Genomic DNA, 72,089 nt, shown 5'->3' on the forward strand with positions numbered 1-72,089 from the left:
ATGATCACACGCACGGCACAGCGGACACACCAGGAACCGCGGTGTTGGCCGTCGAATGGCGCTAGCTGCGCAGCATTTGTGCACCGCCGCCGTCAGTGTCAGCCAGTTTGCCGTGGCATACGGAGCTCCATCGCAGTCTTTAACACTGGTAGCATGCCGCGACAGCGTGGACGTGAACCGTATGTGCAGTTGACGGACTTTGAGCGAGGGCGTATAGTGGGCATGCGGGAGGCCGGGTGGACGTACCGCCGAATTGCTCAACACGTGGGGCGTGAGGTCTCCACAGTACATCGATGTTGTCGCCAGTGGTCGGCGGAAGGTGCACGTGCCCGTCGACCTGGGACCGGACCGCAGCGACGCACGGATGCACGCCAAGACCGTAGGATCCTACGCAGTGCCGTAGGGGACCGCACCGCCACTTCCCAGCAAATTAGGGACACTGTTGCTCCTGGGGTATCGGCGAGGACCATTCGCAACCGTCTCCATGAAGCTGGGCTACGGTCCCGCACACCGTTAGGCCGTCTTCCGCTCACGCCCCAACATCGTGCAGCCCGCCTCCAGTGGTGTCGCGACAGGCGTGAATGGAGGGACGAATGGAGACGTGTCGTCTTCAGCGATGAGAGTCGCTTCTGCCTTGGTGCCAATGATGGTCGTATGTGTGTTTGGCGCTGTGCAGGTGAGCGCCACAATCAGGACTGAATACGACCGAGGTACACAGCGCCAACACCCGGCATCATGGTGTGGGGAGCGATCTCCTACACTGGCCGTACACCACTGGTGATCGTCGAGGGGACACTGAATGGTGCACGGTACATCCAAACCGTCATCGAACCCATCGTTCTACCATTCCTAGACCGGCAAGGGAACTTGCTGTTCCAACAGGACAATGCACGTCCGCATGTATCCCGTGCCACCCAACGTGCTCTAGAAGGTGTAAGTCAACTACCCTGGCCAGCAAGATCTCCGGATCTGTCCCCCATTGAGCATGTTTGGGACTGGATGAAGCGTCGTCTCACGCGGTCTGCACGTCCAGCACGAACGCTGGTCCAACTGAGGCGCCAGGTGGAAATGGCATGGCAAGCCGTTCCACAGGACTACATCCAGCATCTCTACGATCGTCTCCATGGGAGAATAGCAGCCTGCATTGCTGCGAAAGGTGGATATACACTGTACTAGTGCCGACATTGTGCATGCTCTGTTGCCTGTGTCTATGTGCCTGTGGTTCTGTCAGTGTGATCATGTGATGTATCTGACCCCAGGAATGTGTCAATAAAGTTTCCCCTTCCTGGGACAACGATTTCACGGTGTTCTTATTTCAATTTCCAGGAGTGTAGATCAGGAACAGCAGAGGTCCCAGAACGCTTCCCTGGGGAACACCTGATATCACTTCAGTTTTACTCGATGATTTGCCGTCTATTACTACGAACTGCGACCTTCCTGACAGGAAATCACGAATCCAGTCGCACAACTGAGACGATACCCCATAGGACCGCAGCTTGATTAGAAGTCGCTTGTGAGGAACGGTGTCAAAACCACACCGACGCACAGTCCCAACACGAAGAAATGGACACAGCAACAGCGCAGTCTGACAGCGATTCTGAAACTGCATCTACATCTGAAAAACGTGATGTATATCAAGGTAGGGATGGGAAAACAAAATGGTTCGAACATACGGTTCCGCCATCAAAAACTGAACGTCAGAAAAAAATGGTTCAAATGGCTCTGAGCACTATGGGACTTAACATCTATGGTCATCAGTCCCCTAGAACTTAGAACTACTTAAACCTAACTAACCTAAGGACAGCACATAACACCCAGCCATCACGAGGCAGAGAAAAAAATCCCTGAACGTCAGAATATTGTGACATAGCTTACAGGTGTAAAGGAGGAAACAAAAAATTCGAGAACTGTTCTCGACCGCCGGAAAGTATTTTTTCCAGAGTAATTGACCCGCATTGTAAAATACGCAAACCAGGACCTAGACAGAATGGCAGCAGGTTATTCATGGAGCGCTCGAGTCTGCCCACAGACAGATTTTGTAGAATTATCTACTTTCCTTGGTATTTTATATCTCGCCGGAGTGAAAAAGCCACAGCAATACCGATGATCTGTGAGCCACTGATGGAACTAAACCAGATATTTTTATTGCATTGATAAGCAGACGAAGATTCCATACTCTCCTACAAAGCTGTTTGATATGATGACGAGTGTACGAGGGCGCAGAGGAGGGAAACAGATGATGTCTGCAAGAAAAGCTATAGTGAAGAAGCACTGACAACGACAGACAAGATGCTGGAAACGTTCCGTGGACGTTGCAAATTCAGGCATTATAGTCCCAATAAGCCAGCAAAATACGGAATAAAGGTATATGCACTCTTTGATACTAGAACTTTTTACACGCTGAACATGGAAATATACGAGGACAAACCGCACCAAATGACGAAAGGAATCTGGTGTTACGACTAATTCGACCCACTGAAAACACAGCCAGCAACGTGACGATGGACAATTATTTTACATCTGTACCAGTCGCTAACGAACTGTACATTAATCGTCGACTCACAGTAGTGGGCACTCTGCCGACTAATAAGAGAGAAATTCCACCACAGCTACTGCCTGTAAAGGGTAGGTCAATAAACAGCAGCATTTCCACGTTTGGACAGAAGCCAGGTTGCAATTGTCTCGTTTCCTCATATGTTCAGAACAAAAACAGAAAAAGCTTGTACTAATGATATCTACCGTGCACAGAGACGATTGTACATATGCGGACAGTGGTGAAATAAATAAACCTTAAATGATCACATTCTACAATCTTACAAAAGGCGGCGTAAAACTGTCCACAGTCTGAAATCGGGACATTCTGTTTCAAGAATGAGCGACCGCTTACTGCTTACGCTTTTTTTGACCTCGCTGAACATCGGGGCGATGAATGCTCAAATAATATACAAGATGAATACGAGTGACTAAATACCAACTAGACGATTCCTAACAGAACTGAGTATGGTGCTTACAAAAGCACATATGATCAAAAGTATGCAAATTCCTAGCATATCACACCACTTGTAGGAGAAAATAAAAGGTGTTGTAGGTACCAACAACCTGCCTACAGCAGAAGTAGCAAGTGTATCAACAGAAAAAACAAGATGTCACTACTGCTATAAAAGAAAAAACAGACATACAGAGCATCTGTGGCATCTTTGTTCCAGTTTCGTTTGTAAAGATCATACAGCAATGCGTGTTCTTACTTGCCATGTGTGTTCGTCACAAGAAGCTGGAATGGACTCATATTAGTAAAACGGACGTGATGGAAGCCTGGGATGATAACTTAAGTCATTGTTTCGAAGCGCGATTAGGAGAAGTATTGCGATGAAATGATAAACTGTGTGTAACCACTGCATATTGAATTTTTAAAAGTAAAGCAAGATATATGTTTCATTTAATATATGTAACTATAATGTTTTGGTAATAATAAAGAAGTAATTTACTTGCTAAACCTTTATGGAACCTACAGCCGAAAACGTAAAGAAACATCTTTGTTAGAAAAGATCACACACGGGTGTTATCGCTCGACATCAATAGGGAATTGGAAATTTGAGGTAATGTCTTATGGGACCAAACTACTGAAGTCATCGGTCCCTAAGCTTACATACTATTTAATCTAACTTACGCTAAAGACGACACACACACACATGCCCGAGGGAGGACTTGAACCTCCGACGGGGGGGAGCCTCGCGGACAGTGACAAGACTCCGCAGACCGCGCGGCTATCTCGCGCGGCCCTCAATAGGCGCGAGCCATCCCGTGTTAAGGGGACCACACCCTACCTATCTAACCCATGTTAATTTAGGCAAGTATTTGACCCATTTCTGAAAAAAACTGTTTGATGCAGGATCTTAATATTTTTACTGTATGTTACATGATGGTAATAGTTAACTTTGCTAAAATCTACTTTATCCATTTTATAGTTTTTAAGAAATATCTTTTTTTAAATTTATTAACAAAAAATATTAAGTTTTTTCTGCAGAAAATATTTTTTTGTGAACTTCCTAAAAGGGGGATATTAATGACTGTAGTACCAGAGGTGGTTTTTTATGTTATGCAGAGTCTCTAAAAATTTCATTCATTTATCTATGATAGTCTCTGATATAATGGGGAATATGTACTGGAAACTTTAGATTGCGCGAAATTGACTTTAAAGAAACAACTTTTTAAATTTGTTACTTACAGTTAATTAAAACTGTCCTGCTGTATATGATGGCACTTCTTTGGCCTCTAGAACGTCTTCCAGCTTATTTTTCACCTTCTTGGATGTTTGTCTTGCTTTGTTGGCCATATTAGCTGCAGACCTTCCTGCATCGGCTATCCTCATTTTATTGCATTGTTGCAGCCCAGTGATCATATTTTCACCAGGATTAATTCCCAGCTTTTTCAGCTGTTCCAAATTATGCTGTTGAAACATTCATTTGGGTTCTGTGTCTGCCCATACAGACATTTCCTTAGAAGGTCAGGATGAGCCAAGTCTCTGAAAATAGGTTTAATTGCTGTAATAACAGCATTAGGAACAGAATGCTGGTGAGAATAAGGTTCTCCAGTTGCCTAAGCCCTATTGTATTTGCACCACGAATTCTCCCCTGATGGACACAATCTATGACATGCCTTATCATCAGTAGAGGACTTATGGAAGAATATGGCCCAAACATCCCTCTTTATGGCCTCCAGATATTCTTTATTTCTCCTATTTGCATGCCCATATTATACCTGCAAGTATTCTATTTCAGTTTTAGTGAACCGACCCTTTCCGGTCATCAATTTTCCATCTTCTAAATTCCCTTTGGTTACAGAAGAAATATTGAATTTAATTGATGAAAGGAGGAAATATAAAAATGCAGTAAATGGAGCAGGCAAAAAGGAATACAAACTTCTCAAAAATGAGATCGACAGGAAGTGCAAAATGGCTAAGCAGGGATGGCTACAGGACAAATGTAAGGATGTAGAGGCTTATCTCACGAGGGGTAAGATAGATGCTGCCTACAGGAAAATTAAAGAGACCTTTGGAGAAAAGAGAACCGCGTGTATGAATATCAAGAGCTCAGATGGAAACCCAGTTCTAAGCAAAGAAGGGAAAGCAGAAAGGTGGAAGGAGTATATAGAGGATCTATACAAGGGCGATGTACTAGAGGACAATATTATGAAAATGGAAGAGGATGTAGATGAAGATGAAATGGGAGATATGATACTGCGTGAAGAGTTTGACAGAGCATTGAAAGACCTGAGTCGAAACAAGGCCCCGTGAGTACACAACATTCCATTAGAACTACTGATGGCCTTGGGAGAGCCAGTCCTGACAAAACTCTACCATCTCGTGAGCAAGATGTATGAGACAGGCGAAATACCCTCAGACTTCAAGAAGAATACTGTAATTCCAATCCCAAAGAAAGCAGGTGTTGACAGATGTGAAAATTACCGAACAATCAGTTTAATAAGCCACAGCTGCAAAATACTAACGCGAATTCTATACAGACGAATGGAAAAACTAGTAGAAGCCAACCTCGGGGAAGATCAGTTTGGATTCCGAAGAAATATTGGAACACGTGAGGCAAAACTGACCCTACGACTTATCTTAGAAGTTAGATTAAGGAAACGCAAACCTACGTTTCTAGCATTTGTAGACTTAGAGAAAGCTTATGACAATGTTGACTGCAATACTCTCTTTCAAATTCTAAAGGCTGTAGGGGTAAAATACAGGGAGCGAAAGGCTATTTACAATTTGTACAGAAACCAGATGGCAGTTATAAGAGTCGAGGGACATGAAAGGGAAGCAGTGGTTGGGAAGGGAGTGAGACAGGGTTGTAGCCTATCCCCGATGTTATTCAATCTGTATATTGAGCAAGTAGTGAAGGAAACAAAAGAAAAATTCGGAGTAGGTATTAAAATCCATGGAGAAGAAATAAAAACTTTGAGGTTTGCCGATGACATTGTAATTCTGTCAGAGACAGCAAAGGACTTGGAAGAGCAGCTGAACGGAATGGATAGTGTCTTGAAAGGAGAATATAAGATGAACATCAACAAAAGCAAAACGAGAATAATGGAATGTAGTCGAATTAAGTCGGGTGATGCTGAGGGAATTAGATTAGGAAATGAGAAACTTAAAGGAATAAAGAAGTGTTGCTATTTGGGGAGCAAAATAACTGATGTTAATTAGAGAGGATATAAAATGTAGACTGGCATTGGCAAGGAAAGCGTTTCTGAAGAAGAGAAATTTGTCAACATCAAGTATAGGTTTAAGTGTCAGGAAGTCGTTTCTGAAAGTATTTGTATGGAGTGCAGCCATGTATGGAAGTGAAACATGGACGATAAATAGTCTGGATAAGAAGAGAATAGAAGCTTTCGAAATGTGGTGCTACAGAAGAATGCTGAAGATTAGATGGGTAGATCACATAACTAATGAGGAGGTATCAATAGCATTGGGGAGAAGAGAAGCTTGTGGCACAACTTGACTAGAAGAAGGGATCGGTTGGTAGGACATGTTTTGAGGCATCCAGGGATCACCATTTTAGTGCTGGAGGGCAGCGTGGAGGGTAAAAATCCTAGAGGCAGACCAAGAGATGAATACACTAAGCAGATTCAAAAGCATGTAGGTTGCACTAGGTACTGCGAGATGAAGAAGCTTGCACAGGATAGAGTAGCATGGAGAGCTGCATCAAACCAGTCTCAGGTCTGAAGACCACAACAAACAACAAATTTTTTCCTCTCATATCAATAGTTAGTTTTCTCAGCCTTGTTCCCAAACGTTTTTGAACATTGCCTACACACTATATTTTGCTAATAATGGCATCTCCATATGACTTAGAGTTCACCACATTGTTGTATGCCTTACTGTCACCATCGCCCAAATATTTGGTGTTTCCGTACGCCTCTTGTTTCTATGGACCACTGAAATATTTGTTGCACTCCATTAACTTCCATACCGCCACTTGTTCCTCTAAAATTAGCCACAGTTGTGTTCTTTATGTTCATTGACTTTACAACAATTGCAATATTTAGACATTATCTCCACATGTAACACTTTACTACACTCGTGGCAGTCACTACTCCACTCAGAAAAGTATGTCCTCTTTTCTGTCACCTTCCATCAAGCGCAACTGCAATATCCCAACATCCATCATTTTCTTCCACTGCTTCTCTAGCAGCCAGTTTCATGCTTTCCTCACTAACCTCACATACAGCTTCCTCTAATATTGCAGTCAGTTTTTCAAATTTATTTGGTGGTTGATGTAAGTTCATCACTGAACAAAATGTTCTCCCTGCAGCCATGCCATTGCCAATGGATTGTAAGGCACAAACTAATCTAGTTTGATTTCACAAGGGCCACTTGCATCTGGTTTTGAAGAACTCATAAATGAAATCACAGCTGAGCATTTAGTCCAAATTAAATCCAAAGCAACTGCTAGGCCTTTTCTCCTACTGGCAGTCTCACAAATTTTTACACTTTGTGACTCACCAGTGTTTACATTGCACAAATTTAGAAATTACATCTGATAATATTCTCAAATTTTATAATAATGTCACTTACAGTAAATTAATTGTAACTCTCTAGAGATCGTGAAAGCTTCTTTGATGATGCACTTGTTGAAGAATTACAATTACAAACATCGTTGCCTGTCGACATACTTCTTGTACAGAAATATTTCTAAACTTGTTTCCTCTAAATTGTCGTTTCTTGAAAATGCCTTTACGTTTCGTCATCTTCAATAAACACAAATAGTTCAAGGGCTCTGAGCTTTGGGACTTAACATCTATGGTCATCAGTCCCCTAGAACTTAGAACTACTTAAACCTAACTAACCTAAGGACATCACACACATCCATGCCCGAGGCAGGATGTAGTGCCAAGACCGCTCGGCCACCCAGGCCGGCCAATAAACACAACAAAACACACATAAACAAGCACTGCGAACGTAAGTATAACAACTACTCGCAATCACACTTGAACAAAACTAACCGCGTGTTTGAAAGCGTGTTGTTTGCAAACAGTAGAAACAAAAGAATACCGGCCGTTACATTCCAAGGATAGCCCCACACAATCGGGAGTAAAAAATATCTCTAACGTGGAATGTAGGAGATATAAAGATCTAAAATATATGCAGAAAAGTAGGTGGCAGAAAAGTGGGCGTGTCTCATAAACACACGTGGTAGGAACATGCTCTTTAAATGCTCGAAAAAAATTTGTTCAGCAAAATTCAGATAAGTAAAACTTTAATCTATCGAAATATGATGGAAACCGAAAATCGATTATTTTCGACGTGAACCACTGTGTGGTCCCCTTAAGTAAAGTTGCGACTAACATTAAAATACGCATAGATAGTAGAGAGAGTAAAACTGTACATTTTTCATTTTCAGGAAAAAGCATTTGAATATGCAAAATCTCCCTGCTATGAAGTGTATCTAAGGATTCTAAGGCTACACGAAAGAGAAGTCGTAAATAGCACTTGAGACATCCTTAGCGAAGATAAGCAGGACAGTTTGCCATATAAGCTGAAAAACCTCTTTATTCACGAGACATTGTTGACCAGAGTAGAGCGCCAACCATTAGTTAAGTGAGCCATTTAGACGATTTTCGAGATCTATAATACCGCTGTTCCGAGTGTAACAAGTAAGAGCACCTGCTGTGGACGAGCGTGTCAGGTATTCCACTGATGCACTGAAGCGAGAATTTCACGTCCAACTGTAGGTCAGTGGGTGATGAGGTTAATCTTGCCTCGCGAACCAAACTGCATGGGCGATCAAAGGACGCACACTGGGTCAGACGGAAGGGGTGCCGAGGGAGCTCCAGATAGTCGAGCCGGCTAGCTCTGGTGGAAGTGATTGCCTGCAACCTCGCGGCAAGCGACAAACTCCCGTACACGAAGCAATAGAGCTTCCTGTGAAGCTAGCACGATGCTGTAGTTGCCTCGAAGTTACGTACTCGACCTGGCAGAGTAATTGAACTGCACCGTTTCCGTGAACTACATGTCTTACATAAGACTGCAATCGCCTCCGGTTCCAGCGAAGAGCAAAGTTAACCAAAAAAACTGATGAAACACATTTCTGATTATGTGAATGGTTTGGAGAAAGAAGGAGGAAAGTAAACTTTTTTCATAATTCAGTATGATATATACTTATTATAACTTTTTGTGGTAAGTAATATACAGCTGCCTTTCAGACTCTCAGTTTTCTTATGGTAAATCCAGGGATGTAACATGTGACGGTACATCACATAAATATTGACATTTTTATCGGTTGTAAACCGTAGTTTACGTATTTTATGAATATAATTAGTATAAAAGATATAGTTAATATTCTTGAAACAACTGATATGCAGTGATAATTTAAGAGTAGCATCTTTATTTAATGCCTATGAAAATAAAAAAGGATCGAAGGAGACGCGATTGTACGGCCGAGGAGGAAGGACGTACTTTAGGGTAAACACACTGTTTTGTTTCGTGATACGGAAGGCAGCCATTGAGCGGCTATACATATTTTATGTAAGTTATTCTGTATGATGCTAAAATAAATAATTATTGTTATCAAAAAATAAATTTCCTTATAATACTTGTCCCCTCAAATGTTCGCAGTGGCTAATTATTTTTAATAAGCATTTTCTCAGTAATTTGCGCTGTGGGAAGCTCATCTTCTGATGCAGCCTCTGGTCGGCCATTAGGCGCCGAAGTATTAATTTTTTTGTGTTAACAATAACTGTAAATGCGAGAGATTTCGTTGTAAGAAACTTTTTAAATTGCATCAGATAATTAATTAACATTAAAGTTCATTTTTTAAATTATAAAGATTCCATGAGTTCAGTAAGTTTTATCTTGGCCGCTCCACGGCTACAATCAAAATTCTCTCCAGCGTTGCTTATCAATCAGTAAAGGGAAATTAACAAAATTACATTCAATTCAGTTAACGGCAACTATATTTTAGTCATCACGTTCAAGAACTAAAGTTAGTACACGAATAACAGCGGCCCTTCAAGAACCCTTTTCGTATTTACTTACACACGTAAGTAAAAGTGATAAGAAAAGATTATATCCCTGAGTGAAAGAATCATGCTCTAACAAAAGAAAAATTCATGCTGATAAAATTAAAAATAAAGTACATATTTAAAATATATATATAATTTTTTTTAATATAACGTAACAAATGGTATAGCGTAACAAATGGCACCGACGTAACAAACGTATAAGTAAGCAAGCGCAAGATAAAAGAAACTAAGGATTTTTGATACTAAGATGTTGACATTTATTAATATTATAGCCACAGACAATGAATATCTGATAGAATAGATACTACTGGTGATACATAGTGGCCAAAAAGATCCGAATATTACGAGAAACAAGACTTCAGCCCTCTGTGGGCAGTGAAATAAACCAATGATGAAGATTGAAAATTGGAACCTGAATCCAGATCCACTACTGCTCTGGAAGAGTTCCCTTAACCACAACGGACCATACGGATAACCAGATTCTCAGCCTGTCACGCGCAAGTAGAGCCCACGCCCATTAGCCACACAGAGTCTCGGAATATGTGGGGCGCCCACACTGAAAGCACGTGTTTACATGTTCGACAGAGTAGATATCGCATTTCAATAGGATGTGGGTGATTCACGTAAGACACGACACACCTTTTATTTCGTGAACGGCTGCACATATGAAAACGTGGTTTTAGGCAGATTTTAGAACGTCGCAGGGGCGCATATTTTTTTTGTTTGTTTAATGATTTTAGCGGTAATATTAACGGGGATATTGAAGCAAGTACTTTTTATAACTGCATTCGATAGTTCTTGTCAAGACAATTACAGTGATGTAGCATTTGTTAATGTTGACTTTGAAACTGACCGTAAAAAAAATTCCAGAAATGTCTCAGAATTGGAGAGCGCGCCAAGCAGAGCTCTCGTGCTACGCTGTATAAGTTTGTCAACATATTTGCCTGTTTACTTATCTGCACTGCCGGCCGCTCATTTTTGATTCAACATGCGTTGCATGCAGACGCTTACACCAATGACGAGAAATTTGATATACTACTTTTGTATGGTGAACATAAACGAAATGCCGTAAAAACAGTACAGTGTTATAGGGATGTCAATTCGGATCGCCAATGTCAGACGCTCCTAGCAATTGCACTAATAATTAAGATGTCGTCCGTGGCTTGTGGTCTTGCGGTAGCGTTCTCGCTTCCCGCGCACGGGGTCCCGGGTTCGATTCCCGGCGGGGTCAGGGATTTTCTCTGCCTCGAGATGACTGGGTGTTGTTTGTCTTTCATCATCATTTCATCCTCATTCACGCCCAAGTCGCCATAGTGGCGTTAAAGAACTTGTGGAGTGGTGGCCCAACCGCCCCGCGAGGGGTCTCCCGGCCACCAATGCCATACGCTCATTATTAATATGTCAGTGCGGACAGGCTGGAATCAGCCAGACCAGTGTCATCCGCATCCTGCACCGACAGAATTTCCATCCCTACTATCTGTCACCACATCAGGCACTCGACGACCGTCATTTCGAACATCGTACAGAATTTTGTGGGTTTGGCCTTCAGCAACTGGAAGCCGACCCTACCTTTTTCCAAACTCTTTACCAATGCAGCAATGTTTACTTACCACGCTAATGTAAATTTCAATAACATGTGCTTCTGGGCAGACGAAAATCCACACTAGCTTCCTCAGGAGCAACATCAACAGTCATGGAGCGTAAACATATGGTACGGCAGCATAGGCCATTAAATTGTGGGATCTTACTTCACCTCAGGCGCTCTAAATGAACATTCGTACACACAGTTCCTTACGAACATTCTACCGGATTTTCTAGAAGAGGAACCACCGGAAATTCGACTGTGTGCGTGGCCGCAACACTACAGTTGTCCAGTTCATTCGTTCCGTGTTGCAACGCAAATACTTAATGAGACTTTCCTGGATTTTGAACACCACGAAATTCTGTTGTCAAATGGCTGGCGAGGTCCCCAATGTGTTTCTCTCGATTTGTTTCTTTGAGGGGCACTCAAAGATTCAGTCTATGACCAAGCCCGAACTACGTCAGATGATATGTCCCATCAAATCGCCAGTGCGTGCTCTACCATATCACCCTCTGCAATTACATCTGTTCATCGTTCTTTCGAACGACTATTGCAAATGTGACTTTCAGTCCATGGTTAAAATTTCGAACGCATGCTTAAATAAAGGATAAAGGTAATTTTTTGGGAGACAAAAATTTATGTTAGGTAATTTGGGTTGTTACCAAATAGTTGTTAGTAAATTGTTTATTTCATTTACGTGTGAACGAAATTGCACTGCCATGTCAAATACGTCGACAGTGTGTACTGCACGTAGCAGGTAACACTGTCATTATGCGCTTACATTCAGAATGAAACGACTCTTCTTTAAGAAGAATATTCTTTTGTGGTGTTACAGCTGGTCATCAAAGTAGTTTTTATAAAGTGTTTAATTCAACGAATGTATCCCATTTGATATAATTTAGAGCAATGTCGTTGGAGACAGTTGCCCGACGGCAATTATTTCACCTCTGAGAAGCATACAGCCCCGAACAGAAAAAGGCGGGTCAAATCTTCCTTCGGAGATTTCGATATTGAATAATTTTTGCAACGTACAAGAATTTATTTTTGAAGAATGAACAGTCGATTTCTATGTTTCGCGTCACATAAAACTGCGAGGATATACAAATGTGAAATAGTTTTCCTAATCGCTTTGTGATATACTACATTCTAACCTATTTCAATAAACAACATCCGTAAGTGAAACTGCATTTAGGTCGTAAGTTGGTTCAAGGGAAAATAAAACTTTATTCTCGTAGCGCAGGCCTACCTTATGATATACAATTACACGGCCTGGTCCGAGACGCCAGCTTGGCAGTGTTTGCACCGAAAATGCCGCTTCCAGACACCGTGCTTTCAAATTCTGGAACATTTCTCAATTTTTTTACGACACGTTTCGACGTCAACATTAACAAACGCTACAGACTGCAGTTGTCTTCTCAAGAGAGAGAGAGAGAGAGAGAGAGAGAGAGAGATAGTGTAGGCATGAATATTGAAATATAGAGATACGGAAACAGACAGACTATGGTCCTGCGGTTGGCAACGCCTATATAAGACAACAAGTGTCTGGCGCAGTTGTTAGATCGGTTACTGCTGCTCAAGATTTAAGTGAGTCAGAACGTGGTGTTATAGTCGGTGCACGAGCGATGGGGCACAGCATCTCCGAGTTAGCGATGAAGTGGAGATATTCGGTGCGAGCATTTCACGAATGTACCTTGAATATGAGGAATCCGGTAAAATATCAAATCCCCGACATCTCTGCGGCAGGGAAAAGATCCTGCAAGAACTGAACCAACGACGACTGTAGAGAATTGTTCAACGTGACGGAAGTGCAAACCCTTCCGCAAGCTGCTGCAGATTTCAATGCCGTGCCATCAACAAGTGTCAGCGTGCGAACCATTCAAGGAAACATCATCGGTATGTGCTTTCGGAGCCGAAGGCCCCCTCGTGTACCCTTAATGACTGCACGACACAAAGCTTTATGCCTCGCCTGCGCCCTCCAACACCGACATTGGACTGTTGATGACTGGTAAGATGTTGCCTGATCGGACGAATCTTGTTTCAAATTGTATCGAGCAGATGGACGTGTACGGGTATGGAGACAACCTCATGAATCCATGGACCCTGCATGTCAGCAGGGGACTGTTCATGCTGATGAAGGCTCTGTAATGGTATGGGCCGTGTGCAGTTGGAGTGATATGAGACTGCTAATACATCTAGCTGACTCTGACAGGTGTCTGATCACTATTCATGTCCAGTGCGCATTCCAGTGGACTTGGGCAATTCCAGCAGGACACTGCGACACGCCACACGTCCAGAATTGCTACAAAGTGGATCCAGAAACAGTCTTCTGAGTTTAAACACTTCCGCTGGCCGTCAAACTCCCCATACAGGAACATATAGAGCATATCTGAGATGCCTTCCAACGTGCTACTCAGAAGAGATCTCCATTACCTCGTACTCTTACGCATTTATGGACAGCCATGCAGGGTTCATGCGTGGACTAACACGCTTTTAAGGCAATGGTCATAATGTTCTGCCATGCTAGTGCAAAGCCGTAAATTGTTTCTGGCGTGTCGTCCCCTCCTCTTTGCTCTCTTAACTGAATTTTTCAGGGTGGCTCAGCGTTTCTTTCCAGACTCTTGGCGTTGTTTGTATTTAGAAAAGGGCTCATAGGCGTCGCTACTTTTGATTGGTTACGGTTACTGTTAACGCAGCTAGTGGAGCGCAGGGTCAGTTGCAGACTGGAGCTCTTTGTCAGTGTTAGTGTACTGCGTGAATAGTACATTGCCCATTTATAAGTTATTCAATAATGGGCAAGAGTTAACCCTGGTGACTTGTGCGTTAAACTTACTTAACGTTTTTGATCACAGACGTGGGCAGGAAGTGTTAAAACATCTCTTACGAGCAGTTAGTTTAAGCATGCAGTTTAAGCATTTAAGCATATATTTCAAGCAGTTTGTTGCCGTTAGTTAACTGAATGCTATGTGTAGTTATCTCGAAGTTTGAAAGATTATGGAATGCCACTCATCTTAATTATTTTATAAAGAATATTTTAAACTCGTTCACTGGCATCGCTGTTTAAGTTTAACTCCAAGCTGGAAGCAACTTTTAAAATATTGTGCATAGTATATGCGTGAGAGCATATTAGGGACTGGATTGTCAGCTTATACACTATGTGATCAAAAGTATCCTGACCCCCCCCCCCCCCCCTCCCCTGCGGGTTCGGGGTAATAATAGGCCCTCGGTATTCCTGCCTGTCGTAAGAGGTGACTAAAAGGAGTCTCAAACGTTTCAGCCTTTATGTGATGCCTTCACCGTTAACTCCCCACGTACGCCAAGGAGTAGATGCCCATCTCCCTGGGGCATCAGGACTCCCGGCAATGGCCATCCTGCCAGATGGCCTTTGCTGTGGCTGGGTGGCGCCCGTGGGGATGGCCCTTGGTCAAAGTACGTAGATGACAGGCAATGATGCGTAGCACATCTTCTGTTGCTGGTGGCCAGCCACCAGCAGTCTCTAAGCGTTCAAAAACTCACTTTAAGGCTAATGTGTATGACCACAAATCGTTCCCCTCCCTGGCCACACCATGGGAGGAACGAAAGGCTATGAATGACAGCGAAAGGTATTCGCCTCGGTATCTCGTCTGTACCAGAGCTGACGGGGAATCCTTTGAGTCCGTGAAGCCTCAGTTCTTTGTAGAACATTTATAGGACAAGTTCGGGGAGGTGGAGGGCTTGTCCAAAATGCGGTCAGGGTCAGTCTTAATAAAAACAGCATCCTCTGCCCAGTCACGAGCCTTGCTCGCTTGTACAAAGCTGGGGGATGTTTCTGTTGCTATCACCCCACATAAAAGCTTAAATATGGTCCAGGGCATTATTTTCCACAGAGATCTTCTTTTACAGTCCGATGAAGAGCTGCGCGCCAACTTAGAGCGACAACGTGTCCATTTCGTCCGACGCGTCCACTGGGGTCGGAGGGATCATCAAGTTGCCACCGTTGCCTTCATCTTGGCTGGTGATGGTCTACCGTTGTGATGTCAAGCTATATATCCCTCCCCCGATGTGGTGCTTCAAGTGTTGGAAGTTCAGCCATATGTCTTCTTGCTGTGCTTCCAGCCTCATATGTCGCGATTGTGGTCGACCATCCCAACTGATACTCCATGTGCCCCGCCTCCCATCTGTGTCAACTGCGGAGAGCACCATCCCCCTTGCTCGCCGGACTGTAAGATTCAACAGAAGGAACGGAAAATAATGGAATACAAGACCCTGGATCGACTGACGTACACTGAGGCTAAGCAGAAATTTGAACGGCTTCATCCCATGCACATGATGTCCTCTTATGCCGCCACTGTGCCACTGTCACTCCTGCTCCAGTTCCATCAGATGCACCACATACAGTCAGCTCTCAGAGCCAGAGGACCACACCTGCCCCCTTCACAGTGGGGGCCACTTCTCTCGCTGTTGCTCCCACACCACCTACCTTGGGTGCAGCACCTCCTCAACCACCGGGGACACCAGTCCCCACTTCTAAACCGGAGAAGTGTAAGTCTTCTTCGGCTTCTCTCGCTCAGAAAGGATCCCTTGGGTACTCCCTTCCCAGTTTCCTACCAGCAAACACCCACCAGTGACTGAAGAAGCCACAGGTCGCTGGTCGTCGAGCTTCGCGATCATCTTCGGTCCAGGAGACTGACTCCAATAAGCCCTCCCAGCAACGGCAACCAAAGGAATAGCGAGAGAAAGAGACATTGAAGACCTGTAAGACCAAGGCACCTGTGGACGCACCTACTCCACAGCTAACTACTAGCTCTGCATCTGAGGATGAGGTGGAGATTCTTGCGTCCGCTGAGGACCTCGATCTCGCCGATCTCTCAGAAGCAATGGATAGCACTTGCACAGGTGCTCAATCGGAATCAGCAGGAGACCCAGCAGCGTAATCTGCCTCCCCAGTCCCTTCACGCCTTTCTCAGCCATGGACCATATCATCCTCCAGCGAAACTGCAGCGGTTTCTTCCACCATCTTGCTGAGCTCTGACAACTTATCAGCCTTCACCCTTTCCTCTGCATTGCTCTTCAAAAAACTTGGTTTCCGGCAATGCAAACGCCAGTCCTGCGTGGTTATCCGTGTTATTATAGGAATCGGGCACCTTATGAAAGGGTATCTGGTGGCATCTGCATAAATGTCCTTCACAGCGAGTCTGTCCCTCTTTTTTTTTTGGTCGTCAGTCTACTGACTGGTTTGATGCGGCCCACCACGAATTCCTTTCCTGTGCTAACCTCTTCATCTCAGAGTAGCACTTTCAACCTACGTCCTCAATTATTTGCTTGACGTATTCCAATCTCTGTCTTCCTCTACACTTTTTGCCCTCTACAGCTCCCTCTAGTACCATGGAAGTCATTCCCTCATGTCATAGCAGATGTCCTATCATCCTGTCACTTCTCCTTATCAGTGTTTTCCACATATTCCTTTCCTCTCCGATTCTGCGTAGAACCTCCTCATTCTTACCTTATCAGTCCACCCAATTTTCAACATTCGTCTGTAGCACCACATCTCAAATTCTTCGATTCTCTTCTGTTCCGGTTTTCCCACAGTCCATGTTTCACTACCATACAATGCTGTACTCCAGACGTACAGCCGGCCGCGGTGGTCTCGCGGTTCTAGGCGCGCAGTCCGGCACCGCGCGACTGCTACGGTCGCAGGTTCGAATCCTGCTTCGGGCATGGATGTGTGTGATGTCCTTAGGTTAGTTAGGTTTAAGTAGTTCTAAGTTCTAGGGGACTGATGACCATAGCTGTTAAGTCCCATAGTGCTCAGAGCCATTTGAACCATTTTGAACCAGACGTACATTCTGAGAAATTTCTTCCTCAAATTAAGGCCGGTATTTGATATTGGTAGACTTCTCTTGGCCAGAAATGCCTTTTTTGCCATAGCGAGTCTTCTTTTGATGTCCTCCTTGCTCCGTCCGTCATTGGTTATTTTACTGCCTAGGTAGCAGAATTCCTTAACTTCTTTAACTTCGTGACCATCAATCCTGATGTTAAGCTTCTCGCTGTTCTCATTTCTACTACTTCTCATTACCTTCGTCTTTCTCCGATTTACTCTCAAAACATACTGTGTACTCATTAGACAGTTCATTCTTTTCAGCAGATCATTTAATTCTTCTTCACTTTCACTCAGGATAGCAATGTCATCAGCGAATCGTATCACTGATATCCTTTCACCTTGTATTTTAATTCCACTCCTGAACCTTTCTTTTATTTCCATCATTGCTTCCTCGATGTACAGATTGAAGAGTAGGGGCGAAAGACTACAGCCTTGTCTTACACCCTTCTTAATACGAGCACTTCGTTCTTGATCGTCCACTCTTATTATTCCCTCTTGTTTGTTGTACATATTGTATATGACCCGTCTCTCCCTACAGCTTACCCCTACTTTTTTCAGAATCTCGAAAAGCTTGCACCATTTTATATTGTCGAACCCTTTTTCCAGGTCGACAAATCCTATGAAAGTGTCTTGATTTTTCTTTAGCCTTGCTTCCATTATTAGCCGTAACGTCAGAATTGCCTCTCTCGTCCCTTTACTTTTCCTAAAGCCAAACTGATCTTCACCTAGCGCATTCTCAATTTTCTTTTCCATTCTTCTGTATATTATTCTTGTAAGCAGCTTCGATGCATGAGCTGTTAAGCTGATTGTGCGATAATTCTCGCACTTGTCAGCTCTTGCCGTCTTCGGAATTGTGTGGATGATGCTTTTCCGAAAGTCAGATGGTATGTCGCCAGTCTCATATATTCTACACACCAACGTGAATAGTCGTTTTGTTGCCACTTCCCCGAATGATTTTAGAAATTCTGATGGAATGTTATCTATCCCTTCTGCCTTATTTGACCGTAAGTCCTCCAAAGCTGTTTCAAATTCCGATTCTAATACTGGATCCCCTATCTCTTCTAAATCGACTCCTGTTTCTTCTTCTATCACATCAGACAAATCTTCACCCTCATAGAGACTTTCAATGTATTCTTTCCACCTATCTGCTCTCTCCTCTGCATTTAACAGTGGAATTCCCGTTGCACTCTTAATGTTACCACCGTTGCTTTTAATGTCACCAAAGGTTGTTTTGACTTTCCTGTATGCTGAGTCTGTCCTTCCGACAATCATATCTTTTTCGATGTCTTCACATTTTTCCTGCAGCCATTTCGTCTTAGCTTCCCTGCACTTCCTATTTATTTCATTCCTCAGCGACTTGTATTTCTGTATTCCTGATTTTTCCCTCTACAAACACCTTTAGAGGCTGTCGCTGTTCGGGTGTGGACGCCACAGGCTGTTACTATCTGCAGTCTTTATCTTCCACGGGATGGTGATGTCCCACAGCCTGTCCTGGCAGCGCTGATAGCCCAATTGCCGCCACCTTTCCTGTTACTGGGAGACTTTCACGCCCATAAGCCTCTGTGGGGTGGGTCAGTGGCAACAGGTCGAGGCGCCACCGTTGAGCATGTATTGACTCAGGTCGACCTTTCCATTTTAAACGATGGTGCCTTCACACATTTCAGTGTGGCGCATGGCACGTATTCCGCCATCGACCTTTCGATCTGCAGCCCTAGCCTCTTACCGTCTGTCCAATGGAGTGTGCATGACGACCTTTGTGGTAGTGACCACTTTCCGATCTTTCTTTCACTGCCACAGCGCCACCTTTCTGGGAGCCCTTGCAGATGAGCTATGAATAAGGCTGACTGGGACTTGTTCTCCTCCATGGCCGCTATTGCGCCTCTTTCTAATGAAGCCATTGCTGCGGTGGTTCACTCGGTCACCACCGGCATCGTTACTGCCGCAGAATCTGCCATTCCCCGTTCTTCTGGGTCCCCTCGGCGGAGGACTGTGTCATGGTGGTCGTCTGAGATCGCCGAGGCGTTTGAAGATCGCCGGCGAGCGCTCCAGCGTCACAAGCAACATCCCTCCATAGAACACCTCATTGCCTTCAAACGGCCTCCATGTATCTCCATCGCAGGTCTGGGCCAAGATTCGACGCCTCTATGGTTATCGGATCCCTGTCAGCGTCCTTGCACTCTCACTGAATGGAGCAGTTTGTACTGACTCCGACGTAATTGCAAACCGCTTGGCATAGCATTTTGCTCTGAGTTCCGCCTCTGCGAATTACCCACTGTACTTCCGCTCCATTAAAGGGCGGATGGAACGTCGGTGCCTTTCATTTCGCACCCACCATCCAGAATCCTACAATGTTCCATTCAGTGAGTGGGAAGTTCACAGTGCTTTAGCCGCTTGCCCAGATACAGCTCCTGGGCCATATCGCATCCACTGTCAGATGCTGAAACACCTCTCAGTGGACTGCAAGCGATGCCTCCTCGACCTTTACAACCGTATTTGGGTCGAGGGCGAGTTTCCGTCGCAATGGCAGGAAAGCATTGTTATCCCCGTTTTGAAACCTGGCAAGAACGCATTGGAGGTGGACAGCTACCAACGTTCTTTGCAAGTTGCTTGAACGCATGGTGACCCAGCGGTTGAGTTGGGTACTCGAGTCTCGGGGCCTTCTGGCTCTGTCTCAGGGTGGGTTCCGTAAAGGCCGCTCTGCCACCGACAATCTGGTGAGCCTGGAGTCAGCCATCCGTACAGCCTTTGCCCGCCGTCAGCACCTCGTTGCTGTTTTCTCGACATGCAGAAGGTGTACAATACGACATGGCACCACCACATCATCTCTACAATTCATGGTTGGGGTCTTCAGCTTCCACTGCCGATTTTCCTATGAAATTTTCTGTCGCATCGTACATTCCGCATGCAAGTTGCTGCCTCCCATAGTTCCTCCCGAGTTCAGGAGAACGGGGTACCACAGGGATCTGTCATGAGTGTCTGCCTGTTTTTAATTGCAATTAACGGGCTCGCTACGGCGGTGGGAACGTCTGTCTTAGCTTCCTTGTATTCTGATGACTTCTGCCTCTGCTATAGCTCCATTGGCATTGCAGCTGCTGAACGTCAGCTGCAGGGCGCTATCCGCAAGGCGCAGTCTTGGGCTGTAGCGCATGGCTTCCAGTTTTCGGCTGCCAAGACCTGCGTTATGCATTTCTGCCGGCGACACACTGTTCACCCAGAGCCCCGGCTTTATCATGATGGCGAACCTCTTGCTGTGGTGGAGACACATCAGTTACTGGGTGTAGTTTTTGATGCCCAGTTGACTTGGCCCCCACATATTCAGCAGCTTAAACAGATGTGTTGGCGGCATGACGGCTCTACCAGGCATTAATCCAGTCACGTCTGGATTATGGGAGCCTGGCTTATGCTTCAGGATCCCCATCTGCGTTACGGGTGCTGGAGCCAATCCTTCACAGCAGGATCTGACTTGCCACTGGTGTTTTCCTGACCAGCCCTGTGGACAGCATACTTGTGGAGGCAGGTGTCCCTCCACTGCGGATACGGCGCCAACGTTTACTGGCCGCTTATTCTACGCGTGTTTGTAGCTTGCCCAGGCATCCTAATTTTCGTCTTCTATTCCCACAGTCGGTCGTCCATCTCCCAGAACGTCGGCCCCAGTCGGGTTGTACGATCGCGTTCTGTGTCAGCAAGTGTCTCTTGGGCTTGGAGTTTTCCCTCTTTCACCTCCTTTCTGGGCCCCTCTGCGTACACCCCCGTTGTGTGTGCCTCGCCTTTGCATTCGGCTCGAACTGGTACAGGGCCCGAAGGACTCAGTCCCTCCGGAGACCTTCCGCCGCCGCTTTCTTTCCATCCTTGCAACGTAGGGCTCTGGCGTTGTTTACACTGACGGTTCGATGGTTGCTGGTCGTGTCGGCTATGCTCTCACTCTAGGGGACCACTACGAACAACATTCATTGCCAGCTGGCTGCGGCGTTTTCACTGCTGAGCTGGTAGCCATCTTTCATACCCTAGAGTATATCCGCTCCCGCTCCGGTGAGACCTTCGTTATCTGTAGCGACTCCCTGAACGGTATACGAGCTATCGACCAGTGTTTCCCTCGCTCTCGTCTGGTGATGGCTATCCAGGAGTCCCTCCATACTCTTGCCTGTTGCGGCCGCTCTGTGGTCTTTGTGTGGACCCCAGGCCATGTTGGGATACCCGGCAATGAATATGTTGGCCGCCTGGCAAAAGAGGCCACCAGTAAACCATCTCTGGATATTGGCCTCCCGGCGACTGATTTGCGAGCAGTCTTACGCCGCAAAGTTTTCGAACTTTGGGACACTGAATGGCGCAACCTGACCACACCAAAGAAACTCTGTCCTAACAAGGAGACGACGACTGTGTGGCAGTGCTCCATGCAAGCCATTTGTAGGGACTCTGTTGTCCATTGTCGGCTCCGCATTGGCCACACCCGGCTGACGTACAGATATTTACTGAGGCGTCAGGACCGGCCTCTATGTCGCTGCGGGGCGGCTTTGACGTTGGTCCAAATTTTGTTGGTCTGTCCCCTTTTAGCTGTGCTCAGGTAGACATTTGTGCTGCCTGATACGCTCCCTGCCCTTTTAACAGATGACTCTGCCGTGGCACGCTTAGTTTTGCGTTTTATTCGGGCAGGGGGCTTTTATCACTTAATCTAAGTGTTTGTCCTTTTTTGTGTTGAGTCTGGCCTTTTGCCTACGGTTTTAGACTGAGTTTTTAATGTGATTCTCGGTGGTTGGCTTTTCCTTTTTTGTCTTTATGGTCGGCCAACCACTGTCACACACTGTGTGATTTTAATTGCTTTTGTCTGGTCTGTGTCTAAATCTTTTTTGTCTTGTGTCGTCTGTCGTCTTTTCCATTGTCGTTTTTTCTCTGTGTCGGTGTTTCAAGTTTTGGAACAAGGGACCAATGACCATAGCAGTCTGCTCCCTTTAATCCCACAAACCAACCAACCTATCCTGACACCTGACTAAAAATGACTTACAAGTTCCTAGCGCCAACCTTTGGTAATGCTGGAATTCAATAAGGTGTTGTTCCACCCTTATCCTTGATGACAGCTTCCACTCTCGCAGGTATCACTTCAATCAGGTGCTGGAGGGTTTCTTGGGGAATGGCAACCCATTCTTCACGGAGTGCTGCACTGAGAAAAAGTATCGATGTTGGACGGCGAGGACTGACACAAAGTCGGCGTTCCAAAACATCACAAAGGTGTTCTATAGGATTCAAGTCATGACTCTGTGCAGGCCAGTCCATTACAGGGATGTTATTGTCGTGTAACCACTCTGACCCATGTCGTGCATTATGAAAAGGTGCTCGATCGTGTTGAAAGATACAATCCCCATCCCCGAATTCCTCTTCAACAGTCGGAAGCTAGAAGGTGCTTCATCAATGTAGGCCTGTGTTGTGATAGTGTCACGCAAAACAACAAGGGGTGGAAGCCCCCTCCATGAAAAACACGATCACACCATAACACCACCGCCTCCGAATTTTACTGTTGGCACGACACACGCTGGCAGATGACGTTCACCTGGCATTCGCCATACCCACACCCTGCAAACGGATCGCCACATTGTGTACCGTAATTCGTCACTCCACACAACGTTCTTCCACCGTTCAATCGTCCAATGTTTACGCTCCTTACACCAAGCGAGGAGTCGTTTGGCGTTTACCGGCGTTCAAAATGGTTCAAATGGCTCTGAGCACTATGGGACCTAACACCTGTGGTCATCAGTCCCTTACAACTTAGAACTACTTCAAACTAACTAAGGACATCACACACATCCATGCCCGAGGCAGGACTCGAACCTGCGACCGTAGCGGTGGCGCGGTTCCAGACTGTAGCGCCTAGAACCGCTCGTCCATACTGGCCGACTTTACCGGCGTGATGTGTGGCTTATGAGCAGTCGCGCGACCATGAAATCGAACTTCCATAGTACTTGCAGTGGATCCTGATGCAGTTTTGAATTCCCGTGTGATGGTCTGGACAGATGTCTGCCTATTACACATTACGACCCTCTTCAACTGTCGGCGGTCTCTGTCAGTCAACAGACGAGGTCGGCCTGTACGCTTTTGTGCTGTACGTGTCCCTTCACGTTTCCACTTCAGTATCACATTGGAAACAGTGGACCTAGGGATGCTTAGGCGCGTAGAAACCTTGCGTACAGACGTATGACACAAGTGAAGCCCCATCATCTGACCACCTTCGAAGTCCGTGAGTTTCGCGGAGCGCCCCATTCTGCTCTCTCGCGATGTCTAATGCTTACTGCGGTCGTTGATATGTACCTGGCAGTAGGCGACATCACAATGCCCCTAATATGAAAAATGTATGTTTTGTGGTTGTCCGGATGCTTTTGAACACATAGTGTATCTCGGCCAAATTCTGACCTGACATATTTTTCAGGTGAATAGGGTCCCTGTCGTGTACAATGTTTTAGTGGGTGATCAGCATGGACTATATCATCTGGCTGCGCAATATCTGCGGAGCAATATTGACGTCCAAGTGGCTACTACTGTATTTTGTGCGAACTTCTCAGTCAACGTAGTTGCTGACAGTGGAGTACTTGCTGTAACGTTAAATTTTTTTATGTTCGTTCTCAGGATTTTGTAATACTTATTTAATAAACATGACTAATTATTCTGCACTATATTTAGCTAGTTATCTCTCCCACCGCCAAACCTGTGTAACAAAACAATGAAATGTGTCAAAGAAAAATTTTAACAAGTTAGTGTCGAGTAACTGTTTTCCTTGTATCTTAAAATACAAGCTCTGTAAAGTCATTTGATAACACAACAGCTCACCATGTATTAATGAGTACCTTAGTGCGGCAAATGCACTAACATTGGCATCTAACTTACGTGTGCAATATAAAGGGTGGACAAGAATTCCACTGGAAAACTTTCATTGGTGATAGTACGGAGAAAAACAAGAAAAAATGCATATGTTGAGATATCACTTGTTCGTCTTCGATGTTGTGGAACTCATCAGTTCTACTTCAAGCCTTTTTCTTTCCGTATTTTTGAAGAAGGTATTGTACACAAAAATAAGAATAAAACGCCCAGTAAACAAAGGCTCATAAAAGCAAACGTTAAGAGGTAGGAATACTTATTTAGCAGAAGAGACGCGTTTCACAACAGCAAAGATGACCAAGTGTTCATAGCTATTAAGGTATGCGTTTTAGAGCTCTTCTTTACTGTGCATTTTTTCTTGTTTTGGTCCATAGTACCACTTATGAAAGTATGTCAGTGGAGTTCCGCTTCGCACCATAATATTCCCATCTACATTTAAAATTTCTTTAGTATTCATTTTCGGTTTCGGCCACACTGCCGTACCTAGTACTACTTGGGCATTATTATCTTCAATAAGTAAGAGTATTTCTGGCATCTTGCCATGCATTTCGCTGCGCTGAACTAATAACGTACTAACACTTTCTCTGTCCACTCTATAGAGACTAAATGCTTCTCACGATTAAGATAACTGATCTAGTCCTGTAGTACGTAATCCACCATCAAGGTTCTGATTGGGTTCCTGCAAGAGAGAAAGTCCCCGAGTGCACACCAAATGTACTCTGCTACCCGATTAGCCACTCCTTTCTTTTAGTAGCACGTAGCGCACGGCTGACCTATTGAGTCAGGCACTAAAGCTCCCCATTCGATAGGGAATACAAGCAATCCGTATCCGAGACCGTTGCACAAACGTTTAATACTCCCGGTTCCTGTCATCCACTGGGCTCCAAACCAGAGGACCGCGATCGATTCTGGGTACTACGACTGATAAAAGAGAAAGTCGTAAGCTTTATTCAACAACAGTCAGAAGGAAGGCCATGTTTCGAAACAGGATCTCCTCGAAGACAAAAAATGCCTTTTTGATATAGCAGATTAAACAGTATATTGTTGCATGTTCCAGATATCAGACTGAAAATTTTAAGAAAAGAAGAAATATTAGTATTTAATGCTCCGCCGCCATCGAGGTCATTGGGAACACAGCACGATCTTGGATGGGGAAGGATGGGTAATAAATTCGGCCACGTTCTTTTTAAACGAATACGGTAGAGTAATTACCTTAATCTAGTTATGGAAACCACGGGAAACCTATACCTGGCTGCGCATATTGGGATTTGATCTGCTGTCATGTTGAGTACAAGTCGAAGGTCTTCCTACTACATTATCCTGCAAGGCCAAGTTTCAAGTATTTTTTACTACAAATCCACTGAAATGGCGGATTTCCTAGTGATTCATGCACTGAATAACGCCCCCAAATGTACTGTGTCTATATGGAGCGCATCCTTTGTCATCAAGAGTCTTCAGCTCAAGAATCCACTGCATTGGAAACTGTAGAAGTTGTCTGTTAGGCTGCTGCAGGTCCTCCTGCTGTTAGTATACTTAACGAACATTCGTAAGTGCTCTATGATTTGTCTTATTTCAAGGTTCAATACTATAAGTTGTAAGGCGTTGGATTACATGGACGTCTCATGTGAAGTAAATAGAACAGCATTTGTATTTTAATTTCAGTAAGAGGTCTAGTACAAGTTATTTAGATCATTGGCATATGAAGGCAACGAGAATTACGTTATTAATCGCCTGTATTGCATGCTCAAGGGATAATTGGCAGTCACAACATGGCACAATGTTTTTGCTGAGAAACCGTAAGACCCGACGACGGACATTGTGAACTAGCGGGCCCTCCGCAGTGTGTCGCAGTGTGTTTTTGCGTGTGCTGCCTGGGACAGTGTGGTTGGGGGCGGATGCTTTCCGGAGCCTATGGCACAGCAGGGGACGCAGGCCTGCCGGCTGAAAGCCATCTCTTAGCAGCACACATTTATTTGGGCTCGGGACGTTGAGAGACTGCAGAAGGTGGAGTGGGCAGCGAAGCCTATTGCAGCGAAGCGGCTCCTGCCCACCCACGGTCTAACGGGCACAGCTTCAATTTGAAGAAACCCAACAGCCATTGGCTCTTCTGAAGAAGTAGGCAGGAGTGGGAGTTCTGCTGAAAAAAAAATCAACTGCTACGAAGACTATCATGCGTTGGCGGAAGGCTGTATGGCTCCAAGCAGGAAAGGGGCATTCGTTTAGAGACGAGCCCTGTGATTGGACAGGAAAGTGTGTCCCTTCTGCGGTTTTTTTACACTCGCGGAGCTGGTAGTCTTTTATGTAAAGAGCAGTTGCGGTCTGAGCCTTCTCCGAGAGTGGGGAGGACGTCCCTCTGCGTACGCCCTCTTGTGTACATTGGAACGCCCTAGACTTCGATTGGCTATTAAGAAGATGTATCAGCGCGTCTTCGTGGGGTGTATAATCGTCAGTCTGTACGCAGAGTGAGGAAATTAACATGCTTTACATTGTAACTGGACATTCGCTTATTACTCTCGTGAGCATGTAATGACACTCTGTCTTTTTCTGGCCAGTGGGCAAGCAGCTGATCTTACTCGCACACGGTATGATAGCAGAGCAGGTCACAGACAGGAGTATTGCGGACAAAATTAGTCAAAGTCAGCAGGCAAGTTTCAGAGCTGCAGTGAGCGTCAAACGGCGATGCAGAAGCCGCAATCAGTCAGCAACAGTCAGTCGCTTTCAGTGTTTTAGATACGCTGATACCTCAGCTCGCCAAAATAAAAGGCCTTAATTCAATGCGTTGAGTACTACGCCATTGCGCTGTATTAAAAAGGTTTCAGATTCATTTGGGAGTTGGTTACCTTAATTTCTATAACTTGACATCCTTTTTTCAGTATTTAGTCAGATCGTGTAGCGCAATTTATTCAAGACAGCGATAAGTTCAAGAAGAATTAATGCCAGGACAAACTCAGAGACATAGGTAAGGATAGGGGATATTCTTGTTAATCGAAACTTTTTACTGATTAAAAACGGTTTAGACAATAAATTTGTACATATTTATATACAAATGCTTTTAACCTTTCATATTCCCCCTCCCCCTCCCCCTTCGAAGGTGTACAAGTTTCACGTAAGGTACAGTTACATTATTATCATTAACCTGTAAATACATGTTAAGAGGCAAATTGAAGAAAGTTACTTTCATTGCACATTACACTGAATAGCCAAAGAAACAGGTACGCCTGCCTAACGTACATCTACAGCATACTCCGCAAGCTACATAATGGTGTGTGGCAGACGATACTTTCGGTACCACTATCTGATCCCTCCAACCCTGTTCCACTCGCGAATAGTGCGTCGGAATAGTGTAAGCCTCTGTATTGGCTCTAATTTCTCTTATATCGTGTAGGGCCTCTGCGAGCACGCAGAAGTGCCGCAACACGACGTGTCCTGGACGCCACTAATAGCTGAAGTAGTGTTGGAGGGAACTGACACCATGAATATTGCAGAGCTGTCCATAAATCCGCAAGACTACGAGCAGGTGGACAACTCTTCTGAAAAGCACGTTGGAAGACATCCGACATATGCTCAATAATGGTCATGTCTGGGGAGTTTGGGCCAGTGGAAGTGTTTAAACTCAGAAAACTGTTCTTGAAGCTACTCTGTACCAATTCTGGGCGTGTGGAGTGTCGCTGGAATTGCCCAAGTCCGTCAGAATGCATAATGGACATGAATGGATGCAGGTAATCGGACCGAATGCTTCCGTACGTGTCACCTGCCACAGTCGTTTCTAGACATATCAGGGGTCCCATATCACCCCAACTGCACACGTCCCACACCATTATAGAACCCCCACCAGCTTTAACAGTCTCCTGCTGACATGCTGAGTCCTGGGATTCATGAGGTTGTCTCCATACCCGTACATGTCCATCTGCTCGATACAATTTGAAATGAGACTCGTCCAACCAGGCAACATGTTTCCAGTCTTCAACAGTCGAATGCCAGAGTTAACGGGCCAGGCGATGCGTAAAGCATTCTGTGGTGCAGTCATCAAGGGTACACGAGTGGCCTTTCGGCTCAGAAAGTCCATACCGTTGATGTATCGTTGACAGCACGCTGACACTTGTTGATGGCCCAGCATTGAAATCTGCAGCAGCTAGCGGAAGGGTTGCACTTCTGTCACGTTGAAAAATTCTCTTCAGTCGTCGTTGGTCGCGTTCTTGCAGGATCTTTTTCCGGCGGCAGAGATGTCGGAAATTTGATATTTTACAGGATTCCTCAGGAATCATCCATCTTTCATCATTTTAGAAATGAAAGCACCCACAGAAATTTCTTTGTCATTCTAAGATTTAGTCGAGGGCTAATGTTAATAATGACGGTGTGAGGGGGAGGAGCGATTACTGCCTAGTACGTGACTGCACTCAGTAGTGATGGTCTCAGAAATGCTGGGAACCGCCGTTCTATAGCATCTGCGATGTGCGGTAAATCATGTATTGACGTAATAAACTATTTGCACTTCCAAGTGAATTCGAAAATAGCTGTTTGTATAAAACAAGAATCACTAAGAGCCCGTCTATCTTTGTGGGCGTATGCGAGAGACGAAATAAAGTGGAGCGAAAGCAAATTTTTCCGTTGATTTGTAGCACCAATTGTGATAAATGGCGTTAATTATTTGCGTTTACAGACTTTAACTTCTTTCAGCTTTCCAATAATCCACAGGAATATGCGACCAGATCACTGCTACCATTGATTACAATTTCGCTTTTAATGCGATGTGGGAGTTGCAATGACCTGTCTGTACTTTCAAGCTTTTATTTTATTAGCAATAGATTGCCGAGATTTTATACACCACAAAACGTAAGTGGACCCTTCAAAGCTTGTGTACCACTTGCGCGGAGGGACTATGACATTTTCGAAATAGCCCGTAAAAACAAAATGATCCACTCGAACTCAAATCGAAAATCACACAAAGCACTCCGCAAATAGAGGAAAGCTCACCAAGAAGGAGATGGAGGCCTTCAGCCTGTGTAGAGGCAGAAAAATATGGAAGATGCATCGGGGTCCAACAAAATCGGCTCCAAATACGTCTACACGAACTGACGCAGTAGTTCATTAACCCCGCGTTGCAAACACAAAGCAAGGAGACGAGAGACAGACAAAGAAGTAAGGGACAGACAGTATTCAAGGGTAGTAAGCGTACCGTTCACCTGTGTCTAGACAACATAGTAAATTGTTTCCGAGAAATGCACAAATATTGCTATAATGTACTATACAGTAGTGTGCAAAAAAATGAGAACGAAAGTAACTTTCGCATGATGTCTCACTGCCAACTAACATTGCTCGATGAAACTAGGACAGTACATAGATGGCGCTGTGACAGTACAAAATTAAACTTCTACGTTTAATTCTGAAACTCCTGAATGCAATTGGTGAAACTTCCACGTTTTACTTAAACTGCTGAAATAGCTCAACCCTACTTTGTGAAACCTCTAGTGCTTACGAAGAGACGAAATGCTGAATGAAATAGAACCTAGTGTCTCTTTGATTGTTTTTATCATTACATTGACCTACACAATTTTCCTTAACAAATACAACTCAAACTTATTCTGAAACTTTAAAGTACTTTAAAGTAAAATTAATAAAATGGTGCTTCCAGGCACAAAGTACCGAAACTCAAGAGATTAAGGGGTAAAATGCAAATCTCTTATCTTTATTTTTCTAGTAGACGAATCATTTTTAAAAAAGTCGGATTAAACTTTTCTTTGACACTCTCCGTAACTTATTCAGAGGACAGCCCTTTTTTTAAGAACACCACTGTTTGCTACTAAGACCTTCCATTCCACTGCAGGAGTGCACCTCAGCTTCATTGTCTCTCCTCTCCTTTCTCTCCTCTACACCGCTAATACGCTCAAACCATTCCAACCCGTTCACCTCCTCCAATATACTGATGATAACATTCCTCGCCCTCTACCCAGGGAATATTTAAAGAACGAATCACCCTCACATTCCGTCTCACCATATACAACTCTCCCATTCAGTTAACTAACACACTAAACTATCTTGGACTAAACCTGACCAGCAGCTGAAGTGGAGACCTCACCTACTATCCATCCAACACAGGGCCAACAAAAAACAAACTACTAACCATCCGAACGTGGGAATTACATCTTTCCACTGTTGTCCACGCCTACGAAACCCTGAGCCGACCCATCTTCTGCAAATATTGCTTGGATTTCCGTCCCACCAAATTCCCTCCACACCATACATTCTGTCTTGCTTTCTGCCTCCGTTTACCTTCCCTCACATGGATTCTCTACCTTTTCATCAAATTCCCTTCCCTTCTCACCCACATCGGACACCTTCGTATCTCCTACGCTGTCCGCAGACTAGACTGGAATAACCCCTTTCGCCCCCTCTGCTCACCAGCCCAGGTTTGCTGCCGTACATTCACGAACATGTCCCAGCATCCCTACATCTACACACACTCCATATCCTATCACAACGCAGCTTTAGCCCGGTCTCTCCCAGACAATGAGATCCGCCCAGACATTTATCCCTCCCACCAACTTAAGCTCGTCTCCACCTGTCCCACTCCACATCACTCTCTTCCTATCCCTCTCCACCTATCGCCATTCCTTTCCTCTTGTTACCACCACCCTGCCCACATAGCAAACACCTCCGCATCTTCTATTTTTCCACGTTCTGTGTTCTCACTGTCCCCACAAAGACCTACCTTCACCACCATAGTTTTCCTAACTCTTAGGCATGTGGAACATATTCTCTCCTCCCGAAATACTCTTCTCCCAGTACAGGATCTTCGCATTTTAACTTAAAAGTGCCATGCTTCAGTGCTTTTTCTTAGAAGACTTTCACCATTCAGCGACGTGTTCTTAAAATGAACAACTATTTGTTTTTTACATGTCTGTGTTTCATTTTTAATTCGAGAGACAAAATAGATCAAAGCAAATCTGTGTGAAATCTTATGGGAACTGCTAAGGTCATCAGTCCCTAAGCTTACACACTACTTAACCTAAATTATCCTAAGGACAAACACACACACCCACGCCCGAGGGAGGACTCGAACCTCCTCCGGGACCAGCCGCACAGTCCATGACTGCAGTGCCTTAGACCAAACAAAATAAATCTTCTTGTTCTTTTTCTCGTCTCTGTTGTATTTTTAAAAAGGGATCTACCTGAACAGCGGAATATTGTACCGCTGACAGCTCAACCCTGCCCATATGGGATGATATAACGAAGAAAAATAAAAAAATTGCTACTAAGTATGTTTATCCGGACGACACCACCTGAGGAGAGAGCTATACGCTGTGGCGCCCAGCGGTCGCGCCTGTCCTCGAGGTCAGGTCGCGACGCCGACTCGTCCGGCGCCGGAGAGACGGGGCGCGCTGGCGCCGGCGCCGGCGCCGGCCCGGCCGGCAGGCGACGCCACAGCGGCGTCCCGACGCCACGCTCCGCTGGACCTCGCGGCGCCAGGGCGACCACCCTCCGATCGATGCGCAGTCGTGGTTCGCTGCAGGCTGTAGGTGCGCCGCGCTTGCCCCTGCCTAAATCCCCTGCACTACTCGACACCGCACACTTCAGCCCCATCACCGCTGCGGCCATTTCTGCTGACACGTCAACACCTTGGGTCGAACGGCGAAGACTGGCTGTCTCACCTACAGCATTAACATCACAAGGCAACGCTTCTACAAACGTTCCCTACTTTTTAACGAGAAGAAAATTAACTCTATAGCTTGCAGAAAGGGCAAAATGTAGAATAAATGTTAAAATTCATTGCAGAATAAATGTCCTTACTATGTCCTAACACTGTTTTGATGGAACACTCCACCCTAATCCATCCCATGCAAGCCTCTTCATCTATGCATAATTACTTCAGCCTACATGTATTTGAACCTGCTTACTTTATTCAAGCCTTGGTCTTCCTTTACAGCTTTTACCCCTCACACTTCCATTACCAGATTGACTATACCTTCATGCTCAGAATGCGCCATGCCAAGTTACCCTGTCTTTTGGTCAAGTTGAGCCACAAATTTCTCTGATTCCCCAATTCCAGTCACTAGCTGCTTGTTAGTTTTTCGAACCACCCTCGTAATTTTCAAAATTCTTCTACAGTGCCACATATCAGTGGTTTCATTTCTCTTCATATCTGAACTGCTTATCGTCCACGTTCCACTTCTGCACACGGATATACTCCACACAAATAGCTTCAGAAAATACTTCCTAACAACTTACGTTCCACACGAAATACCTCTTTTAAGATATTCTCTTCTTGTTATTGCCAGTACGTATTTTACACTGCCCAATCAGATTAATGAGACCACTTGTTAAAAACCTGAATAACCACCTTTTGAAGCAGGAAGAGAAGTGCAGGAAGAGAGTCAGTGAGGTTATGGAAAGAATCGTCAAGGATGTGGAACCATGCCGACTCCAGTGTCGTAGTTAGGTTGCTTGATTTAGGATCCATGGCATTAACAGCGCCACCAAGGTGTTTACGCAGATTCTCGATTGATTTTTAAACCTGGCTAGCTTGGTGGGCAGGGGAGTATTGTAAACCCACCTTGGTGCTCTTCGAACCACTCTAGCACATGTTGCGTTTCCCTGTTTTGTGCCGAGGAAAACGATACTACATGTAGGTGTGGATAGATATCAATGTTGATCCATTGTGTCTTTCAGATGAGATCACCCAGGAAAACCACGAAATCATTTCTATACCATAACTCTTCCTTCTCCAGCGTGAACCCTTTGCTTTCAGATGTTTCACGCCGAACACACCAACTTCCATCAGTCCGATGACGCACAAAAAGTGATTCATTTGGAAAGACCACCTGCCGCCACTCAGTTTACGTCCAACTATCGTACTGGCGTCCAAATTTCAGCCTTCGTCACCGATGAACAGCAGTCAGCATGGGTGCGTGAATCAGGCGCCTGCTGCCTGGTGCTACAGGCAGAAAAATTCGCTGAATGGTCGTTGAGGAGACACCGTAGGTAGCCCCTTGGTTCATCTCGACGGTCAGTTGATCGAGAGCTGCATGTCTGTTCGCCCAAAAGCCAATGATCGTGTCCTTTAGAGCGTCAGATAAACCGAACTGTTTCCGCGCTACGACCAATGCTTCACTGTTTTCTGCGTCCCCCAACACGTTTTACATATCCTCCACTGATAGTGCTGTCACCAGCCATCTGTGAGTGATCATCCGACTAGAACGTCGAATATAGGTCATAGTCACACTAAAATGATTGTAACGTTCATATCCTGTCTACTTGGACCATCAACAATTATTTTTCTGCCCAAATAGCAAATCTAATCTATTATTTTTAGAGTCTCGTTTAATAATACGAGCCTGTCAGCATTATTTGATCTACTTCGACTACATTCGATTACCCTTGCTTTACTTTTGTTGATACTGACCAACAACCTCTTCTCAAGAAACTGTCAATTCCGATTAACTCCTCGTGCAACACCTTTGCCCTCTCTGACAGAATACCGTGTCATTAACGAAATTCAAAGTTTTTATTTCTTAGCTGTCAATTTTAATTCACTGTTATAATATCTCGTCGAAGGCAGAGGATGACAATGTGGCCACTCGACATCCTTTGGACCTTCAGGCTCTAGGAGAGCCACTCGTCCCTTTTTTTTTTTCATTTCTGCCTGGCCTTTTTAATGCTTGCTCAGAATAGTGATTAATTAACGTATGGGAAAGGCAGCACTCCTGCCTCACTCACTTCTTAACTACTGCTTTCATCCTTTCATGGACTTCTACTCATAACTTCAGTCTGCTTTCTGTATAAGCTGTAGATCAGTTTTCTGTAGCTCTGTTTTACGCCTGTAAGTGTGTATTAAGTCCACATTGTGAAAAACTTTCTCTAAATCCACTAGCGCAATAAAATTAGGGACGCGTTTCTGCAGTCCGTCTTCTACGGTAATAAGTGGGTCAACAGAGCCTCGCATTTTCGTACATTTCCGCGGATCTCAGACTGGTCTTCCCTCAGGTCTGCTTTTAGCAGTTTTTCCACTGTCGTACAAATAATTTGTGTCAGTATTTGCAATCACAACTTATTAAATTCATGGCTTGGCAATATTCGCCCCTGTTAGCACCTCCCTCCTTTGGAAATGGAATTTCTATATTCTTCGTGAACTCTCAGTGTAGGTTGCGCTCCTGATGTCTTTTGCATGTAATCAAGAACAGTTTCGTTGCGGCTGTTTCTCAACAGTTTTAATGAAATGTCATCTACTCTACTACTTGTTTCGACTTAGGTGCAACATAGCGCTGTTACATTGTTCTCACTGTATCATATCTCCCATCTCATTTCCATCTGTTTCGTCTTCATTTTCTATAATAGTGTCTTTAAGTCTCCCTTACACAGACTCTCCCTATACTTCTGACATCTTTCTGCCTTCCCTTCTTTCCTTTGCCCGGAGATCCCATGAAGCTCTTAATATTCATGCAGGTTCTTTTCTCCAATGGACTCTATCATTTGCCGGTGCATTTCATCTGTCTTTCTCCTGGTTATACATACATATACGTCATTGAATTTCTCGTCCTACCATTACTGCTTTGCCATTTTACGCTTCCTCTTACCCTCAGAATAAGTGTTGATAATAAATCCAAGTTCGCAAGATATGCTGAACAGTATCCCAGGAACTGATTGGGATTGTAGAGAGAAGCACATTCAGTCAATACTGGTGTCTTTGAGTGATAGTAATGGTTAGTGGTTACGTCAGCCTCAGTTCTTGAAGAGCCGTCCGGAAATTGGGAAGTGAAACAACATGTCAGTATGCTTCGTCGATCACAAAAGTTTGAATACCAAAATGTGAGTTCGAACGGAAGGAAGAATCCCTTGTTGGGACATGTGTTTGTCACATCCGGAGATTTTGGAGTCGTATGGGCATGCTATAGTCACAGCGAATCATATGTGTATCTACTAGATAGAAGTACGGCATCAATTACCGCAACGCACGATCCCGTTATCTTGACCTTACGGCCGTGGCAGAATAAATAGCTTCCTTCAAAGTGCTGGCTCGACGTAGGAGTGCTACAATTGATACGAACCCATCTGGATCGATATCTGATCGCACCATCTGATCCTGGCTTGATCGGTGGCATACTTACTGGAGCGTCGCACATATATACTGTGTTCAAACGTTCTGAATCACCTTGACACACAGTCAACACCGATTTAGAAAATATTGTTCTTTTGACACACAATGAACACTTTACTTTCACAGAGTCTGTGAGCGATCGACATTGGATCTCAAAATGATTTCATATTCCTAGATTTCCTAAAGGCTTTTGATGACGTTCCTCGCAAGCGGCTTATAATGAAGCTGGGTGCCTACGGAGGATCGCCTCTGTTGTGCGAATGGATTCGTACCTTCTTGTCAGAAAGATTGCAATTGGCAGTAATTGACGGAAAAACGTCATGTGAAGTAAATGCTATCTGGCGTTCGTCACGGAACTGTTATAATGCCTCAACTGTTAGTAATCTGTTTAAACTACGAGGGTTATTCCAAAAGTAAGGTCCGATTCGCCGTAACTATTGAAATTTGGCGCCAATGACAAAACACGCATGCGCGCCGACTCCCGGCAAGCCTTGCGCGTCAAATGCCGCCATTCGCTTTGTTACTGTTGCTGAGTGTAGTTCTCAGTGTCACTTTACAATGTTTAAGACAATTGATCAGCCCGCCGATTGTGAAGTAAGGGCAGTGATACGGTTTTTGTCTGCAAGAAACAATTCAGCGGCGGAAATCCATCGGCAGATTACTGAAGTGTACGGTCCTAACATAATGAGCGACAGTAAAGTGCGCAAGTGGGTGCGAGCTTTTAATGAAGGACGGGATAATGTGCACGATGAACCACGGTGTGGCCGACCATCAGTGATTTCAGACGATTTGGTCAATGCGGTTGACAAAAAAATTCGTGAAGATCGCCGATTCACTATTACAGACGTAGACATGCATTTTCCGACTGTGAGTAGAACAACTTTGTACAGAATTGTGTCTGAACATTTCAAGTTTCACAAATTGTGTGCCCGTTGGGTTCCCAGGCTGCTTACTGAGCCCCAACGAATGAAAAGAATGGCTTTTGCTCTTGATTTTTTGGAGCGATATCATAAGGAAGGTGACAGTCTTTTAGACAATGTTGTCACAGGGGATGAGACATGGGTTTCTCACATCACTCCAGAGTCTAAACGTCAGTCAATGCAATGGCGTCACACGTCATCGCCAGTCAAGGTCAAGGCAAAGCAGACAATCTCAACACGTAAGGTTATGGCGACTGTGTTCTGGGATAGACGTGGAGTATTGTTAGTCGACTTTATGGAGAGAGGAACAACGATTAATAAAGCCGCCTACTGCGCTACCCTGACTAAACTTCGACGTGCAATCCAGAATAAGCGACGTGGTCTTTTGTCGTCTGGAATCTTGTTGTTGCATGACAATGCCAGACCCCACACTGCAAATGAAACGCAAGCTCTGATCAAGAAATTTGGATGGGAACAGATGGACCATCCTCCTTACAGTCCGGACCTGGCGCCAAGTGATTTCCACCTGTTCCGTTACTTAAAGGAGTTTCTCGGCGGCAAGCGCTTCGACACAGATGATGAAGTGAAAGAAGCAGTTAAGGACTGGTTATCGTCACAGGCGGCCGATTTCTATAACATGGGCATTCAAAAGCTTGTTGAACGATGTGACAAATGTTTAAATAAGTATGGAAGTTATGTAGAAAAATAGATAAAGATGTAAGGAATGTAAATAAAACAATTGTTTTGAAAAAACATTTTAGTTTTGATTTTTTTTTTATAACCGGACCTTACTTTTGGAATAACCCTCGTATTTAGGAGAAAGTCGGAGCAGCCTTCTTAGATTCTTTGCAGATGATGCTGTCATTTACCATGTAGTAAAGTCATCAAAAGATCAAAACCAATTGCACAGTTACTTAGACAAGATATCTGTATCCTGCGAAATGTTTAAGTTGACCCTAAATAATGAAAAGTGTGGGTCATCCACTTTAGTACAAAAAGGAATCCGTTAAAATTTCTGTTATATGATAAATCACACTACCCTAAAGGCTATAAATTGAAAAAAAAAAATAGCTAGGAGTAGCAATTACCAACAACTCAAATTGGAATGGTCGCATAGATAATGTTGTCAGGACGGGAAAGCGAAGATTGCGTTTTGTTTTCAGAACGCATAGAAGATGCAGCGCTTGTCCGTTCTCTGCTGGAGTACGTAGAGTACTACGACGCAATGTGGGATCCTTATCAGATGAGACTGAAGGAGGACATCGAAAAAGTTCAAAGTAGGGTAGCTCTTTTTTACTATCGTGAAATACAGGTGTGTCGCGGATATGATACACGATTTTCGGTGGCGTCTTTCGTTGTGGTTAGAGCTTTTCACGCAATTTCAGTCTCCAACTTTCTGCTCCAAAAGTGAAAATATTTTATCAGCACCCATCTACGCAGGGAGAAAAGATCATTATAATAAAATAAGAGAAACGAGAGATCGTTTTTCCCGCGCATTGTCAGGGAGTGGAACGGTAGGGAGATACTGTGAAAGTGGTTCGATGAAACCTCTGCCGGGCGCATTACTGTGAGTAGGTGTGTATTCATGTAGATGTCGACGTAGATGTTCCATTCGTTGCTATGATGAAACTATCGCCATGAGGAGAATTTTATTATGCCTGCATCGTGGAATGCATTTCGCACATGGACTTGTGATGTATGTTTTGCAGACAGAGAAGAATCATGTTACGTGCAACTCAGAATAAAGACATTAACTGCAGGCAGCCTTAGCGCATCACATTGTTTGTTACAGCACGTTTAAACAGCAATGTTTTGTCATAAGGAAAACTAACTCGTTAGTAGATTTTAGATTGCTATCACGGTTGTACCAAGGAAGCAGGCATGAGCAACCGGCCCTTGTAGTAAATCTGTAAGGTCTAGCATGATGGTAAGTCAACAAAGTAACACTGATGCTTCTTTGACCCGTAACGTGCCCGCGGAGACTAGCACGAGCTACTCAGCAGCAAACACGCTATTGACGCCAGTTATGTAGGTGTTAATTCGTCGGATTACTCCTGCTTGCGTCTTGAGTATTAGTGTGACCCGTGCAATTTTTCGGTCTTTTGGTGAGGATCTTTCGTCGAACGAGTGGTTGTATATGATTTTGAAGTACGGAGCTGTTATATCAGCATACTCTGAAAGGAACATAACTGGTATACAGTCTGAACCGGAGGACTTGACTTGAGTACGTGACTGAAGTCGCTTTCCTACACCAACGACATCTACTTCTGTGTCACTTATGTTGGCAATAATTCTGGATTTGAGTTCTGGAATACTTTCCTCTCCTTCTTTGGTGAAGGAATTTCGGAGAACTGTATTTAGTAACTTCGCTTTAGTGGAACTGTCATCGGTAACATTACCTTCACTACTGTGCGATACTGATTGTGCCTTGCCACTGGTGTACCACATTTCGAAAGCTTCTATTCTCTTCTTGTCCAAACTATTTATCGTCCATGTTTCACTTCCATACATGGCTGCACTCCATACTTACAACCAGTATCATTTTGGATTTTCCACCTGACGTCGAGGCAGTTTCCCCGTGAAATCTGTTAAAATCATCTCGCTTTGAAATTTGCGATAAATTTTGAGCTTCTGTAAAACATTTCCAATCCTGGGGATCTTGTGTTGTTTTAAATTTGGTATTCTTTTTTCGTTGCCTCTAACCTACTTTGTGTGCCATGGGGGACTTTGTATCGTCTATTATTAATTTATTTGTTTAAGTGTCGAGACTGTTTCTTTGAATTTAAGCCACATCTGGTCTCAACCATCATACTCAATCGGAAGGAACGGAGGCTCTCTCTTGGTAAGGCGTCACAGCATCTGTTTTTTTTTTCATGTAAATTGGGAGTTGTATTCAGAGTCACTACAGCGACCTTGGTGACAATAATCCCTCTGTCCCACATAACGATCCCTATTTTCTCGGGGTTGGTTGTTGCTATGAGGTCGAATATGTTTTCACAAACATTTACACTACAAGTGGACCCCTGAACTAATTGTTCAAATAGTGTTCTGTGAAAGCACTTAGTGCAATTTTCGACGATTTTTTATGCCTGCCACAAACTACGGTATAAACATGTAATTTCGCAAACATATTCAGAGTACACTGAGGTCACCACCAAGAATAATTGTATGAGTAGGGTTGTTGTGTTGTTGTGGTCTTCAGTCCTGAGACTGGTTTGATGCAGCTCTCCATACTACTCTATCCTGTGCAAGCTTTTTCATCTCCCAGTACCTACTGCAACCTACATCCTTCTGAATCTGCTTAGTGTATTCATCTCTTGGTCTCCCTCTACGATTTTTACCCTCCACGCTGCCCTCCAATACTAAATTGGTGATCCCTTGATGCCTCAGAACATGTCCTACCAACCGATCCCTTCTTCTGGTCAAGTTGCGCCACAAACTTCTCTTCTCCCCAATCCTATTCAATACTTCCTCATTAGTTATGTGATCTACCCATCTAATCTTCAGCATTATTCTGTAGCACCACATTTCGAAAGCTTCTATTCTCTTCTTGTCCAAACTATTTATCGTCCATGTTTCACTTCCATACATGGCTACACTCCATACGAATACTTTCAGAAATGACTTCCTGACACTTAAATCAATACTGGATGTTAACAAATTTCTCTTCTTCAGAAACGCTTTCCTTGCTATTGCCAGCCTACATTTTATATCCTCTCTACTTCGACCATCATCAGTTATTTTGCTCCCCAAATAGCAAAACTCCTTTACTACTTTAAGTGCCTCATTTCCTAATCTAATTCCCTCAGCATCACCCGACTTAATTAGACTACATTCCATTATCCTTGTTTTGCTTTTGTTGATGTTCATCTTATATCCTCCTTTCAAGACACTGTCCATTCCATTCAACTGCTCTTCCAAGTCCTTTGCTGTCTCTGACAGAATTACAATGTCATCGGCGAACCTCAAAGTTTTTATTTCTTCTCCATGAATTTTAATACCTACTCCGAATTTTTCTTTTGTTTCCTTTACTGTTTGCTCAATATACAGATTGAACAATATCGGGGAGAGGCTACAACCCTGTCTTACTCCCTTCCCAACATTTCGAAGAGAAGTCGCCTGATTTTAGTGCGATTTCCGGTTCGCAGTCTAAGAGAAAGGACGTAATTTCAGTGCGCTTTCTGATTCGAATTCGAAAAGAAATCACATAATTTTATCACGATATTTACAGTGTACTGTGGCACGTTAGCACATGATAACTGGTCAGCACTGCATGCTCTCCAACGAGCTCCCATGCTGGCCACAAGACTGGTTCGGAGATATTGTTTCAGAGCGTTCCGTTGCTCCGCCAGCTTGGCTCACAAGTGCAGGATGGTCATCGGCGCATGTGGACGTGCTCGAGCACGTCTCCCCACCGCATCCCACACTTGCTCGATGGGATTTAAGTCGGGGGTGTGTACAGGCCAGTCCATTCGCCGTATGAGTAGGGTACCTGTTTGAAATGAGGCTCAAGTCGTCATTTAACTGTTCAGCAACGGTATCATCTGGGTCTAGAGGTCGGTAAAAGGAACCAAGTATTAATTTACACTGGTTTTCCAGTATAGATTCTATCCATACTGACTCACGGAAGGTATCTACTTCAATTTCCCTACAGCTTAGACTACTCCTAACAGAAACAAAGCACACACCACCAATCGTATTTGCTCTACCCTTTCTCAACAGTCTGGTCCTTTGTAAAAACTTGAGTTGAATTTATCTCTGGCTTTAGCCACCTTTCCGTACCTATTGCGATTTGAGCTTCAGTGCTTTATATTAGTGTCTGGAGCTCTGATTCTCTCCCAACACAGCTACCGACAAGTTACTACCATAACATGTGTGGTTCCTGCATCGACCCGTGTCCTCTCTTTGACCAGCACCCTTTTTGTTATTTTCCGAGACACTCTTGCCTGAACAACCGCCCGATTCACTGCACACATTCCTGCTACGAATGCAGCCGCTTCCTGTGTGTAGTGGACGACCGATCTATTATGTTGGACCGTATACCCTATCAATCTATAGCGCAAGTCGAGGAATCTGCAGCCTACACTGTCGCAGAACTGTCTGATCCTTTGATTAAGACCCTCCATTTGTCTCTGTACCGAAGTTCAGAGTTCAGACCGTAGGCACCTCTAGAGGAGTACCGCTTCAATGTTTGGAATTAATGTCGAGTTTAAAACATGACTACTGAAAAGCTCTTAGTCAATGGAAGCTCGTATGGTGACAGGTTTGCTCGAACCGAGTAAAAGACTTGCAGCCGTTTTAACGTCACCTTAAAGCGTAATTTGTTTTACAAATTTTTTTACGCTGCAACCGACTTTTCAACGTATTACATACCACACCTATTAAAACTGCTTAAATCGAAAAGTTGTTTGTTGTTGTTGTTGTTGTTGTGATGGTGGTGGAGGTGGTAGTGGGACCTTCATCTTGAAGATTGGTTTGATGCATTCCTTAGCAGCATGGTCGTTTAGATGGTTCAAGTGTTATGGTGTCGTGAGGCATACCGTTGCGTCGTGTGCTAATCTCCTAAACTCTGAACATGGTAAACTAACTGGTCAATGTTATTGTGTCACTGTACTCCTTCCCCATGCGCTTCTCATCATGCATGCATTCGGCCCTGTTTTCATTTTTATGGATGACAATGCGCAATCGAACAGCGCAGGCATAGAAGCTCTTGGGACTAAATGATATTCGGCGAATGGACTGGCCTGTACACACCCCCGACTTAAATCCCATTGAGCAAGTTTGGGATGCGGTGGGGAGACGTGCTCGAGCACGTCCACATACGCCGATGACCATCCTGCAGTTGTGAACCAAGCTGGCGGAGCAACGGAACGCTCTGAAACAATATCTCCGAACCAGTCTTGTGGCCAGCATGGGAGCACGTTGGAGAGCATGCAGTGCTGACCAGTTATCATGTGCTAACGTGCCACAGTACACTGTAAATATCGTGCTAAAATTATGTGATTTCTTTTCGAATTCGAATCAGAAAGCGCACTGAAATTATGTCCTTTCTCTTAGACTGCGAACCGGAAATCGCACTAAAATCAGGCGACTTCTCTTCGAATGTGTGCTGATAAGAAAATAAAACAAACGAAAGTGTGTCTTATAGCATTCTTCCTATGGTAAGGAGAAATGATAGCTGAGTGCAAAAACTATGTTCAGCCACACTACGATCAACTCAGATAAGGAACGCAACTGTCTGTTTCCGACTGCGCATGCTTTGATGTGATGTCAAACGTTCCAGCTGTGTTCCTCACAGCACCAAGTGTGCATTTTTCGCTAAAAGAGCGTGTGGTGTATTGTCCAAGCATAGAGTATGAGGGATTTTTGAAGAGCAATTGGCTTGTCGGCGGCGTTGATTCTTTGAAAGTGTCATCTAAGAATTTACGCAACTGACAATTTCTGACAAATTTTAATAGTTAAGAATCAAATGTGAGTGACTTAGAGCTCTAAACTACTTATAAAAAGTGTTTTGTTTTCTGATACTTCATGGTGTGTGAGGTTATTATGTGAAAGTGTTAATAAAATTAAAAAGTTTCGAACAGAAAAAGAGAGTCTAATGCAAGAACTGGCAATTGATTGACTCAGGTTCGATTCTCACTGCTACCTATCATTCTCTTTGCTCATTTTAGTTTATTCCTAACCATGGTATACTATTAATTACAAAATTTAAATATATTTCAATATTTCAGTTTTTAGGTGTAAAATTGATACATTCAGTTTAGTTATGATTACTGTGCTTTCTTCAATGAGTGCTAGTCCCGCAAGTTTTGGTGGAGAATTTCCGTGCAGATGAGGTACTAGCGGAAGCAAAGCTATGAAGACCGGTCGTGAGTCGTGCTTGGGTAGCTCAGCTGGCAGATCCGGCTCGAATGCCGAGCGTGAAAGTTAATTTATCGCCTCACCGCAGTGTCGCGCGCCTCTGGACAGCTATTCCTTAGTCTTAAAAATGGTTCTAATGGCTCTGAGCACTGCGGTCATCAGTCCCCTAGAACTTAGAACTACTCAAACCTTACTAACCTAATGACATCACACACATTCATGCCCGAGGCAGGATGGGAGCCTGCGACCGGAGTGGTCGCTCTGTTCCAGACTGTAGCGCCTAGAACCGCACGGCCATTCCGGCCCGCTTTTCCTCAGTCTTGTTTGTGTTTTCGCCAAACCCTCATATTCCGTGCAGCCCGGATCATTGGAGATTCATGGCTGGCTCGTTGACACAATTTATGTAACATCTTATCAGATTCATAATGCCTATTTTGATTCTGATAACTACGTCTTTTTCATAATGTTTCCGGATCCACTACAAGCAGATGGGCTGCTTTTGCGTCATGGTTCTCGACTTCCCTTCCAGTATAATGATGTGTTTCATTACTATTCTGCTTCTTGTTCACGCAGAGTGTTCAGTCTCCCGCTGGAAGCTGACGACAGTTTGCTTAAGGGGGTGTTGCATCTACGAGGGGCGTTTGAAAAGTCCGAGAGATGGCACCATCGGCGCGTATCGAGGTCATGTTAAGTTAGTAGCATCTTTGGAAAGAACGCACACGAAGTTTCAGCGATATTGGTCTATTTCTTTGTGTTTGGCATTCGTGTGATTCAAGGAAGTCACGTGATTTTCAAAAAATGGACAAAAAAGAATTTCGTGTGGTGATTAAACATTACTTTATGAAAGACAAAACACCTCATGAGGCTAAAGAGAAGCTTGATAAACATTACGGTGACTCTGCACCTTCGATTAGAACAGTTTATAAGTGGTTTAAAAATTTTCGGAGTGGCCATATGGGCACAAGTGATGCTGAACGTTCTGGACGCCCTCTGGAGGTTACGACTCCAGCAATCATTGATAAAATCCATGATATGGTGATGGATGACAGAAGAGTTAAGGTACGTGGGACTGCGAGTGCTGTGTGCATTTCGAATGAACGGGTACATAATATTTTGGGTAAACATTTGGACATGTGAAAGCTATCCGCATGATGGGTACCGCGGTTGCTCACGCTTGACCATAAACTAAATGGTGTGAAGTGTTGCAAGGTTGATTTGCAGCTGTTCCGCAGAACGTTACGCGTAGTGTCGTCACTGTGGATGAAACAGGAATATATTACTATACTCCTGAGACCAAAGAACAATCAAAACAATGGGTCACCGATGGAGAATCTGCACCAAAAAAGGGCGAAGACCATTCGTTCGCCCAGAAAGATTATGGAGACTGTCTTTTGGGATTCACAAGGCATAATCCTCATCTACTATCTGGAAAAGGATAAAAGTATTACAGGTGCATATTATTCATCGCTATTGGACTGTCTGGAAACCAATCTGCAAGAAAAATGCCGGCGATTGGACCGCAAAAATGTCCTTTTCCATCACGACACTGCACCAGCACGTACCTCAGCAGTTTTGGTCGCAAAATTAATGGAAATGGGATTCCAACTCGTTACACGTCCCCCCTGTTCTCCAGACTAGGCTCCCTCGGATTACTATTTGTTCCCCAATTTGAAGAAATGGTTGGTAGGACAAAGATTTTATTCAAACGAGGAGGTGATTGCAGAAACTAATAGCTATTTTGCAGACTTGGACCATTCCTACTATTCGGAAGGCATCAACAAATTAGAGCAGCGTTGGATGAAGTGTATAAGTCTAAAAGGAGACTATGTTGAAAAATAAAACGGTTTACCCCAAAGACGTAAGTGGTTTTTATTTTTGCACAGACTTTTCAAACGCCCCTCGTATACGCTGATGTGAAGGGTATATAAGGCGAACCCTGATCCGGTTGCAGTGTAATAGTGGAATCCGTTGAGTATAGATGGTAGTCAAACGTAATCACTGGCACATCAACTTGTTCTTGGAGAGCTACACAGAAGAAGTATGAAAAAGGTTGGAATCCCCTCCAGCCTGCAAAGTCGGTTTAAAAGATTTATCCCCACTGAAGATAGAGAGGAATCACCACGTTTCCCACGTCCCAAAAGACGTAAATGCACCACCTGCACTACAGAAACTGGTTGCAGAAGGATGTCAAACTATGAATGTAAAAACTGCCATAACGCCATCTGCCTATCCCACGCAAATATGGTCTGCCAACTTTGCTTTTCTATGCGCCAATGTGTTCCTTCTGGTAATTCCGAGTGAGTGTGAAAGACACCAGCATCAGAAAAGTGGCTTACAATTGGAGTTTTTTTCTTAAGTTTACTGTTTAGTAAAATTTATGTACTAAAAACTGTAACAGTTTGGTGGTGGTTTCAAAATTTCAGTCCTTTCAATTTTGTTACTTTTGTGGTTAATAAAACAATTTTTTCATCGACGTTCGTATGTTCTGTCTCTACACATTCCCATCAAAGTAACTGATTACGTTCAGGGTACTAAAGTTGATAATCTGCGATAATAGGTGATTTCAAAATCTGTGCCTGTCAGGCTCACTGCGTCCGAACTCAGGAGTCCCAGAATTGCGCCTGACCGAGGGTTAATGTGGCTACAGAATGTTGAACGGGGTTTGCCTTATTGTTTTTAGGGATGGCATTCCCATTGTAGGGATTGAAGTTCGTGATAATGGTAGAGGAATAAGATGCACTTTCCTTCATCTGACATTGATTCTCTTTTATGCACCGCCCGGTACCGGACACACTTTATAACGTCCCCTATTTTATAAGGAAGAGGTGGTTTATTTGTTACCATAAATTCTGCAGAATATTTTGATAGCTCAGTCTCCCAATTTCAATTCCTTTGACCGAAAGAAGTGGCGCAGTGGTTAGCACTGTGGGCTCGCATTCGGGAGTACGACTGTTCAATCCCGCGTCTGGCCATCCTGATTTAGGTTTTCCGTGATTTCCCTAAATCACTCCAGGCAAATTCCGAGATGACTCCTATGAAAGGGCACGGCCGACTTCCTTCGCCATCCTTCCCTAATCCGATGAGACAGATGACCTCGCTGTCTGGTCTCGTCCCCCAAACAATCCAACCCAACCCACTCAATTCCTTTCGGGGACAGCAAGATTTAATTCATTCGTAGAAATTGTAAGAAGTTTGTAAATGTCTGACGCTTGTCAGATTTACCTAGTTTACTGCTACATCTAGCATCAGGGTTGGCAGGTTTTATTCATCCGATTGGATTCGTGATACGATTGGTGAATGAGGGCACATTTGTAAGATACCTCTCTCAATGAGATGATCAGGGAAGTGTGGGACCGTACTCTCCCTTCAACTGCGCTATGTGCCTCTATTTTGGAATGATGGGTTCAACTGGCGAGGCTTAGGATCAGTCAAACGTTGATAACTATTCTGCGCTGATAGAAAGTGGGAATTTCGGAGGACGCAAGAATTTCACAACTTTCTCTTAAGTGATCTTTACGAATGAGTGCATCAAGGTCCGCTACGGACTGTAGACCAGGCGTGTGAAGGCTAACTGTCACGGTTGCAGCAGCGTGAAATGAGTGAAGAATGTGATCCAAACCACGTTCCATTGTAGTGGATTAACTGACTTGTGTATATCGTGTAATACGACACTAGACTCGTCGTCGACGTTCGTGTATCATGTCTCTCAATATAGAGGAAGGCAATGCTGTGACACCACAAAAGGACATAATATATGCTCCACATCAGTTCTGTGTTGGGCTACATGAGGTACCCTTCCTTATCGATACGCCATCCGATTTATTTGTTCAGGCTCTGGATCGTAGACTTACAGCTTCTGATAATGCTGCGTTTCAGAAGCTTTTCAGTGTGACAACGCGTATGACCTTACTGTGAGATCGCCTTCTCGCAAGTCGCTGGGGTTGGATGGTCTGTCTAACGAGTTTTATGTGCGTTTTTGGGATTTTTTGGGCACTGTTCTTATATGTCTTTTGAACGAAGTATTGAGAGGAGGATTTGTGCCCGACACGTATAAGGTTACCAAACATGTGTTCATTCCTAAAATATCTGTTCAGGCAGCAACTAATAAATCTCGTCCGATTACTTTATTAAATTTTGGTTGTAGGAGTGTCGCGACGGTGATGAAAAGCAGGCTGTCTCAGTTGTTGGAGAAAGTTATTGCTGACCATCATAGTCGTATTCCTGATCGTACTATTCTCATACCATTAGCAGAATGTATTATATCATGTCGGTGGCAGCTTTACTTCTGTCCCTGATTGTTTGGAATTTTTGGACTCTGACAATGCGTTCGACTGGGTGAGCCGTGGCTTCCTGTTGCAGGTACTGGAAGCCATTGGGTTCACAATTGACGCTCGCAGAGTCTTGCATAATTTATTTACGAGTATCCAAGCTCTGGTGGCTGTCAGTGGCAGCTGACATCCCCTCTTACCATCCGTAGAGGTTTCACTCACGGAAAGCAGCTTTCACTGTCATCGTTTGTTCCAACACTCGAGCACCTTCTCTGGAGAATCTTCGTTCAGTTACAGGGTTGGACCCTCTTGGACGAGAAGACCTCGTTGCGCACATAGGCGGATGATGTGATGGTGTTACTCCATTTTCCCGCTGAAATTCCATTGCACAAGGCTACACTGGGATATCTTTCGCGTTGTACCTGGTACCAGACCTCCGAAGGAAACTGTCGATAGATGAAATTACTGGGTTTCGGTAATGCTGTCATTTTGTGGGGGACAGTGGTCGACAGACATAAATCTTAGGAGCTATAATCGACCGTTTTCCACTCCAAATGGTTACACTAATGTTTAAGTCGATTGCGGGGAAGATACAAGGAGCAAACCTGGAACATGAACGGCGTTTCCTTAAAGTGCTTCAGAAAGTTAGGATTCTGGATACCTACGCCTTGTACAAAGCATATTAGATCGCACAGACATTTCCCCTTCCTGCGATGATGACTGTCCAAGTAAAACAGTTGTCTGACCCATTTTTATGGAATTGTTACGTTTTCAGATTACAGTGTTACGACTTCTGCACCACTTGTTAGCAGCAGACACAGCGGCTGCCCCAAAGACTGAGACGGCGTGGAATTTTACAATTATTTATTGATCTTTCTTTACAATTTCTCCCTCGTCGTCGTTGCTCTGCCCTGCGAATCCCTCCGCCTGGCTGCTGCTGTGTAGATTCTCCGACAACGCGTCCAACGTGCGCCGCTGGTCGCACTCGGGAGCCTCAGGCCACCAGTGCTCCGCTGAAGCCAGGATGCCCTGTGGCTGAGATGAACTCGTCGCTGCTCGGCGCCCGAGTACGGTACGCCCACGAGCTGCGTCGCCGTGTGAGGTCAGCTGCCGACGCCTGCTGCACCGGCGGCTGGGAAGCCGTCAGTCAGGATATCCACGAGGTCCCGTCATGGACGGTCCACGCGCCATGGGGCCGGGTTGCCGTGAAGTCCGGGCGTCAGTCCCTGAGGCGCCTGTGACCAAGACCGCTCTGCAGCGTAACTTAGCGTGCTGGCCTCACTTCCCCTTACTCAGCACTCTCCAGGCTTCGCTCGGCGCTCGGTCTGTGTGCATCCTTGCGTCAACCTGCTGGTAGACTGCTGCTGTCAGCAATGCTATCTGTGCCTGCCTACTTCGCAACGTCTCAGTCGCCGGCATGCCTCTGTTTTGCCATACTCCACTGCGTGAAGCAAAGCTTACTACATGTGGCCGCAACAGCAGTATGAGGTGGCTGCGCTTGAGGATTCTCTCAGGGATTTGGTACTTTCCAATATTAAAAGGAAAGTCTCTGTGTTATTTGTTCGGTGAGCTGTGCTGCATATGTCCCACGCAATCCATCTATTGACATCTCGGTTTTTCACGGTCTGCGACTGTGCACTCTTCATCCACTTTGAAACGTCCCCTTTGAACAATTCTACATGACTGTGCTTAAACTGACACACAATATTTTGTTAGCGCAACGCAATCTGACTATCAAAATTCCCTACAAAAGAATGGCCCTGACTAACATTAAACTATACCTTTCACAAATCACTTACCTCACAAAAATCTTCGCTGCTCAAGCTACTGCAATACAGCGAGCGCCACTACTGCCAGCCAAATAAAAGATTCAAACTATGGAAGGCACTAACTACTGATAGGGATAGTTAGCAAATGAAAGATATTAATAGGGAACAAACAATGTATTTACCTTGATATCATCATATATAAATATAGCAGTTCATGACAAATTTCAAAACTCCGCCATCTCTCTCCCCACATCCACCACTGCTGGCGGCTCACCTCCAACTGCGCAACGCTACGCGCTGTTCACAGCCAGCTGCCTAACACTACAATGGCGAGTATTACAACAATGTAAAGCAGACACAGACTGCACACAGCACAGCCAGTGATTTTCATACAGAGGTGGCGTTACCAATAAAAAAACCTAAACAGCCTACTTACAACTTGCCGATGTTGGTCGAGTGAATTTGCAGTTAAATAATGTCGGTGAATTTTATATTGCTGTCGGTTATTTGGGAGCTGATGTTGTACAGAGGCATCACCTGAGTACCACGTTTCTGTCAATGCGAGGGAGAGGGACTGACTGTACGACGCCGGTTGGCGTCCTCATGATATCACGTGGTACACAACCTGTTACTCACCAATGAGCACCTATTAGTAGACTTAGTAACACGCATCAATGGAGTCGCTTTACCCTCCATAGACACGTTGCAACGTAGATTTAGATGTCATGATCACAAAGTGAACTGGTACTAGCTTAAAAACAATTAGCGTTTTTAGCTCGATCCGTTGAGACTGCCTTCTTGGTTATATGGTATTGAGTGTAGACTGCTACTTTCGGAGATCAAAGACGAATTACAGCTGCATGGCTGTTAGGCCACTATATTCATTACATTGTAGAGGGAGGGTGCGATAGGGATCCATGCGACCTTAATCAATAAAGGCCACTCAGTTTAGGAAGTGTCCGTGTCTGCCACGGTATTGCAGCCTATTCGTCAATATGTTGAATTTTATTTTTCTTCATCAACGTATCGGTTGAGTCAACCGGTGCTTGTGGTATTCGCATCATTATCCCTTTTGAGGACTACTGTTACACAGTTTATTCTATTTTATTTTGCGGCTCTGTTTGTTTTGTTTTTAATTTTTAATTAATAAAAAGAAAGTAAACAAATTTTGTATGTTGCTCAGCAACTATTCTTTAAAGGACCAAACCACCATTTGATTGTTTTATTGTTTATTTAAGTAAAATTCAGGTTTCGGCCTTTTATGCCATTGCAAATATTTAATTTCATGTCTTTAACGTATACTGCAGGACACTGAACATGTCGTCAAGCTCAGAGTTGGCCATAATCTAAGAAAAATATGGGCTCCCCACGAAAGACCATATGTAAAATCACCATCTTGTAATAGACCAGTAAATAATCGTGGGAGCACGTAATCACCAGTAAAAACATGATTACGTTGGCATGTTTTTATTAAAAATGACGAATTTGTCTTCTTATCTAATATTAGCAACCCTTTATTAGTGCTACAGAACGGGAATTTTTGCTGTTAGTCCATGGTTGCACTGGACCCAATTCATGCCTCTCATGTCTGCGACAATTACATGTGGCACATGACCTCCCATTGTTAAGATCAAGGCAGACAACGTAGTTACTATAGAGGCAGTGAAATTAGATCCTAGATTGTCACCCTCCGCACAGCGTGTTGACTGTCCTTCCTAAGCTGTTAGCTAAGACCTACGCAGTGTAGGGCAGTAATCTGTAGCAGCACATTACCGGTTCGTGTTCGGATTAGACAACAAGCGACATATTAGCATCACCGGGCGGCTGGCAAGAGTAAGCATTGCTAGTTGAGCTGAACTTGGGTGGAATTTGTTATGCAAATTACCTACGCCCGTGGCGTGTTTGCACGCAGAACAGCGGAGCGGCGTTTCATCACAGAAGACTCTACTTCCTCAGTTTTAACTCTGTTAACTCGCGTTCGTCGCCGCATTTGTAATCCCGATGAGCGACTTTCTTGTTGGTCTCCATAGGCCTCGTGCTGGATATCGGATTTCACCCCAAGTTTTGTGATCTAAATTCAAATGCGGGCCATGAATATTTCATGTGGTATGGCGGCTACTTTTCTCCTATTACAAGGCGCACGGCCGTAGCGTTTCCTTTCTATCAGGTTTCTCTGTCTCCTCCGCCTTGCAGGTGATAAGCATTTGTACCTGGTGCATTGTGAAAGTAAACAATATCAGAATAAATAGAGGACAAAAAAGATCAGTGGGAGACCGTTAGCAGACGGAGGATGTGTTAAATGGTTATCTGATAACACAGGGATGCTGTATTTGGCTTCAGAAGGCCCAGTAGAAGGAAACCTGGATGAGACGACAAAAATTAATAAGAATTAATTATACTGCATGGCGCAGAAGGTAGAAATGTATAAAAAAAGGATCGTATTAACAAAAGATGAGGTACAGAAGATCTAAGAACAAACAAGAGAAGATACAGATACAAGATTTTGGAGTTAGAGGTCCTTCCATGCTGAGTAGTTGAATTTATGTCTTCAGTATTTCTCAACTGTATATTTATTTTCCCATTCAGCACGTGGCAATTATATTTAAACGAAGGATTAAAGAAGGCTCTTAATCGCAAACAGAACAGAGGCAAATCTTGTGGACTCTGTGCACTTAATACGATACATGCCTTGTGGGCGAACTAATTAATATGAGACCCAGGACAAAATTTGCCGGAAATAACACGTGGAAATAACTTATAAGAAAAAACAGCATACAGGCAGTTACAAAATGATACCGACAAACTTCCAGGGGTTATAGAGGGTATCTTCGAAACCGTGTCTGGAAACACTGTCCAATGACGCAACAGAGTGTCGCAGCTATAGGCGCCAGCGCCTGCGGCTAGACAACCCCTTCGGCAGCAAACCTGCCTTTGTATGCTGATGGACATTACGCAGAACATCTCAAAAATGTTGTTTGTTCCTCAGTGATCGTTACTGAATACCTCGCTCGACAACGGAGAAGATGGAGGCAGCAGCTGCGTAGACAGGCCTGGTCTCTTATGACTGAGGTGCCCTTTTGCCTTGGTGGATAAATGTTTCTGTGGTGTCACCGCCAGACACCACACTTGCTAGGTGGTAGCCTTTAAATCGGCCGCGGCCCATTAGTATACGTCTGACCCGCGTGTCGCCACTGTCAGTGATTGCAGACCGAGCGCCGCCACACGGCAGGTCTAGAGAGACGTCCTCGCACTCGCCCCAGTTGTACAGCAGAGATTTCCAGAGATGGATCAATGACAAATACGCTCTCATTTGCCGAGACGATAGTTAGCATAGCCTTCAGCTACGTCATTTGCTACGACCTAGCAAGGCGCCATTACCAGTTTATATTGAGATTGTTATTAATGTATCAACAAGAGCGATGTACACCACTTATGGATTAAAGTTAAGTATTCCAGCAGCAACGTACCTTATTGGCTATATTAATTAAATTGTCCTGTTGCAGACCTCACGCCAGTTTGCGTGAGCTTAAAAGCGTGCATTTCGGCTTCCTCCAAACTCCGTGAATTGGCTCCTGCCAATTCACAACAGTTTCCGACGTAACTTTTCATACACACTGTATTTTTCTTCTGTAATTCGCTAATATCATTACTTTCTTCGGTATACGGGAGGAAAAAAGACTGTGCATGGAAATCTGTGTCCTAAATCGTCACTTTCTGAGGCAATAGATCATCTTATTTCATATGAGACCAGGCCTGTGTACACAGCAACTATCTGCATGTTCTCCACTGTCGAGCATGGCAATCAGTCATGATCACCGAGTAAGAAACGACATAGCGACATATTCTGCCTACAGCCTGTCAATGTACGAAGTCGAGTTTTCTGGCAAAGGTGGTGGCCTGGCAGCGGCGCTTATAGCTTTGAAGCTCTGTAGCGTCACTGTATGACGTTTCCTTACACGATCCCTATCCTCAGTTACTTCTTCAAGACACCCTCTTCAACGCCAAAAGTTTTCGGTATCGTTTTGTAGCACCATGTATAATAAAATATTAAATTGTTTTCTAGAAAGTCCATTGTTACTTCTGCAATAGTTTCAATTTTAAAATACATAAATTTAAGCACTTACATTTAGTCATATTTTATGTATTGCCAATAATAGGGATGGCCACAAAAATGAAACTGTAACATGCAGTGAGATACAGTCGAATGGTGGTGATACGAAATTCGCTGACGCAGCCTCAGCACACTGACAGCAAGGAAATTAATCCAACCACCAGCGGCATGTAAGGTCCAATTACGGCAATGCATCATAGTTTGGAGGCTATGACAAAAGACGTTTTCATCTAATATTGTTGCAAAAAAAATTAATTGTCACTATTATGAAAACGAATGAAACTGAGCTGTCACAACAACAAAAACAGACGCAGATGAAATGTTAAAGGAACTGTCATTTCAAATGTTGTCCAAGAATAGTGAAATATTGACGAAGCAAAGCGATATGTCGTCTAAGCTGATAAGTTTGTCAATTTATCTGACAAATTTGTGCATTACTCGCTAAATTTAAGGAGCTGTAAACTGCACCCCAGGGCATTCCTGTTACGATAAAATACCTAACAAACTAGCCCTACGAAAAGAATGTGTTACTAAGCTTAGCGAAAAAGTGGATAATTTTGCATTCGAAAAGCCAGTCGATATGAGGGAATTACTCAATTCACAAAGAAACTAAATTGAAACACCTTTAAATAAAGAGATCCTCCAGTGGTGGGATAGTGTCACATCACAAATTAGTAATATCAAACAACAGATGTTCGATGTTAAGTAGACAGAACATTACACACCACTTTCTGTTGCTACGATGAGTGGTGAAAATATCAGCTCCACACCATATGACGGAATGAAAAGGTATGGTGTAGACTATATGGGAAAGAGTCAGCTAACCATATATCATAAGGGATGGAGGAAGCACCTTCCTTGCAATCCATTTTACTAGATGAGAGGTTACTATAATACAGTTTCAGGTTATTGCACCTGACAAAAAAAGTGTTGATCCTGTCATGTTTATCAAGACTTTTGAAGGTGTGTTACCAACATCACAAACTGGTTATTAAAAGATACGCTTCAATACAGGCGTTATACAACGGGATGCTTCGCTATGGGCCACTGAGACTGCTGAAAATTGTCAGTCTTACGAAAAATCTGAGGGGGCACGCCAATCGAAATTCTGGACTGGTTGTGTGCAAGAAAAACTCAATAAGCAAGTATTAATTCCTGAATCATTTAACGGTAGGCAAGGAAGTGGAAGCATGTATTTCAAGAAATACTTGAATAGGACAGGGTACTGGGACGGACCCACATTACACACAGTCAGTGTATGAATATTGAAAGCAGAATTGGCAATGGGCCTAAGGGAAAAATTAATCGAGAAGCCAGAACCAAATGTCGAACACTTCCTTCATGTATTAGATTCACTTAATTTGATACATGAAGATTCAAAAATGAGGAAAACGAAAACAATAACGGCACACCTCAGTCCTCTGCACCATGCACTCACTCTTACAACAATGGGAGGACGAGAGACTGTCATGTCAACTACATGACGGAGTTGGGGTCGCCTACACTGCGTAATGCTCTACCAGCTGATCACGATGAGCCACATTTTAATAGGAAAAGAGGGAATGGAAACAAATATAGCACTGGTTACTATAGTAAAAGGACGTGGCTTTAGCAGAATATTAACAGTAACACTCCCAAGGTGAGAAATGGTAGTCAAACACGAGCAATACTAGCATGCAAGAAGGTTATGTACAAAACACCACAATTCATACGAAACGCCGAACACAAAATCCCGCCATCAATGCTACTGACGTGGTGGGAAGGTTCCATCCCACAAATATAGCGAATACAAGAAACTTAATTCAGCTGCTTTATGCCGTTCAGTGTCACTCATGAAACGGAGTGGAGACAAAATAGGTGATTCAGTAAATCTACTGTGATATAACGATGTCATCGACATTAGGGACTAACTAAATACTGATGACTACAAATGTCATAATCACAGAAAAAAATAGTTCCAGTTACTTTACATGGTACTTTAGGGAAAGTCCCGAATAGAACTCTTCTGCCGCGATAGATTAGCCGAGTGGTCTTAGGCGCTGCAGTCATGGACTGTGCGGCTGGTCCCGGCGGAGGTTCGAATCCTCCTTCGGGCATGGGTGTATGTGCTTGTCCTTATGATAATTTAGGTTAAGTAGTGTGTAAGCTTAGGGACTGATGACCTTAGCAGTTAAGTCCCATAAGATATCACACACACACACATACAGAACTGTTCTGGACACAGGTGGTAGAGGGTATACTACGACAGAAAATTTATTTTGTAACATTCGTAGGATTACCAGGGTACCAACACACCCTGTGCAGAGCTGTAGGGTTACTGGAGCAATCTGTTTCAGGTCAGGTAATGTAAAATGCAGATTCAGGTTGAAGTTGTAATAGTAAATGGAGCCTTAGGCCACCTGTTCCCAATTTTAAGGGGGTTAATTGTATATTTCATTTTGACATAAAATTCCTAAGCGAGAAGGCCACATTCATCGACTTATTCCCATGCAAATCCTTTCTGAACATCAATGGCAATGATAGTGATACTGACTTAACGCAAACAAAGACTGAGGATGGTCAATACTAACAGGGCTTAAACGTTAAGTTCATTACATGGACAGTAAACCTCTCCATTGTAGTTCGGTTGAGAATAATGCAAATTAAACAAAGGATAAGATTATAGAACGTACAACCATTGACTCCTTGCAAAAGGCAGAGCTAAAGAACATGGTTTTAAAGATTGTGCATGTTTCTGAGAAAAATACTGATATTTTTAACGTGTATCAGTATAAAAAGGAAGTTTTCTCTCATAAAATACCCTGTCAAAGCAAAGTCAATACATGGTAGAAAATCCCCTAGCTCAGAAGCCGGCTTGATTCCGTCATGGTATACCATCGATGAGGTCATCAACCTAGTCCTGGTCCACACTGTCCCAATCTTTAGTTGCGATTCAGCATAAGTCCATAGAGTACGTGGTCATTGTCCATGTCTGTAAACTGCTCGTTGCAGTCTATTACACACAGGGTCAGTTGGTTTCATTTCTGAGTAACAGGAAGGCCAGTCCATTCTGGTGATCCCACCCTGCTGAAGGAATGTTATCACGAGAACAGCATGGTGGGCACATGAGTCATCATCCATCAAATTTCAATTGGCACCGAAGTGTTGTCGATAAAGTCCCACTATTGGTTGAGAATCTCATCCCTACCCTGTAGACCAGTCACATTGCCCTCAAGAACCACTAGAGTTGTATGGTGGTTCCGTGTAATGCCATCCCAGAATACTATTCCACCATCACTTTGCTGCACATGGGCGACACAGCGTTGGAGACGTTTGATGTTGCTTGGTTCCCCCCATAAAAGATGCCTGAGATTATCAGAGTATAACACTTGCAAGTTCTGACTGTAATCTCACCTCCGTATTCTAGGGCGTCCTATCTGAATGAGTTCTTGCCCATTTGTTAAAGAGTCCATGTGGTGTGGCGCAAAATGTGGTGATCACCATTCATCAGAATTGGACATTTGTACCATGCACTCGTCTCCTAAAAGTTTGAAGCGATACACTGGATTCAGTTCCAAAGCCCTCAAAAGTCATAGATATCGATCGTCTTGTGTGCCTCTCGAATGTAAACAGTCTATGTTATGTAAATCTTCAACATTACCAGCCAATTGGAAGCAATACTATGTAAGCATCACACCACTTTGATTCCAGTAGACATACTGAGTAGCTTCCCTGGTTGCCAAGCCTTGAGTGCGTAATGTGATGATGCGGACCTTGCTGGCAATGGTCCTTTATGGTATGACGGATGTTCAGTCTGCTGCTCCACATACATCTTTAACGCGTCTCTGCCGGTGCTTTACTTTCAACAGAAAGGCCGCAGTCAATTTGAGTATAGTTTGGTAACTATGGACATATTTACAAACAACGTCATGGGTGAGTTTCTGATCGCTACAGGAAGAACAGTCACAATAGCAATAAAACTGCAAAATGTATCTGACTGATGCAAAACTTTTGTTGATGTACTACAGAATCTGTGAGGATAGTAGCTTCAACGACAGTATGTAACATGGTTAGGATTACAAAGTTTACGTCTATTTATGTGTCGTAGTAGTACTTCAATCAAAAGCCGGTAAACCACAAATACAGCTTTCCTGTTTTCTGTTAAAACCGACAGCGATTAAATAAAACTAAACAACACATTGCTGAGTACGAAAATTTGTTTGAAATTAAATATAAGGAGAAAAAGTTTCCACAGGAGAAACAATTTCTCAAGTGGTTTAAATGAAGGGGCAGCGCAGTTAAAACTGATTGTGAGAAGGAAAACAACAACATTTTCACAGCACATCATTTCTTTTTCTCGCTGTTGGTTTCAGCAGGGACAGAAAAGCCAGTGTTGTTTAATAAAGCATGCACCCTACTCCTATGTGCGTCTGATAGTTTATTAGAATATTGTGGAAAAATTTTAAGGAAATCGATCAAGACGTTTTCGAAGTTTTTGCCAACGTCGTTTCTCTATTCTATCTTACATGCATATTTATAAATTTCATATATTAAAAAATATGTAGTCTACGTCTAGGCAAATTTTACTAGAGTATATTGTGAAAATTTGAAGTAAATAGGAAACGAACTTCTGATATTTTTGCTAATAATGTTTAATCCTTATACGTTACATAAATATTCACATACAGTGTATATTTAAAAATATTAAGTCTATGTCCATCCGAAAATTTAGTAAAGTATCGTGTAAAATTTTAAGTGAATCAGTTAAGAGTTTTTCGATATTTTTGTTACCTACGTGAAACTATGGCTTGTTTTTAAATAGTAGTATTGATTTTGCAATAACCTGCCTCCCTTACCTGAAATTATAAACACGTATATCATGCTGAGGAAACTAAATTTTGACTTATTGTAAACGGCGGCTAATTCGCTGATATTATAGTCGTTGGCTCTCACAGTTTGTTTCAGAATTAACGGGTCCTTGTTACAGTGGAGACCAAAGAAACTGGTACACCTGCCTACAATCGAGTAGGCCCCCGCGAGCACGCAGAAGTGCCGCAACACGTGGTGTCATGGACTCGACTAAGGTCTGACGTAGTGCTGGGAATTGACACATTAATCCTGCAGGGCTGTCCATAAATCCGTAAGAGGACAAGGGTGTGGAGGTCTCTTCTGAGCAGCGCATTGCAAGGCACCCCAGATACGCTCAATAATGTTCATGTCTGGGGAATTTTGTGGCGGAAGTGTTTAAACTCAAAAGAGTGTTCCTGGAGCCACTCTGTAGCAATTCTGGACGTGTGGGGTGTCGCACTGTCCTGCTCGAACTGCCCAAGTCAGTCGGAATACAGAATGGACGTGACGGGATGTAGGTTATAAGACAGGATGCTTACGTACGTGTCACCCGTCAGAGTCGTATCCAGACGTATCAGTTTCCCATATCACTCCAACTGTACACGCCCTAAACCATTACTGAGCCTCCATCAGCTTGAACAGTCCCCTGCTGACCTGTAGGGTTTGAAACGAGACTCTTCCGACCAGGCAACATGTTTCCAGTCATCAGTAATCCAATTTCGTTGTTGGCGATCCTTGGCGAGGCGTAAAGCTTTGTGTGGTGCAGTCGCCAAGGGTACACGAGTGGGCCTTCGGCTCCAAAAGCCCATATCGGTTATGCCCTCCGCCACACACCGTTGGGTGGCTTGCGGAGTATCAATGTAGATGTAGATGTAGATGTTTTGCTGAATGGTTAGCACGCTGACATCTGTTGATTAGTATAGCATTGAAATCTGCATCAATTTGCGGAGAGGTTGCACTTCTGTCACACTGAACGATTCTCTTCAGTCGTCGTTGGTCCCATTTTTGCAGCATCTTTTTTCGTACGTGGCGCTGTCCGAGATTTGATGTTTTACCGGATTCGTAATATTCACAGTACCCTCGTGAAATGGTCGTACCGGAAAATGACCACTTCATCGCAACCTCGGAAGTACTGCGTCCCATCGCCCGTGCGCCGACTATAACACCACGTTCAAACTCACTTAAATCTCGATAACCTGCCATTGTAGCAGCAGTAACCGATTTAACAACTACGCCAGACACTCGTTGTCTTATACATGCGTTCTGCCTGTTTACATACCTCTGTATCTGAGTACGCAAGACTATAGCAGTTTCTTTGCCGCTTCACTGTAATTTCTACATGCTCCAGCGGTAACTTTAAAATTCTATGTATCATCGACGTAAAATCCCATTTTTATATTTGTGAGGATAACACCTTTCACATTAATAAAGGTATCTGAAGTCGTGGATTTCCTACTCCTATATACTTTAGACTGGTGTATAACAGTCATCTTTGTAATTGTTAAACCCTAGGAATTAACTAATTTGTTTTCTTCATACTCGACTGAGAATTCCGATATGGGATAATACTGATACGATATTTGCCATGTTATCAATTTTATCGTTGGCACCCTTATAAAGTAGAGTAATTCGATCCTACATGAAGAGACACCGACAGTTCAGGTTGTTTTCAGCTTAACACAGATAAATGGAATAGAAGAGGAAGCTGCAGAAATGACAGCAGTACACGATACTCCCTCCACCGCACGCCTTACTATAGCTTGGCTGGTACTGTAGCTTGAGCAGTACTACATGCTCCAGCGGTAACTTTAAAATTCTATGTATCATCGACGTAAAATCCCATTTTTATATTTGTGAGGATAACACCTTTCACATTAATAAAGGTATCTGAAGTCGTGGATTTCCTACTCCTACAGCAGTACAGCAGTACTGTACTGTCGGGCTCCTACCTGCTGCTTTAGACGCAGCGGTAGCAGTGTCTGACTTAAGCGACAGCGTTTGGTACGGCTCCACCACCGGTTTGGAATGCTTCCTTCGCCGCCAGTGAACATAGGGTCGCGGCCTGTCCGCTGCATAAGGACGCGTGTAAAAGAGCTGAACAACATAAATAAATGTATTGATACGAAGCTGAGCGTTACTGGATTTGACCTCACCTACTCACTAGAGAACCCAGCCGTAGAGTTGTGGATGTACATGTTCATTCGTGTATCGAACATTTTACTACTGGGTCGCTTCCCGCAGCGTCTTCCACTCAGAGACTACAGCCTGCCTTCGACTGTAGCAACATTTTTCGTTACATTTTCAGTCCGGTATCCTTAGAGGAGCACGACGTCTAATTTGCTCTCTGAAGACCAGTTGACGCGAAATATTTCATCCTCGTGCTTATTAACGTACGAGGCGTCCAAATGCTCTCCAAGACGAACCATGTATAATAAGGCCGTCTGATATTAGTATGGAAATACCTTTCCTAGAAAGAAATATTGACTGTAGCCTAATCAGACGCCCAACGTTGTGCAGCGACAAGAAATTCTAAGCACACGTAGTACGAGTATTTTTGAAACGAAATTGGTCATATGAAGTCGTGTAATATAAATAAGGTCAGCGGAGGTATGGTCAATAATTTATAACAATACCTAACAGCACTACAATTATATAATAAATAACTTCACATTGACACAGAAAGGCATTCGCATACGTTAATACTCCTACACTTTATATTTTTAGTAAGCATGCTCAGTAGCAGAACACCAAATTTTTGAAACAACACAGTGTCGGATACATTGTACAGCTACAATATTGTTAATTCACTGTGATGAGTTATGAATAACAACGCCTTTAAAACTATTTCATGAAACGAAAAAATTGTCTCCTAAAAGTCACTTCTTGTGTCAAATAACGGTAGCGGACTTAAAAATACGCCGCTGAGTATTATTATTCCATGTAAAGGCAACAGTTAACTCTTTCAGGCACAACTGCAAAATTTCACCATAGATCTAATCTTATCATGATGGGTGAAACAGTTATTAAAACTCTGATTTATCCTGCCACTAAGTACACTTTACTTTTGAAATTAGAGTCTTCCAAGAAACGTTGAGAGGTACACTTTAAATAGTTTATTGCACTTACCTATGACAATAGGCGTACGTTCTGTCACAATCTTAGTGCTGGAATTTTCCTCTTTCCCCACAGGGCCTCCAGTGAAATTTTGTTGCTAATATCCGTGGTATTAACAGTTTTCCTCCAGCCTCTCAGCTTACTGCCACTGCATTCGCGGAGACCCTGTCAGCTACTGAGTCACTATACGTGCCATTGCTTAACAACAGATAATATCTTTGCCCTATTCGTATAACTCTCTGTCACCCCAGTCTTAAATAATGTTTACAAATAAATATCGGCTTTCACGCCATCTAACCTAATCCCGTAGTCGAGGTCGCTAATGCACGCCTGTGCGATGGCGCTCGACTCGTAGGGAAGGCGGTTTGAAACCTGGTGGTGCATGAAACTTTTACTTGCAGTATTGCGCCAGCAGGTGCGGGAGAGGTCGTGACGTAAAGTTGCCGATCACTGGTCCTTGCATCAGTGGCCTCGATTAATGTCCAAAATCCTCCACAGTGTGTAATGTAGACAGACCATGAGTTACACTTCATGGTGATCCGTCCGCCTAATGGGGACGTTAAGCTTGGCGGTTCCTTTGCTGCTTTGCTGCTATTCGAGAGGCTATGTGCGGGCGCCAGTTTCATACCATCTCACTTCATTTCACCCATAACACATACCCAGCACTACACTATACTAACACGGTCGCACATATACACAGATCCACACTCGCCACTTCAAAACAGGTCGTAAGATTCCAGAACATCGTGGTCAGGCAGAGGTTCTGATATTGGATTCTGAACTGTAAGGCGTACCCCGGAGCAAATATAAACTCAGATCGCAATTCAGCAGTGTTGAAGAGGAGGCTGAAGTTTAAGCGACTAGTCAGGAAGAATCAATCGGCAAAGAAGTGGGATACGGAAGTATTAAGGAATGAAGAGATACGCTTGAAATTTTCTAAGGATATAGATACAGCAATAAGGAATAGCTCAATTGACAGTTCAGTTGAAGAAGAACGGACATTTCTAAAAAGGGCAGTCACAGAAGTTGGACAGGAAAACAGAGTACAATAAAGACAACTGCGAAACAACCATGGTTAACAGGAAGAGATATTTCATTCGATCGATGACTGAAGGAAGTACAAAAATGTTCAGGGAAATGCAGGAGTACAGAAATCAGAAATACATGTCAATAGAAATGAAATAAACAGGAAATGCTGGAAATCTAAGACGAAATGGTTGCAAGAAAAAATCTGAAGAAATCGCAAAAGAAATTATTGACGGAAGGACTAACTAAGCATACAGAAAAGTAAAAACAGCCATGTTGAAATTGAAAGCAAGGGTGGAAAAATTAAGAGTGAAATGAGAAGTCTACTGCAAAATGCAGAGCAGAGAGCGGATAGGTGGAAAGAATACATTGAAGACCTCTGTAAGCGGCAGGACTTATGTGATGACGCTAAGGGAAAAGGAAGTAGAAGTCGACAGGGAAGACATAGGGGATTCAGAATCAGAATCATAAGTTGCTAGGTCTTGGGACGACTTTACTCCAAATAAGGTAGAAACGATAGACAATATTCGATCATAATTTTTAAAATCGTTGGGAGAACAAGACGATTATTCACTCAGGTGTGTAGAGAGTATGATTTTGGTGTTACATAATAACAGAAGAATTGAAAAGAAAATTATGGATCTGTTAGGCGACGTTCAATTTGCTTTAGGAAAGGTAATGAGAGGCAAGTCTGATGTTGCGGTTGATAATGGAAGTAAGACTGTAGAAAAATCAAGACACGTTCATAGGATTTGTTAACCTGAAAAAAGCGTTCGACAGTGTAAAATGGTGCACGATGTTCGGACTTCTGAGAAAAATACTGGTAAGCTACAGGGAAAGACGGGTGCTATACAATACGTACAAGAAACAAGACGTAACAACACGGTTGGAAGAGGAAAAACGAAGTGCTCGGATTAAAAAGGATGTAAAACAGAGATGTAGTCTTTTGTCCTGCTGTCCAATCTACACATCGAAGAAACAATTACGGAAATAAAAGGAAGGTTCAATAGTGGGATTAACATTCAAGGTCAAAGGATATCGATGATAAGAATCGAAGATGACATTGCTATGCTCAGCAAAAATGAAGAAGGTTTACAGGACCTGGCGAATGGAATAAACAGTCTAATAAGTCTGGAAGATAGACAGAGACTAAATTGCAGAAGAACGAAAGTAATTAGAAGCAGCAAAAATGAGCACAGCGAGACATTCAACATAAGAATTAGGATTCACGAAGTAAAGAAAGTTAAAGAATTCTGCTATCTAGGTAGCAAAATAACTCACGGCAGACGCAGCGAGGAGTGCATAAAAAACAGACCACCACCAGTAAATAAGACATTTGTGGCCAATGTAGGTCTACTGGTACCAAACATAGGCGTTAATCTGAGAAAGAAACTTCTCAGAATGTTGGTTTGGAGCACAGCGTTGTATGATAGTGAGACACGGACAGTGGGAAAACCGGAACAGAAGAGAATCTAAGCATTTCATATGCGGTTTTACAGATGAATATTGAAAATTAGGAAAATATATGGAAAACAATGTCAAGAAGGGGGGACAGGATTACAAAGGATCAAAGGACATCTTAAGACATCAGAGTATAACTTCTATTGTACTAGCGGTTATTGTAGAAGGTAAGACTGTAGAGGAAGATAGAGACTGGAATACGTACATCAATGAAATAATTCAGAACGTAGGCTGCACATGATATTGTGAAATGAAAAGGTTGGGAAATTCGTGGCGGGCCATATCAAACCAGTCAGAAGACTGATGATTAAAAAGAATAAAAGTAAAAGAATGCAACGGAAATCCACCTCCACCTGGATCTTGCCTAGATCATTGCTCAGGATTTCTGCAACTATCTACTACGCTCTTTATATCTTTAAGAAAACAACTGCAGATGTGTCACTGGAAAATAAAATTAACAAAACGTAATTTTGAGGAGACAATAAAAAAACTGAAATACTTTCACACGTTACTGTTTGTTATATTTATAACGCGTTGGGGCCTCTACTAAGATGTTTCAAAGTAAATTATTTAGTAAACCGAGGAACAAATATGAAGTGTGTGGCAGTGCCTGGAATGTGCTATGTGTTACAAAGAGACCTGTTTCCTCATGATCGGCATACTTATTCAGACGCTAGCGTCCCAACTTCAGTCTCCTCCACCTTAGGCCTTTTGTCTATGTTTTGTTCCCGTGTTAATATGGCTTTATGTAACCAGCTGATGACCTGTAACCACCTTGTCTAGCGTTCTACCTCTCCCCTAGCCCGCACCTCAGTTCCAGTACAGGAAAACGCGGTTTACTCAAGCAGCAGAGCAGCAGGTCTACGGATGTTTACCCGTTCGCTGCCAGCCGCATGCGATGGCTAACTCCTGCGGAAACTTGGCGGAGCAGCTGCCCTTCGGGACTTCATACTTTGCTCCAACATCCCCTCTGCGGCAGCCTCATCAAGCGCGTGGAACAGCACCAACAATTTCCGCTGCCCCGTGGCTATTCCTTTTCCTTACTCGTGATTGTAGCTCAGTTTCTGACTTAGTACTTTGTTCGACTGTTAAAAGACTCACTAATATGTCTACTTGAATACCTTTGGCGTCAAACCCAATTCCTGTGCATGTTTCTTAGAGACTTTTCAGTCTTTATCACACAGGATTTACGATTCGCACATTATGTTTTGCGATCTCAATGCAGATGTGTAGTACGAATATTTCATGTGTCTGCGAGGCGACCCGTATCGCAATATGTATGCGGTGAGAAACCATCCAGGCCGCCTTCAGACTGGAATGGTTATACTGGAACGACAGTATTTCGTCCTTTTTTGTTGTTTTAAGCTAACATTCGATTCGTATACACCTTACAAATTCACGTAAGAAATCCTCTGTCGTAGAATTGGGACAGGTGAGGGTGACAACCCTGCTATAAAGCAGCGTGAAGCCAAGACAAAATGATCCTCCGTATGTTGTACACGTCTGTTCCCAATACTTATCATCAGTAGTGTAACATTACGTGATACTGGTTATCCTTAGCCGCGCGGGATTAGCCGAGCGGTCTCAGGCGCTGCAGTCATGGACTGTGGGGCTGGTCCCGGTGGGAGGTTCGAGTCCTCCCTCGGGCATGGGTGTGTGTTTGTCCTTAGGATAATTTAGGTTAAGTAGTGTGTAAACTTAGGGACTGATGACCTTAGCAGTTAAGTCCTATAAGATTTCACATACATTTGAACACATTTGGTTATCCTTATCGGCAATACCGTGGAATAACTTACTTGGAAACTAACCACAGAAAATTTGTAACTCTATTGATTTATAAAATTCTATTTTGATCAAGGGGGAGGGAAGAGATGGCATGCTGTAAAATCAAGTATAAATCGAAGAAGTTGCTGTAATATTATGTTACTAACAGGTACTATTGAAAAACAAGTAATCACTTAAGGGGCTCAGGAAAGGCTCAAAATCATGAAAAGTTCAATTTTTACTTTTTTGCGTTTCCTGAATCTGCAGACTATTACCTTTTAATAGATATATAATTTATTCAATTCCGAGGATTATTTTTTTTTGAAATGTGTTCTACATGGGCGTGACCCACTGTGGCGCTGTTAAACTGCTGTCAAATGGTGTTATTATTAACGTCCGTGTTCATCAGGTACATTTTATTGATGTGAGATAAAGTATGTGTTGTGGCTAACCTGTGATGGTTCAATATATATCGCTGGTGTGATTGTCGATTGTTTCATGTTTATTTACTCTGTCGTTATCTCGAAAATATTCGTAATTAATTCTGTTTCTTGAGTCTCTGTTTTGTTAAAGTATAATAATGAGTAAAAGTAAAGTTATTAGAAAGCCTCTGAAGGCTTTTAAGAAAAGGAGAAATGTTGGAAAGCCAAAGGTATGTGTTATTACTGTAAACAATAAAGACGATAACCAAGTGAGTGAACCTAACCTCTCAAGTACACCTGCCCATAGCAGTCAAAGTGGGAAAGAAAGTACTTCACAGAAGAAGCTTGGTTCAACGAGTGAAAACTATGAATGTTTTATGGGCGAATCGGATGTGAATGAAATATTTGATATGTCGGTTCTCAAAGGAATTTTTTCAAACTGTGTAAGATGTATTCATTGTAGTGAAGTTGGTCTGGAACTCTCCATAATAAAGCACGTAGGACTTGCTAGTGAAATACAACTGAAATGTGATAAATGTTCATACATGACCACCTTTTGGAACAGTGTTGCAATAACTGCAACTGAAGAAAATGGTAGCAAAATCTACGAACACAACAACGAGCGATGCTTGCTTTAGACAAGGAACGCCTTCGGGCTGCAGACAGGGCTGTAAAGAGTCTAGAAATACAAGCAAGAGTAAACAGGAGGAGGAACAAGAGGAAGCTGGAGGAGGAGTTTGCACAGGATGAAGATAATCCATCCTATGGACCTGGATGCACTAAAAATTTAATCCAATCTTTGTCGCTCGATTCCCAAAACTTTTATTTTCTCATACTAATTACATGTTTTCTAGGGATCTTCCAAACGTATTTGTTTCAAACTTTTAGTAAATGTTACACAGTACCTTCTGCATAATTTAACACAGCCTTTTTCCAAAAAACTGTATATTTTTTAATATATAAATAAAAAATTGCAAAAAAATGTTGTGAATTTTCATTACAATTGAGAAAAAAAATCGTCTTTAATAACTGAACTAAAATTTTGTGAAATCCCTGTGTTAAGTTGTAGCCCATATTCCAATAAATAATCTGTAAGAAGTTCAACTTCCTACCTCAAATACTTTGTGAGGAAAGATGTAATTTATAAGCTTATTTTAACATTGCAAGTATAGGTTGTTCCGGAGCCCCTTAACAAGTGCAAAATTTTACAACGTAGGAGGTATCAAAACTCATTTCTAGGTCTGTTCAATAAATTTATTTGAGAAAGCACAGTGAAGAACATATTCTCTATTAGATATTGGAAACTGCACTAAAGCAGTATTAAATGTTAGACTGGTATTTAAAGACTACATTTAACTTGAACTGAGATGATGCGCCTAGTCTTATGAGCAAAGCTCAAGTTGCATCTGAACTACACTTCATTTGGCGAGAGAAGCTCCTAACAGCTAGCAGCGCTGTTGCCAATTTTCATCTGTGTAATACAAAAAGGGCAGTCGCCACAGTAATTGAAAGCAACGGTTGTGTAGATCTGTGACAACATTGGCGCCTTGCCATAGAAGTCTAAACAAAACCGCGTTATGAGACAACAGACAGAAATTACTACACTGGTAATACCAGTTGAAGTATCGCTGGCGTCACTGAAGCCGGCAGTTTAGAATAGCAACATGGCAGCGAGCGCAAAGGATTTGTAAACACCTGTTTATGAACTGATGAAACACTCGTAGGAAATTGGAATAAAGTGATACAACTATGTTACCTTCAGGGTTTTGACATAATGGTCAATACAAGCTTATGTTTGATTATAATTTTTCGTAAGGCAGATATAAGGTAACAAGGAAAGGAAAATGTCTTAGTGCAAGCGTAACTAGAAACATCTTGCATATTTTTGCTTTTGTACAGTATGTTAGCCTAAATAACCACATTACAGTTTGTCTTATCCGAAATACCGCGGCTATTTAAATAGTTTATGTCTACTTTAGGGGCTTTAATAATCTGGTATTAACAGACGCAACTTAATGATGTGCTTTTAACCTGTTTTCATCGGGTTTTCTTCGAATAGTATGCTCCTTATGAAAGTGCTCCTATAAGTACAACGAGCTGTTTCTCGTTAATAACAAGTGTTTTATTCAGTTGAGTATTCCTACAAAAATTACAGTCCGCTTTAAACGTGCATACATCTAAAATGATTTCTTCTCGTAACACTATTCTACATCGCATGTGTCAAACTCAGCTCGTACGCAAATATTTTTACAACTCCAGAAATTCTTTAAGCCAACTCGCAGAGCCTAAAACGCCATTTGATTTCAAAAAATCGTGTTAGCTCCTGACGCCTCCATCTTACCTCACCAAACGTTAGGCTTCATTAAAAGCGGCATTGCCAATCTAGTAATGTATGTCTCTGTATGAGACTGGTCGTGGGAGACGCGTAAAGTTACCAGTCCTAGACCATTTTAACTCATATGGATTTCCTCTCACTTTTGTTATATTTCACAGAACGCAATAATGGAAAAGAAGGAAGGAAGTGTGGTCAGTGATAAACGTCTGGTCGCTTCAAAATGGCTCTGAGCACTATGGGACTTAACTTTTGAGGTCATCAGTCCCCTAGAACTTAGAACTACTTAAACCTAAGGACACAACACAAATCCATGCCCGACGCAGGATTCGAACCTGCGACCGTAGCGGTCGCACGGTTCCAGACTGTACAGCCTACAACCGCTCGGCCACCCCACCGGCGTCTGGTCGGTGACGGGATCAGTAGAGACGTAGTACCTGTTCAAGTAGATCGCAGTCAGGTAGCAAACTGGCCACATTCGTTTCAAAGGTAACCACGCAGCAAAGCAGCATGACCGTGTTTGTATCTTTAAATTCTATTTACGTGTAAGTGTTCCAGATTAACCTCCGTTGCTCTACCCGCACTTAATCAGCACAAACGTCATGCCTTCATAACTCAGGCCCTTCAAGTATGTCTTCCCTAGTCGTAAGGCGCCAATAAATGTTGCAGGATGCTGCACCATGACTCCCGTTCACAGCACGTTAATAATCCATCCCTCGTCTACTGTTCCTCAGGGTAAACAACTCGCAGAGTTATACCAGGCTTCAATTATCCCTAAGCCCCGGCAACGCAGAGAAACTGCTGCAGCCGGACCCCGCCCCATCTCGTTTTCGGCCGATCGTAATAAGCAACGCTTCAGATCGGCTTAGCTCTCAATAAGCTGATTACGCAGAGTGCATATCCTCTTAACAGCACACAAATAATGAGCAGTTTGTCCAATGTGAACTCTGTGCGTAGGTGTAGCGGACGGTACTGCTTCGATGATGAAAAATTGCCATAAAACTTTGTAGAATAAATAGGCTTGAAAGAGAACTCGATTAACAGAGATTTAAACTTTGCATAGGCGTATTGTTTGGTTTAAGAATCAACTGTTTTACTGTCTTCTCGTTAAAGCTTCTGAACCTTCTTTCAATTTTGCAGCTTTGTGTGAAACTCACTTGCTAAAACTTTCTAAAATATATGAGTATCTCGTTAAATACTTTTTACTGTAATAACTTACGTAATTGACACTTTCGTGTGAAATATCTCGCGTCCTTCGGCCGTCGTAATTTAATATATAATTTATTGGTAATGTTTATCGTTGCCGATTTACTTGGTGGGCATTAATCAAAATATTTCATTCAATTTTGATTTACAATTAAGTGCTTTTGTGAAGTTCTCCTTTTTAACAATATTAATCTTAAATTATTTGTTACGTTAATGAATGTTAGACTCGCTGAATCTTAAGACATGAGCATATAAGTTGAACAATGAAATAAACTTTTCATATTAATTTCCTCGGCTAGTCAGTTCACTTTAAAGCAAAAAATCTTTCGTTATTAATTGCAATTGCGGCCCACACACACGCGAGAGTATTTTTTGTTACCTCCGTTAGTCACTGCATTGTAGCCGGAGTCCTGGCTCTGGCTCTCGGCTGCGGTACTGAAAATAAGAATCTTAAAGCTACGTATTTTCTGCAACTTTGGGCAGATGTGGAGAAAAACTTATATTATGTTAATAGCGGGCGAGTTTTTCGCTTACTCTAATTTTTATGAGTTAATATCGCCACGTAATGGCGTCGTTGGCTGAATCGGCCGACGCGATTGTTGCACTGTAAATTACTCGAATGCTGGTTAATTCAAGGAAGGCAGACATGAAATCGGGATCACCTCTTACAAATTAAAAGTGAAAAATAATAGTAAATCAATATATTATCTGCTTAATTAGTACAAATATGCTTACATTTGCCAGCACTCGCAAGATGTCCGTCTACACGCAACCAAGAGAAGAAGTGAAGACGACTAAAAAATTAACAAAAGAGCGTATCTTGCCGACTCTTTAGATCATTTTGTTATATTTCTTTGCCCTCGAAACTTAAAACTTACACAGAGAAATTATTATAATACTGGTACATGATAAAAATGTATATTATTCAATTTTTAAATGTCTCTTCTTTATAAATACTGTTTTTTAAGTCTTTCCGTATTATTTCACTGGGGACGCTATGAATTTATCGTATTACTTTCTTCCTCCTTATATGGCAAGCCTGGTTTCTATGAGCGGCAAATACTGTTAGGGATGCAAAACAGTTTTCGGTTGTATCGAAGAGATTTAATAATTTATACCTTCTTAAACAAAGTTTAACACTATAGGTTCTACAATTTTTACAGGATTTAAAGACGTACTAACACAGGTAAATACATCAATGAACTTTGGCTATGAAGGAAAAGTGTGCTTCTTCACTCATGCCAACAACATAGTTAAATAAGAGCCTTCTTTTTCTGTCATCACGTCAACACTGCGTCAAAAGATCTAGCACACTAACAGGCTGCGCTATTCTGGTGTCTCAAAGGCAAGATTTATGGAACTCTCGTTCACCTGACTAACTAAGCACACAAAGTCCTACCACTCATTTCCTCCGCTTTCCCAATCCCATCCGTTGATCACCCTCTGTTCATCCCAAACTTCAAACTTTTCCTTGTTTCTCGACCAACCTTTTCCTCAACAAATCTTCTCCCCGTCTTTCTCATCCCTTATTTGCCCTCTCTCCTCCTCTCGGTCACTACCTAAACTTCCCCATTGCCATAACCTCATCTTTCCTTCCTCTTCTACTACTCCGTCCCTCTCCCTCCCTTCTCTCTCACCCTTCTCCACTTGTCTTAATCTGCATCTCCAGCCTTTTCTCTCCGTTCTCTATGACCTTCACTGTCTCGCCGCCTATCGTACTTTAAATACATAAATATTTTTACAGACCTGCGACTGTAGCTGTATTGATTTTAACATCTACTGCTTATTGACGGCCTTTTCGAAAACTGCTAGCCATAATTGCACTTTCTGTACCAATGTGTTTTACGCACTCTGAGGTAATATCTGAATATCGTAGAATTTTGTCCTCCGCTGCAGCATATCTAATAATTAAATTATTTTTGCTCATCCACCTGTATGCTAAACACTGTCAAGTTAATGTGAGATAATTCATTGTGTAGTGTTGTAACACAGACTAAAAACAAACGTCAGTGCAAGTCTTAAAAAATATTTCTAATAAGCCTCTAGGGCAAAAAAAGAAAAGGTAGTCATTGAATATCGCGTCCACAAAGTCGTGTTTATAGGATGGAAAGCATCAGACAGTATTCCCGAGTAGCGTTTGAAGCGAATAATACGTGTCTCCGAAGAGCTACTGTTGTTCGCTCTGATCATGCAACTAATAGCATTCTAGGCTTCCTTTCACTACCGCAAATGTTTTTATTTCTTGTAGGAGCGTTTTCTCTCAATTCTTCCGAAAACATAATGGTCAGCAGTTCACGGAGATTTAGGTCAATGTATCAAGTATCCAGTCGACCCTGCGTATTGTTTGCCGATCTTAGGGCAGACCATTCCCATAAATACATTCGACCTTTAGAATCAAGTTTTGTTGATGTAACAGCAACACATAGTAATTATACGTTATATTAACGAATGTTTTGAGAGCCTAACAATCGATGTGTAAATTTTTTCATCTAAACCTTCGTTAATTCTGTCATAGGCCAAAATTAACGGTCAACATTCAAATTGTAGTGTATAATACCAGACCACCAAATCATCCGCATTTCATTCCGTTGTAGTG

This window comes from Schistocerca serialis, chromosome 9 (assembly GCF_023864345.2).
Source record: "Schistocerca serialis cubense isolate TAMUIC-IGC-003099 chromosome 9, iqSchSeri2.2, whole genome shotgun sequence".
Lineage (NCBI taxonomy): Eukaryota > Metazoa > Arthropoda > Insecta > Orthoptera > Acrididae > Schistocerca > Schistocerca serialis.